Source organism: Beta vulgaris, chromosome 9 (assembly GCF_026745355.1).
Source record: "Beta vulgaris subsp. vulgaris cultivar EL10 chromosome 9, EL10.2, whole genome shotgun sequence".
Lineage (NCBI taxonomy): Eukaryota > Viridiplantae > Streptophyta > Magnoliopsida > Caryophyllales > Amaranthaceae > Beta > Beta vulgaris.
In genome coordinates, this window is record NC_079210.1 from 24,963,191 (window position 1) to 25,035,279 (window position 72,089).

General features: G+C 34.9%; 1 protein-coding gene and 1 long non-coding RNA gene across 4 annotated transcripts; both read left to right on the forward strand.

Moving 5' to 3' along the window:
* The first annotated feature begins 10,284 nt into the window (after positions 1-10,284).
* Positions 10,285-33,980, forward strand: LOC104902826 (transmembrane E3 ubiquitin-protein ligase FLY1). Of its 3 annotated transcripts, none has more exons than XM_048636916.2 (15): positions 10,285-10,961; positions 15,633-15,705; positions 16,093-16,220; positions 23,111-23,226; positions 23,414-23,489; positions 23,915-23,981; positions 24,084-24,161; positions 25,240-25,397; positions 25,496-25,555; positions 25,640-25,733; positions 28,152-28,319; positions 29,045-29,373; positions 30,347-30,463; positions 30,691-30,838; positions 33,574-33,980. In XM_048636916.2, the coding sequence occupies exons 1-14, from the start codon at positions 10,767-10,769 to the stop codon at positions 30,790-30,792; spliced, it is 1,761 nt and encodes a 586-aa protein (XP_048492873.1). In that variant the 5' UTR covers positions 10,285-10,766; the 3' UTR covers positions 30,793-30,838; positions 33,574-33,980. The 3 variants fall into 3 exon arrangements, with proteins under 3 accessions (XP_048492873.1, XP_048492872.1, XP_010689035.2); XM_048636915.2 differs by having other exon boundaries at positions 10,287-10,961; positions 33,582-33,980; XM_010690733.4 differs by having other exon boundaries at positions 10,288-10,961; positions 23,429-23,489; positions 33,582-33,980.
* Positions 33,981-65,996: 32,016 nt separating this feature from the next.
* LOC130590036 (uncharacterized) lies at positions 65,997-68,759 on the forward strand. The gene is made up of 2 exons (XR_008967632.1): positions 65,997-66,574; positions 68,532-68,759. It is a non-coding gene; the product is annotated as an uncharacterized LOC130590036 (long non-coding RNA).
* Positions 68,760-72,089: the final 3,330 nt, after the last annotated feature.

Below are 72,089 nucleotides of genomic sequence, written 5' to 3' on the forward strand. Positions count from 1 at the left end.
AGCACAGAGGGGCATCAGGCAAGGAGACCCAATGTCCCCTCTGCTTTTTGCTCTTTGTATGGACTACCTTGACAGGATTCTCTCATATGTGGAGGTATTAGATGGCTTTAAATTTCACTCACAATGCAAAAGTATGCACCTTAAGCATCTGTGTTTTGCAGATGACTTATTGATGTTCTGTCATGGTGATGTGAAATCCATCTATATGTTATTACAAGGCTTCCAACTATTTTCTCACACATCAGGTTTGGAGGTCAACAAGCAGAAGTCAGAGATTTATTTCACTGGCATGACTCAGAATGATATTCAAAGAGTTGCTGAGCTCAGTGGGTTTAAAGTTGGGAAGCTCCCTTTTACATACCTTGGAGTGCCTATATCTACTTCAAAGTTGAAGGCTAAAGACTGTCGAAGCCTAGTTGAGAAGATGGTTATCAGGATAAGGGTGTGGGGAACTAGACACTTGTCTTTTGCAGCTAGATGCCAACTAGTTAATAGTGTTCTCATGAGTATACACACATATTGGGGGCAGCTCTTCATTATACCTAAGAGTGTCCTGAAAGAGGTGAACTCAATATGTAGATGCTTTTTGTGGTCTGGCACTCACAATGACACAAGACCTGGAGCAGTTGCTTGGGATAAGCTTTGTAGAAACAAAAAAGAAGGTGGTTTGGGATTTAGGGACACTGGACTATGGAATATGATAGCACTCTGTAAGCTTGCCTGGGGTGTTGCACAAAAGCAAGACAATCTCTGGGTTAAATGGGTGCATGGCATTTATATCAAAGATGCAAATTGGGAGAACTATACAGCCCCTGCCCATGCAAGCTGGTCATGGAAATATGTGTGTCAAGCAAAAAAATATGATGAATGAGAAGAATAATGGAGGGCAATGGCTCATGAATGGGCAGTTCAGCATAAAGCAACATTATCAGACCTTACTGAGTGGAAGCAGACCTGTTATTGGGCTAGATATGTTTGGAATAGGTACTCCATTCCTAAACATAGACTTATTATGTGGCTTGCCATTCAAAATAGATTGAAGACTAGACATAGACTCAAAATGATGAATGTATGTGAGGATGATCAATGTCTACTGTGCCAGCAGCAACAAGAGACTGTAGCTCATTTGTTATTTGAGTGTAAGTTCAGTGACCTGTGTATCTCACAGGTTTTGCAATGGTTAGGGGTTGCATGGAGACCAAGGAATCTGGTCCAGCTATGCAGATGGGCTAGAAGTGGATGCACAGGAAATAGGACTAGGAAAATGGTCCTATGGTCAGCTATAGCTGCTACTGTGTATTCAATTTGGAGGAATAGAAACTCTGCTTATTGGGAACAGGTTATAATGACTGTTAACAAGGCGGTACAGGAAATTAAAATGCATGTAAAGCTTCGTATTACTCAGATCCTTAGTGATAAGGTCAAAGAGAGGGATAGGAGATGGATCCAAAATCTGTAAATGTTGGGCATGTCCAATTGTAGCTTGTTTGCTGGCTTGATTGGCTAGCTTTAAGTTGTGCTTTGTGATGGTTGAGCTAATGAATTTTTACTTATCTTCCAAAAAAAAAAAAAAACCGGTTTAGTATTATGCATTTTATAGGCATGAAAACATCATTTAATGAATTGCATGCATTAGGTGGTAGTTCATATTTAATGTTTTGCATGCATTGGTTGGTAATTCATAATTTAATATATTGCATGGACTAATAATATAATCCAACCATGAGAAATATCATAAAAAACGTTTTTGTTATATGTTGTGAGATTGAACTCGATTAATTAATAAATCTTATATCAATTAACATTAATTTATATTTTTAATATTAAACGAATTTTATGGTTTTCACCATAAGCTAATAATCAATGCAAAATCCGAAAACAAAAAGAAAGCAACTATATATATATATATATATATATATATATATATATTTATGAAAAAACGTGATTAGTAAGTAACTACTTATATTATAACAATTTATAATATGCATATTATACACGAAATAATATATAATCGAATAATATATATATTATCATAAATACTCATTGCACCTAAATAGATTAGAACATTAAAAATAAAAACAAACATTATAAATAACTACGAATAATACAAAACATTCTAACATAACCGAATCTATATGAGAATACACAATAATTTCGTTCATAACATAAATGGAGTCAATCCCCAAAATCACGTTATCTAATTAGGAATGATTTTGATATATGTTATGAGATTGAACTTGATTATATAATTTAAGTAATTCAAAGTTTAAAGATATTAATTGATATTTTCCGTATGAAACAAACATTATACTTCAAAATACTTTCCATATTAAATTTAAAATTAGTCAATCCCCAAAATCACGTTATCTATTTAGGAATGATTTTTATATATGTTATGAAATTGAACATGATTAAATACTTAAATTAATTAAAGTTTGAATTAGAATAATTGATTTTTTACATTGAAATCGAAAGTATGATTTAGTCAATCCAAAAAATATTCGTTTATTCATATTAAGAATAATTTTCTAGATGTTATGAAATTGAACATGATTATATAATTTAATTAATTCAAAATTTAAATAATAAGAATGATATTTTCATATTAAACAATAGGTTAAGTGGTAATTTTAGGAGATGTTTAGCTAACAAAATTAGCAAATTTACCTTATTTATAATAGGTTGGCCGAATTATTATGATTAAGGCAATTTATTACATATTGGTAAGTAGATATGAATTGATAAGGATTGACAAAGTGTGGTCAAAATTGAAAATGATATTGTTGCATGAAGTACACATTAGCTAGATTTGACTACAACTTTTTTTTTTTTTTTGCATTGAATATGTTGGAAGCAACATTATTATTAAGGAAATATGTTATGTCTCTCAATTATTTTCGGATCTTCATATATATAAAATAATATATATTCTTAAAAAAAACCTCATGTGTAATTATAAAAAACGAAATATTGAGGAACATATAATGAATGTTTGATATAAGTTGGTATGTCATTTATTATCATTGACCAATTGGAGTCAAAGTTGAAAATGACAAATAATACATAAGTGCTAGAATAATAAAATTAGTAACTTCAAATAAAAATATGAGATTAGAAAGGATAGTAGCTATGTTATTCAATACATAACAATTTATGATATGCATATTATACACGAAATAATATATAATAAATTAATATATATATTATCATAAATACTCATTGCACCTAAATAGATTAGAACATTGAAAATAAAAAACAAACATTCTAAACAACTACGAATAATACAAAATATTAGGTGCAATGTTATGGGAAGTAAAATATTTTAACATGACCGAACATAAAATATATCATAAAAACTAATTGCACTTAATAACTTAGACATTGAAAATACGAAACTAATATTCTAAACAACTACGAATAATACAAACATAGGTTAATATTATTTGCTAGATAATTTAGTATTACCTACCAAATAGTCTTCATTAATTTTTCACTTATTAATAAGAGAATCCAAATACTCAACGGTGCATTTTGCTTCTTTGGTAGCAAGTTCAATCTCATTCGAAATCCGATTATCATAGCAATATAACCCATAGCATTCTCACTTGTTCTTCTTCTTCTTCTTGAATTTTATTTAAATTTTGAAGACATGTAGTTAGTTTATCATCAACCATGGACCACTGGTCCAAGAATTCCAACATAACATTGGTAACTTCTTTCACATCTTTGAGACATTTTGGATCCATTATAAGATGATAATTTCTATATCTTATACTTATAACTAATGAAATGTAAAATGAAATAAGGAGTTTTTTGAAGAATGAAAGAAATCGTTTTTTGGGAGGTGATGGGATGAACATAGAAATACCAAATAGATCTTTATATAGGCCAAGTAGAACCGGTTTTCTAGGTTTAATTTATTGCAAGTAAGGCAATGCAATTAACTATGATAGGTACCTTGATAGGTATTGACTTTAGACCAACAAATAACATAGTCAAAGGTGCAAAGTATTAAATAATACACCATTACTTTATTATAATTTCATAATTCGACATAATTAAGACATTAAACATAATAAAAATCAAAACAATATAAAACAACACTAAAAATTACTATTGTTCAACTCTACATGAGTCGTTTCATTACAAATATAATCGAGTAAAACTTTATTACTGATACGACTACAATCCGTATGTTTAAATCAATGTCTTCAAAATAGTCATCATCAACTTTGTAAGCCCTAGGAGGATGGCATTGTAGATCATAAATCATCATATTCCAAAAATCAAAATATGGACGATAACCATCTATTGTTGTATTGACATCTTCAACATAAGCCCAAACTTCGTTGCTTCTATTGATATGATAAGTGAACATACTCGACACATCGTGGAAATATAAACGCCCTCCACGAAATAGTGTTAAAACCATAGATTTCACATCAAGAAAATTAGAATAGTCAATTTTAGTGGGCCATTTTTCCTTTCGAATATGAGATTTTAAAATATTTTTGGAGGACATTGTATTGGTTTTGAGGCAGAGGAGGAAGTTGGCATGATACTAATTGTTGAAAGCACAACAAATTATTGTATTCATGAATGAAAATTCGGTCCTATTTATACTTAAAGGGAGCTATTATAATGTAACTAATCTCGGCATTTTTAAAAAATTCAATAGTTGATAGGCCGAAATTAAGGTTGATTGACAATTAACTATAAATCATCCTTGATTGATATTTGATTTCATTACCATATATAAAGTATATAGGAAAAAAAGTATGTACATGACACTTCAATCTACTATAAGCATTGAAAAAAATTCGAACTTCAAGATAGTTGGAGATTTTAGAATTCGAAAAAATTTCTAAAAATACACCATTGATCCCCCTTCCCTTATAGAATTTTTAGCATTAGAGAAAAAAATCAAAAAAAAATTCGGACAATAAATATCATAATTGGAGATTTTAGAATCCAAACTTGCCTTTTTTATTCCACAATTTAAGCAAATCACATTAAGTACCTCAATCACCCATAATTTTCGGCCAAAAAACCGAAAAATTAAAAAATTCTAAAATCACCACATAGCCAATTATTTTATTATATTGATAACTCAGAAATAATATTGAGTGTCTTCCAACTATATCATCAAAATATTATATAACATAAAATACTAATAACATTAATCAGACAAAAAAAATATAGATAATATAAAAGTAGACAGTATTGGATATAAGATTTTATTCATAATTATTAAAAATGACAACATTGATTAATAAAAATTATATAAAGCAATAAATGTTTTTCAACCCTTCAAGATAGTGAAGAAAAATCTAACTTCTCTATCACACTTGCAATCATAACACTTCAATCTACTATAAGCATTAGCAACATTATAGTAATCATGTATAGCCCACATGTTGCCTTCATATGATCCTTATTGTTGTTTTGACAAACAAATGGTGGCTCTTTGCAAAATTCTCGTTGTGTCTAATCCTTATCGTCCGTAACATTTTTTTTAAGATATCTCTACATTCAATAATATTCGCCATATTTAGTCTCGAAAGTGTTTTTTTTTATCATGACCAAGCTTTATATAATTCGGGTAATTTGATGATAGCCAAATTAGGCCTAGCAAGTAACATGCCATAGTGTCTCCAACTTTGGTGGCCTCGATCAAAGTCCAAAATCCAGTGCGTATTGTTTTCTTCAAAATTTGGATCTGCATAAAAACATATAAGGAAATAAAAAGTTTATTTTAACAATATTAAAACATATAATTAATAAGCAAACGAATTTTATTTAAATTATGCATCAGTTTATATGCTTTTAACAAACGAATAGATAATAAATATGTAATTTATTTTAATTGTCATTCGTAAAATAGATAATAAAAATTTAACAAACGAATTGATTTTTAAAATTAATTTATTTTAATTTTAATTCGTAACAAAATAATAAAAACGTTCCACAAACGTTTTGATTTTTAAATTTAATTTATTTTAATTTTAATTCGTAAAATAAGTAATAAAAACTTTTAACAAACAATGTTATTAATATGAAATTAAATATTGATCTTTTATCTATTAATATTATAAACGTTATATCATAATGTAACATTAATATGAAATTAACTAAATAAAGATATATATACAATAAAGTGACTTACTAATCCAACACGAACCAGTGCAGCAGGATTTTTCACTTCAAGGCATTTCGAGAAAAATAACTTGGCATTACTATTCACCAACTCTCCACCATTAATTAAAAATTCAACGTAAACTTTCTTCATCACATGTTCATCCTTTGATAGTGTATTCAGAATCTTACAACTGATAAAACAATAGATAACCATTAAGTACGTTTTCACATTAACTAACACATTAAAAAAATATGTTATTATTTAGAAATACCTTAATTTGCAACACATCAAACTGAATGGTACTTGTGAAGCAACACGTCCAAGAATATTAATTGTTATCTCAATAGGTAAACTTTCAAAAATATTGCGCCTACATTGAGACTTTTTTCTCATTGCAGATGAGTTCTTCTTCTTTTCGGATTTTCTCTTCATTGCTAAAGAATATATGAGATATTTATATATATACATATATATATATATATGTATATATATATATATATATATATTATATATATATATATTATATATATATATATTAATGAACACCACAAAAAATTGCCATACTAAACGTATCAAGTTAATAGGAAAACATTCCTTATTTTAAAAACCGACATATATCTTTTATTATACTATACATATAATAAGGTAACTTTATAAATAATATTGATGGTTCAATAAATACCAAAAATAAACTGTATTTTTTAAACATTCCTTAGTTAATAATATTGATGATTCAAAAAATCGACATATATCTTTTAAACATATTTTTTATGAAATTCGAATTAGTTATGGTTAAATAAAACACAATTTGTTTAGTGGCATAATTAAATAGGACATATAAAACTTGGGATAAATATAAGTTGTATGATGGTGGAGAATAATATATAAAGAGATAGATATGTAGTTGAGTACAAAATATATTGCCATTCAATGTGACTTTTGGATTAAATTTAGTAGGTTATTGTTTTGATTGAAAAGATGGTGGGGACTTTATATAGGTCAAAGTATTTGAATAATGAATCATCAAAATCAATACATTAGACAAAGTACTTAATAATTTGATAATGACATGACAACAAAATAAATAAGTACATAAAGAAAGCGCATAAAGATATGTAAATCATCTTAGTACAACAACGTACTAAAAAAAAATGAACCAAAAGAAATTAAATAATGTTATCGATTATTAAAATGGTAATGGCAATTACAATCAAACTTTAATTACTACGTTTTAATCAATTGATAGATAATCAACTAATACATTGTTGTTAACGCCACAACATTCCATGTTGTTTAAATCACAATCTTCAAAATAGTCATCATCAATCTTGTACGCTCTTGATGGAATGCATTATAGATCATATAACATCATATTCGAATAATCAAAATATGGACGATAACCATGTATTGTTGTCCAAACGTCTTCAACATAAGCCAAAACTTCATTGCTTTTATTAAAATCATATGTAAACATACTGGACACATTGTGGAAATAAAGATGGCCTCCACGGAAGAGTGTTAAAACCATAGATTCAACATCTAAGAAATTCGAATATTCAACTTTAGCGGGCCATTTTTTGATGGATTTTCGGTTTCTATTATATTTGGAGGAGAACATAATATTGATGTAGAAGTAGGGGAAGAAGTTGACATCAATATGCAAATTGAAAGTCCGAAATTGAGTTGGGATGTTTGAAGAGAAAACGACACTATTTATACTAAAAAATCTACCGTTTTTATTTTTTTTTGAAAATACGTTATCTAGCTAATTATGGTTGATTGACAATCAGAATAACTATTGATTGATTGATTAGTAATATAATTGCGAAAAGTATCAATTTAAATTAACTAATTGATTGACAATTACCATTAATCATGTCCCTCACTATGATGAAATTCACCTTGATTTTGCTGAGTATGATCTGCCATCCTCTTTCACTGGACCTCACGTCCCTCCAAATCCAGCCCAAACTGCGTCTCCTACCTCTCATCTTCCCTCAAACACTACTGGACCTCACGTCCCTTCCTCTTCGGCCCAACCCGCCTCTCCTGGACCTCACGTCCCTTCCAATTCGTCCTCTCATGGACCACTTCTTTCCCCTACTCCAGCCCATTCTCCTATTACTTCTCCTGGACCTCTCGTCCTCTCTCCTACATCTCCTTCTCTCCCAAACTCCTCACAAACGGCCTCTACTCTAGCCCAGGCCCACCCGGCTCCTTCTTCCAGCTCTCCATCTTCCTCTCTTCAGTCCGCTGACTTGGCTCCTCCATCTCGGCCCGTCACGGATTCTTCTCTACCTGCTGGCCCGTCCTCTATTCCCACTGATTTGGGCCGCGGCCAGCGAACCAAAACACCCTCCATTCTCTTGCGTGATTACGTAACGAACACCATTCAAGTCGACAGTCCTTCTTCTTCTACATCTGCTCCACTGCATTCCTCAGGTAAATCCTATCCTATTGCACATTACATTAATTGTCAAAGTTTTTCTGTGAAATATAGAAAGTTTATTGCCACTCTCACTTCTCTTTCGGAGCCCAAGTCTTTTAAAGAGGCTATGCAGGATGCAGGTTGGCGTAAATCCATGAATGATGAGATTCGCGCTTTAGAGGAGAATGGTACTTGGACTATGGAAGTCTTGCCTCCGGGCAAGCGTGCTCTTGGTAGTCAGTGGGTGTATCGCAACAAGTTTGACTCTGCTGGTAATCTTGATCGTCAGAAATCTCGTTTGGTGGTCCTTGGCAATCACCAAAAGGAGGGCATTGATTATACTGAGACCTTCGCTCCCGTTGCCAAAATGGTGACTGTTCGGGCATTTCTTGCTATTGCCGCTGCTAAAAATTGGGAACTCATCAGATGGATGTTCACAACGCATTTCTTCATGGTGACTTAACTGAGGAAGTCTACATGAAATTGCCTCCTGGTTTTGAATCTTCTCATCCTAACATGGTTTGTCGTCTTCGCAAATCTCTTTATGGTCTTAAACAGGCGCCTAGGTGTTGGTTCGCCAAACTTGTGACAGCTCTGAAGGGGTATGGTTTTCTTCAGTCCTACTCTGACTACTCTCTCTTCACCTTTACTCAGGGATCTGTTCAGCTCAATGTGTTAGTGTATGTGGACGATCTTATAGTTGCTGGGAATGATTCCGCTGCTCTGAAGGCTTTTAAAGCCTATCTTTGTGATTGCTTTAAGATGAAGGATTTGGGGCCCTTGAAGTATTTTTTGGTCTAGAAGTGGCTCGCAGCTCTGCTGGCATCTTTCTTTGCCAACGGAAATACACATTGGATATTGTTTCTGAGGCTGGTTTTCTGGGTTCCAAACCTGCTACTTTTCCCATTGAGCAAAATCATAAACTTGCTCTTGCTACTGGTGCTTTTCTTGATGATCCAGAATCATATCGACGACTTGTGGGTCGTCTCATTTATCTATCTGTGACCCGCCCTGATCTGGCTTATTCTGTGCACATTTTATCACAATTTATGCAGTCTCCTCGTATTGATCATTGGGAAGCTGCTTTGCGCGTTCAAAAAAGGCAATAATTAAGATTGATTGATAATTTAAATTAGTTCCCGTATTTAGTTGATTAGAAAATATTCGAAATAACCCAATATGGCAAAAAAAAAATTCGGCCAACACTAATGGTAATTCGAATTTTGAATTACGAAATTGTACCCATATATAACTCTCAATCACAATACTATATGTTTGGAATATCCTTGATTTCCGGAAATCTCTTATGAGATCATGATATTAATTGCCTAACTTAAAAAATGAATCAATCAATTTCCGAATTCCTTTGCATTTTTCATATAATTTTCGGCCAAAATATTCTCCATTGCCACGTGGACACTCTCATTGAGAGTTTAATTATGAGGAGCTCTAGAATTGCTCGGTTAATGTGAGCTTGCCACGTCAGCTTTTGTCTTCTGCTTTAGATAATAGTATAGATATTAATAAATGAAAATTTTCTTACCCGGGGCATAGCCCGAGCCTAATAACTAGTTACTCTTCTAAATAATGTTGATTATCTATTAACTTTTTCACCCCATTTTGGCATTTTGTACCACTCAAATGATAACTTTAAGCCTTACATTAATTTAATTCATTACTATTCTCAATCATGCACGTTTCAAGCTTAACCCGTAACGTAAGACTTTTTGAAATCCCCTCTTTCTCTCTCATACTCTACAACACCAACTATAAGAACAAGAACAACCAGCACGCAGCAACAACATCCACTGTCACCAGCTAGAGAGAGAAACAACACATACAAAACTCAAACTAAGATGCTTCATAATATCACCAAATTAATCACTCACTTCAATTATTAATTTCTCCTTAAGCTTACAGTTCAACATCAATCGACCAACCAACCGGTGAAAGTCCCTCTTCTTTTTAGGATCATTTGTTTAATCTTAAACAAAGTAATCATACCTTATTGCTGAAATTTGTTAGTTGAGCTCTCGAATTCGCACGTCATTTTCTCTCTCCTATGGTTTTGGGTTAGTTGACTCCATTTTAAAGCAATTGTATTTTGCTTTTTCTCACATGGGTTCTTCTTCATTTTGCTTCATTTTATGGAATCAGCTGGTAAAGGGGGATTAATTGATTGGTTTTGTTGATTTTGGGATGAATTTCGTGGCTAAAAGCTCGAATTTCGAAATGGGTAGGAGCAGAAGAAGTAAGGTGATATTGGGTTTTCGGTGGAAGAGGAAATTAGGGTTTGTTGTTACGGTTTTTCTGTTTATGTTGTCGGGTTTTGTTTTCCGACCGGTGACGTGTTTGAGACCATTGAGAGAAAGAACAAGGTCTTGGGGTGATGAGGTTAGTCCCTGAAAGTCCTTAATTTTGATTTCATATTTACCAAGATTATGTGAATGTTGTCATTTGTTAGTGTATGTTTGAATTCAGTAAATAAGCACATTTTCTGTCAGTTTTTGTTTATTATTTTATTGACACATTTGATTGAATTCATACGCAATTTAATGTCTTAAGGTGTGAGTGTAGACCATATAATTTGTGTAAGTCTCGTTTCTTTGCTAAACTTCGAGTCGATTCGTTTGAGGTTGGAAGTAGAAAATCTATGTGATTAGAACTATTGAATATATGAAGTTTTTGTTCATGGAAGTTATTTTTAAATGTCTTCAATCTTAGGTGAAATTGCGACTATAACTACGAAAAAAGATTATATTGACATGGTGCGGATAGGTATATATATAGCTTTACTCTTAGAGAGAAAACATGTTTCTGCCAAGGCACATTTTCAAGAGAACCTATTTAGCTTCTTGGGGGAAAGGCAAAGGTGATGATATAATTGTGTGTTGGATGCATCCACAAACTTTAAATAAATCTTCTTTTTACTAATAAGTGCAACATTTGTATTTCGTTAGTAAAATTTAACAATCTTTACCATATTTCTACTAATGCATCAATCGAAACATTGTCACATGGGATGTTATTGGAATTGTTTCGACATGTCTTTTTAGAATAACCCCTTTCCATGATTATTTTAAAATCAGATATAAAGATATTCATGGTCAAAAGTGTACACTGAAGTCTGGGAAAAAATGTCTTACACTTATATTTGAGAACTAAAAAAAACATGGGATAAGTTACATGTGGACATAAAGTAAACCTAAATTAAATTGCTTGGTAGCACAAAGGTTCCTTTTGGCCAAGGAAACATTGTGTTGGTAATATAGATTAGTGGCTAATAATGTTTTGATATACGAGGTCTTGCTCTGAATGTGCAATTACAAGAGAATAAAACATTTAGGGAACCTTTTTTATTTGGCCATAGATATGGACGAATTGGCGAGGTCAATCCAAGACGATATACTATGGTGACAATGTTTGTGGATGATAGTGTGTTGAGTGCGTGGAGAGTAACTTGGAGTTTTGGAGACAAACTTTGGAACTTTAAGAATTTAGGCTGAGTAGGAGGTTGAGTAGAAGTAAGACTGGATATTGGGATCATCTTAGATAGGAAGATTGTAAAGGTATTGATTTCTTTCGCTGTCTAGGATCTATTATGAAAGTGATGGGGAATTGGATGGAGATGTGGCTCATAAAGTCAAAGCAGGTTGGTTGAAGTGGAGAGTGGCACAAGGTTTCTATGTGATCTTTGTATGTCGCATAGATTAAAGGGAATATTTCATACCACGACAATTAAGCATGCACGAAAGGTTAGGCTCTAAAACATTGTTACATTCACAAGATGAATGCAGCGGGATGCGTATTTTACCTTGGATGTGTGGCCATACATGAAAGGATCCGTTGAAGAATGAATTAATTAGGAAGAAAGTAGGGGTTGCACCTATTGAGAATATGAGATGAAGATCAATCACCAAAGCTGGTTAGGTCATGTAATACAGAGGCCAAGTGATGCACTGATTAGAATGCTTGAAGAGTGGGGAAGTGATGGGATTGTGAGTGATAGGAGAAGACCTAAGAAAACTTGGATGCTGGTGATTAAGAGTGATATGAGTCTATTTGGGATTGAAGAAAATTTGGCGTTAGATAGAGGTGAGGGAGAGAATCTGTGGAGATGACAAAATTTATCCCTACATTTTTCCTTTTGATTCATCTTACTTTACTCTGTAATTTGCAAACTTTTTTCTTAAGCTTAGTTTTCTTTTTCTTTAGGTTTTGTATGAACCTTTGCATTTACTTTTCTTCACATTTGTTTTTCTCTGCTCCCCCCCCCCCTCTATATTTCCTCTTAGCCCTCTACTATAAGATCTTTTCATATTATATTTTATATCCTTGTATCTTAGTTTCCACTTTTCAATTCTCTTGTCTTTTTTGCTCCTTATGTTTTCTCGCTTCTTACTTCTGTCACTTTTACTTTTTCACTGTTCTTTGTTAACTCTTTGTAACTAATTCCTTTACTTTTTTTGTTTTACTATGACGGTTCATGTTAGCCGACCCCAAATCATTTGGAGACTACGGCTTTGCTATTGCTATTGTTGTTGTAGAAAATTTAGCAGGAGGATATAACTATCTAGATAAGTGATTTAAGGAGTAGTAGGATAAGAATGTACTTTTAATCTAGAAGGGTTTTAGGTGGTTGTGAGTATTCTAATCAGGGGACGAGAAAGTACCTAATGGGAGCTACTCTAGTAATTAGTGGTCTAGTCTTGTTCTCTTGAGTCGAGAAGTTATCAGTTTACAGGGTCATCCATTTGTTTGCGAATCTGGTCCAATCCAAAATATGGGTTAGAGTTCAGGATCTTGGCTGTTCTCAGATTGCATTTTGGTGAGGTTCATTGCCTTGTAAGAAGGTTTGCAATGTTGTTTGACACAAAGTTGCTACTGAAATTTAATTTCTAACTATAATAGGGTACTGCATTGTTCTTAGAAATCGAGACTCTGTTTCTTTTCCCTGTTGTTGAGTAAGGGTTTTCCTCTTAGAGTTTTATCTCCTTTTTTGTGTCCTGTAGTTTGTTATTCATACTCTATATACTTGTGCTGCATGTGTGGCTGTTATTTCTCTTTAACAAGTGGTATTAAAGTTATGGTTATGAGATTTGTGAAGAAGGTAAAGTTTACTGGACGGAGGAATATGTCTAACTTCAGGTCAATGGAAGAAATGCTGTTATATCTATTTAACCTCCCAACTAATGATTTTTAAGTTGAAATAAAACAAGGAAAGACTATCCACTGACGTAATCGTTGTTGGTGGAAACTCTGTAGCTTGAAGGATATGGATTGGAGGAATACACAATCCTTGCTAAATTTGATTGGCAGTTAGTGTCATCTATATAGATGAGGCCTTGCTATTAATCTGTAAATGTGATGGGGGTAGCCTAAACGTCACGACTCACAAAGTAAAATAGATGAGCTTAATTGAAGTGTAGAGTAAAGAGGATTTAATACAATCTAGAAGGTTATTAAGAGTAGAAAGGATTTTGATTAGAAGAGACAGAACACCTAATTAGAGGAAATATGATTAGTGTTCATTTCTAGTAATTGAGTTTCGAGTGGAGGAGTGGTCAGAAGGATGATCCAATTGTTTTTGCGGATTTTGTAATCCTCTACTTCTGACGATTAAGTGCTGGTGAGTTTGTGATATATTCCGTTTAGATTTTAAAGTTTAAACCGTTCTATAATTATAAGGAAGTCTGAGCAAAAGCAGCTATACAAGTTCCTTGCCTTTTTTGGAGGTTAACGCCTGCTTATTCCCTATTAAAGTAGTAGACTGCAGACTGGTCCAAATATAGTTTAATGACTTAATCACTCTTGGTTTAGGAGCAGATTGAGAACCATTTACTCGTATAGTATTATTGGTTGAAATTGGACGGCATTGTAATATTAAAATTCATAAAATCATGAATGATCCATTCATTATGTATTATTGCCCGTATGGTAAGTTCTATAGGAAAGATGTTCTCGGTTTTTAACATGTTAAAATTATGAGTTTTCTGCATGATCCAAATTAGGGCACTAAAATAAACTTAAGCAGTTCATGCTTTCATCTGTGGTACCAAGTTAAGGTCTGTCCTAAAGAGGGAAAATGTTGATTAGTACCCAGCATCTGACGGTGTTATAATAAATCAAAATAGATAATATTTGAGAATTTAGATGATAAATAATTCTCCTGTTTGCTGTTTCTGGATGAGCAGCGTAAAAATGACAAATTTCATGAGTGTGGAATCTGACGATTATCTCTTGTGGGTCAGGCATTATGGATAGATTGCCATAAAGAAAATATATTGATATGCCATATCCATTTAAATTACCTCCGAGAATTGTTGGCAACTTGGTTGTTGGCTAACCAAGTAGCAATTTTCAACCGAGAACTAGAAAAGCTGCTTGTGCTGGTGTAACTCATTAAGGTTCACCAGCGATAGGAGTAGACGCGCTAGTGGGATGCCTAATATCTTTATAGGTAGGGTTATACTCAGAAAGCATATTTACATTCCAAGTTTAATCATCTTGAATGCATTGATCAAGCATCTGGATAGTTTGGGGTCTAAACCTAAATAATCAATGATGCTTGAAGTACAGATCAATTGTCTATCTAGAATTTGAAATGTACATATGATTCAGAAAAATTGAAAATGGTGTATTTTCCTCTTGTCCGTCTCTGTTGGCTACATCATATCTGTTGTCGGGTACATTTACAATAATATGTTTTTTACATGAGTATGGAGACTTGACATTTCAATTTGTGTAGCAAATGGAAATTGTTAGTTAATTAATGAGAGTGATACTTGGATATGTACCCATGTCTGACATGAGTACGGGAATCTGACTATAGCTTAAAGGGCTACATTTTGAAGTCCAAAAGTGTTGTTGCAGACCACTTGTTGGCATTGCCTATGGTGCTTTTAATCTTCACTCTTCTTACTCTCTAAAGTTTATCTGTTTACTACCAGTCCATTCGAATGCAGCTTCACAGTCACACTTCTATATGTAGAATGAAATTTTTTCTTCTGCTGTGTTTCTCAGTCATACGTTTATTAACTATTGATTGTTGATATTGCTCTTCAGTGGCTCTTTGTCAAGAAGGAGGACAATAACATGGCGCCCTTTTCTAGTTGGAACATAAGTGGAACCTACAGAGGTTTGTAGAGATTTTCTCCACGAACTTGGTTAAATAATTGTACTCTGAAATAAGACCATAGGCTTCTTACAGCATCTTCCTATGCATATTTATATGTTCATTTGTATCATAGTTTTTGCATCACTGTATGAAATCACAGTTGTTGTGTTAAGGAGCCCAGAGAATTAGTGAAGCTAAATAATTAATGATTTAATAATTAATGCTGTAAGTTCCTAAAGAAGCTGAATCGCACGATAACAGTACAGTGTTTTCAAAAAAGCATGGAAAAATACAATGCCAATATTTTATCTTGTACAAGGCTGTCAGTTGTGACTTGTGCTTGTCCCAAAAATAACAAATTCAATTCTTCTATTTTTTAAACATATCTGCTGAACTTTTGACATTCAGGTACTTGGAATTTTTTGGAGTCCTCAAATAGCTCATCTAGATTTCCAGATTTTAAGAGATCTGATGGGAACTCTGTAATTGAGTTGATGAGTACCCCAACAAAAATTACTGGTGTACATTATGTTCAGGTATAGAATCTAACCAGAGTACTCATCCACAAAATTGATTAACTCATATACATAGCTTGAAAGCTCATGGTGTACACAGATGTAGCAACTTGGTCAGTCTGAATGTAGCTTGTAAGTCTACTGAACTGACGCAGAAGCTGGTACATATCTCATGGTTGTTTGGATGTTAAGAGTTTCCGGGTTTCCATCATGGTCATATTTCAAGCCGTTATTTGTTGTATCATGCACCAGGGTGCACTAATTCTTGCACTTTACTGATACTGAATTGGAAGGTTGTACCTAATAAACATGACACATTCAGTAATCTGTTGATGATGAATATGTGCGTTTGAGCTAATTATTTGACTTTGATTTATATGCTAGTTGGTGAGCGCTCCCCCACTCCCCACCCCCCCTCCCTTTTATTTTTCCTGTTCCTACTTTGTTTTGCTTTTATTGGTAACAAACTCCTTGATTTTTCTCTAGCATTGGCTATTCGTTATGGATTTATATATGAGTTAGGGACACTTAGTACTGAGTATCCTTCCAGATAACTAATAATTTCCATACTTTGCTGATCCAGTTGGGAAATAAGAGGTTGCTTGCTAGTGCTTTGGGGTTTAGGCATGATTTCACATGTTGATTTTTCAGTTAATTACGCCCATGTGGTTGGACGGAAGCTCTAAAATGCTGAGGTGGTGTCCTTTAACTTTAAGATGAGAGAAGGATGAAACAAGGTTCTTCCAGTGGATGACAATAGGTAGTTAAGATTGGTTCCTAGTTTTGGTGATGATATGTAAGTGTATTACCGTCAAAAGTGGTGCTTGGAGTTACGCTTATAATTTGGGAGGATGAAATAAGAAAGTGGACCAAATTTTAGCATTATTATAAACTTTAAAGGTTCCTCCTATTCGGTAGTGATGTGGATCTTATTGGTGCGTGTCTGTGAATCGCTGAAGCTGGCTAACTTAATTGGAGGTGTCCTAATATGAATCCTAATCTGAATAGACTTACGTAAATGGAGGAGTTTCCTGCCTTGATTGTAGATTGCCTCTGTCTTCTAGCTGAGTTGTTGTAGATGCTCTCTTACAATTAGAACTTGGAATTAATGTTAGATAGATTGTCAAGACAGGTTAAATTTTTATATTTTTCATTTAAAACCCATGGACAAATATGACCAATATTGCTTCAAATCTGGTATCTTCAAGGTTACAATGAGAGAGAGCATTTTAATCATGAAAATGTCATGCACCAACCTAAGCCACCCATACATTTCACATAAGGCGCAACTCCACCTGAAGTCAGCTAGAGAAAGATTAGTGAAAGAATGTTGACGTGGTTAAAGGTGACGTGGAGAATAACGTTGGGGAATTTATTAGGGGTCAGATGGCAGCAAGAATTTAGCTGGAATGTCAGAGGTAGTGAGAAAATATCTAGGTAGACCTATAAATAAAGGGGAGGGATTTTTGTAGGGGGCATCTTGCAAATTGAATTAGTCATTTGTAATCATGGCTACTCGAAAGCTCAGAAACTTTTATTCCTTAAGCATTGAAATACAAGCTTTAATCTTTCCTTCTCCAATCGTTGTTTTCTTCTTACCGTGACTAACCCTTGTGAGTAGTAGATGTACCTCAGGCATACTGCATAATAACTTGGTATGAGAGCAACCGTCCTGAGAGTCACCATGGCCTCTGCCAACGTTACCCAAAGAGTGGATTTGTGCGAACAAGACATTGCAGGTCTCACCAAAGAGCTTGAAGGCATGCACCAGAGCAGCAGAGCTTAAGAGGGGACATGATAGAGCAGAGGGTTGGAACGGAGGCCTCGATGCGGGGCCTGAGGGGATGAGTTTGCAGGCCTATCACTCCAAATGATAGAGGAGGCAAGGATGCAGGAAGAGATGCGGGTTTTCCTAGTTGGAAGGGCAGGAAGGTATACACCATCGGAGGAACATCCACTCAGACCCGCGTGGACTGTACCTCCAGGGGGAAAACTGGAGGTATATGAAGCTAGATATGTCCCTCTTCAACGAGAACCACCCGGATGGGTGGGTTCTTAGGGCCGAAAGATATTTTACCTTTAATGGGTTGGCGGAGGAGGAGAAAATAGAGGCGACGGTGGTATCGTCAGAGGGAGATACCCTTTTGTTGTATCAATGGGAAGATCGGCGACGCCCCCATAAGGTGGGAGGAGATGAAGAGTTTGGTTCTCTGACAATTCCGACCGGCGCTGGCAGGTTTCTTGCATGAACAATGATTGGTGGTGGAGCAAAAAGAGATGGTGTCGGAGTATCAGAGAAGTTCCATAGAAATGGCCGCTCCTTTGGAAAATGTCCCTAGGCCTTGGCTAGTCATTTTCTTAATGGGTTGAAGCCTGAGGCTTCTTCAGCCGAGAAATCTAGATCATGCAATGGAATTAGCTATGGCTTGAGATAAATAAGTGTGGGCCAACGTACTGAAAAGAACAAAGGTGGGCCTTCAGTCATTAAACCACAACCCATCTCATACTACCAACCTAAATGCCTAACAAATAGCCCAAACACTCACCCCAACTCAAATACCACGTCAAAACCTCACCCTTACCCAGAACCACTTACCCGAGAGCTAGCCCTCACTCCCTAGAACCCGAAAACAACCACAACCCCACCTAATCAAGGAGGAGGCCGACGACTCTCCAAGAAGGAACTTTAGTACCGACGGGAAAACGACCTTTGTTTTTGTTGCAATGGAAAATGCGCCTCAGCAATGGGATTTCAGTGTGTTAGTCGCGGAGGACAACGGCGAGGAGGAAGAGGGGGAGACGACCACCATGGAAGAGGAAGCACCACCACCACCACTCAAGGTAAATACGGTGAAAATTTCATTAAATTTGGTGGTGAGCTTGGTAATCCTAAAACTATGAAAATGGTGGGGAAAATTGGGGATTGTGAAGTAATAGTGATGGTGGATCCCGATGCCACCCACAACTTCATTTCATTGGCCACCGTGGAGAAGCTTAGTCTGACCATGGAAAAAGGTGATGAATTTGGGGTAACTGTTGGCACCGGTAAGGGGGTGGAAGGGAGAGGGGTGTGCAAGGGGGTGAATTAGAGAATTAAGAGATGCAAACAGTGGTAATTTTGGTATTTTTTGCTTTTATGTTTGGGGAACTCATACGTGATTTTAGAAGCTTCTTGGTTGGATAAATTAGGAGCTCTAACAACAAATTGGAAGTCTCATATGACAACCATGAAATCCCAGCTACGCCCTTTAATGGAGGAGTTGTGGCCCATTTATATGTTGAAAGAGATGTTGGCTGGCTGCTTGAATAATACAAGCTTCCTTCCATCCCCTTCTCTATCCCGGTCCTTCTAGTGAAAAGGATGGATCGTGGCAGTTTTGTGTGGACTAGTGGGCATTAAACATGGTCACGGTTCCGACAAGTACTCGATTCTCGTGATTGACGAACTCTTAGACGAGCTTCATGGGGCAGTCGTGTTTTCATCCCAAATTTGGGTACCACCAATTCCGGATTAAGCCGAAAGATGTCCCAAAAATGGCTTTTTGAACTCAGAAAGGGAATTATGAATTCCTGGTCATGCCCTTCGAATTGACTAATGCATCGGCAACGTTCTCATCATATATGAACGAAGTGTTCCCCATTTCTTCATAAGTTCGTCCTTGTTGTTTTTGACGACATTTTGATTTACAGTGGGGATGAGCAGTCCCACAAGCAACATATTAGGTAGGTTTTGGATGTTTTAAACCATCACAAATTGTACGCCAACCTTAAAAAGTGTGAATTTGGGAAGACCCAAGTCGCTTACTTAGGGCATATAATTTCAGCTTCTGTGGTAGCGGTGGATATGGAGAAAGTGAAGGCAATGGTAGAGTGGGGGCCATGCAACCTTCGACAATTAAGGGGTTTCCTTGGTTTGATTGGTTACTACCGGAAATTTATAACCAATTATGCCATCATAATAATTCCCCTTACCCATCAATTAAAGAAGGATAACTTTGGGTGGAGGTGATGAAGCCACCAAGGCATTTCAACAGTTAAAAAAAGCCATGATGGCAGCCCCGCTTTGGCTATGCCTGATTTTTCTCAAAGCTTCATTGTGGAGGTTGATGTCTCGGGGTTTGGGCTAGGGCGGTGCTCATGCATGGCCAACGACCAATAGCATTTTACAGTCACATTTTGGGCCCTTGAAATCGTCTCAAATCAGTCTACGGAAAAGGAGCTCATGGCTATAGTGTTGTTGTGTAAAAATGGCGCCATTACTTGTTGGGAAGGAAGTTTATGATTCGGGCCGACCAACAAAGCTTAAAATATCTCATGGAGCAGCGGGAAGTTGGGCTGAATATTATCGTTGGGTATGCAAGTTGATGGGTTTTGAGTTCGAAATTCATTACTAGCCCGGATCTTCTAATCGTCTGGCAAATGCACTCTCACAAAAAACTAGAGGGGCCTGTGTACATATCAGTTGAAAGATGACCCTTTTATTCAGCAAATCTCACAGAAATTAAGGGGACAAGCAACATTTAATACAACATTGCTTTGTGATTTGACATAGGATACTAGAGCAATCTTGATTTTAAATACCGCCCTTTTTTTATCATTATCGGGAAATTACCCCAGTAGAAAATGGGAGGTTGCTATATAAGGGTCGTTTGGTTCTTCCTTCCACCTCTTCTCTCATCCCACACATGCTAAAGTTTTTTCATGACTCTCCTATTGGGGGGCATTATGGAGAATTGAAAATCTATTTGCGGATAGCAACATAGTGCTTTTGGCCTCGAATGCGCAAGATCATCACCAATTATGTTTTGTCCTATATGTAAACAACAAAAAGCTTAAGTCAAAGTCCGGCGGGCTACTACAAACTCTTCCGATTCCGGCTCAAGTTTTGAAAGACCTTACTATGGATTTCAAAGAAGGCTTACCTATGTCAAAGGGGGAAGACACAACGTTGGTAATGGTGGACAGGTTCACTAAGGCCCACCCCTTTTCAGCTCTCACAGTGGCTGAATTGTTCCTTAAAGAAGTTGTCAAGCTCCATGGGTTTCTCGCTTCCATGATTTCTGGTAGTGATAAGGTATCCATGAGCAATTTTCTTGCGTGAGTTGTTCAGGCTACATGTTACTCAATTAAGGTGAAGCACAACCTACCATCCCCAAACGGTTGGCCAATCCGAGATTGTAAACAAAGCTCTAGAGACCTACTTACGTTGCATTATGAACGGACAGCCATGGACTTGGGCTCGCTGGTTGGCATGGGCAGAATTTTCATATAACTCATCCGCACATGTGTCCACCGGTATCTCTCCCTTCAAGGTTGTTTATGGATGAGATCCTCCTTTTGTTAGGGTGAGTTATGGGCAGAGGTAGTGAGAGAAAATATTGGGTTCCCACCTGAAGTCAGCTAGAGAAAGATTAGTGAGAGAATGGTGACGTGGTGAAAGGTGACGTGGAGAATAACGTTGGGGAATTTGTTAGGGGTCAGATGGCAGCAAGAATTTTGCTGGAATGACAGAGGTAGTGAGAGAAAATATTTAGGTAGACCTATAAATAAAGGGGATGGATTTGTGTAGGGGGCATCTTGAAAAATGAATTAATTATTTGTAATCATTGGAGTATTCTATTTCTAGCTACTTGAAAGCTGAGAAACATTTTTGCCTTAAGCACTGTAATACAAACTTTAATCTTTCCTTCTCCAATCTTGTTATTTTCTTCGTACTGTGACTAATCCTTGTGAGCAGCAGATTTACCTCTGTCCATAACAGAAAATTAGTTTGAGACTTCTACATGTTTGGTTGATATCCAATTGTACAAATTTGGCAATTCGCAAAATACATATCTATGTCATTAGCATGCAACAGTCATGTAATTGACACATAATAAGTAATTTGTTATTACCAGTTATATTATTTTGAGAACCTTTTAGAATTATTATTAGTGCTGTTTTACATTAGCGATAATTCCTGGCTTTCCTATTTGCTCAGGTCTTTTACGATACACGTATACAGCCTATTTGAATCTTATAACCATTTTACGGTTATGTGCATTTGCCCTCCCTCGACCCAAACTCTGGTTGTGTCCTGTAATGACTTCACCTGCTAAACCTCCTATTCTGCTGACATATGCAAGGCATCACTCCAAGATTAAAAAGGATAATGCATCATGAAATTTTGTTAATCTGGCAATGAGGTGGTACTTGATAGCACAGTTAATTATGCAACTGTAGAATAAAAGGGTAGGAGGGTAGAGAGAGATTCGTTTGACTTGTTGTGATACCTTTTCGGGTGGTGGTATGTAGTGACTAAGCCGCTAAAAGCTTAGAAATTTGTAATCAAGTTTCCTTTTTAGAGAAAGTTAATCAAATATTTCTCTCCTATTTGGGCTTGAATTTTGCATAATTCATTGCTTGTCCTCACTCTTTAATCATTTTCTAAGGCAGGTGACACAGGGAGAGGTTCTTGCTTGATTTTAGTCTTAGGTAGTTAGCTAAGCCTGACTATGATTCTGTGAATTTACGATTCACCACCAACTATAAGATGTATACCAGGTAACATGAAACAGTTTGACTGGATTGACAGTTTTTTAAGTTTCAAGATCAATGATGAATTGGAATATTCAAGCTTGAGATCCGTGATCAAGAGGGTTTAGCACAATTTTTTCTTTCGTTGGCCAAAACATGTATGCCATTAGAGATATGCTCTTTAGGTGTTTGATTGGTATTTGAATTTTGAAGGGCTTGTCACTAGTTTTAATCATAGCTGCACAATTTTTCTTTATAAGTGTGATTCCTGATTTCTTGTCCATATGACGCTTTAAGATGAATTATTTCAAGTATTATGAGTGTTCTTTCAGGATCTTCTGCTAATCATCACTTTGCGTATTTTTCGTACCTTTGGTTTTTTTTCTTTTTTCCAGGGAGTAATTATCTTTCATGACGCTTTTGATGATGATCATGAAGGAGGTGGTGCTCAAATTCGAGTAGAAGGTGTATATATCTGGCCGTTTAGGCAACTAAGAATGGTGGCAAACAGGTAATTAACTTGTTATGCTGTACTTGGATCCAAAATTTGTATGGTCTCTGCAAATACTCTTTGGAGATCCTTTTGGACTTTCTTTTATTCATAAGTTCACAATTGAAAGGATAATCATGAATGCACATCGTAGAAAGAATATATTTACTTGGAGGATGTGTCTTATTATCTTCTAACAGTATTTCAGTGGCATCATGTGCAGTGGAAAAGATGGTGATCGAGGTCCAGAAGAAGACTACCTGTTATCTAATCCGTATCACTTGGTACCTTCTCACTTCTCTCAAATTATAGTACCGCTATTTGTGTTTCATGTTTTAATGTGGTATGGTGGGATGGATTCTTAAAGCTGAAAGGTGCATCCTGTGGCACGATTTTTACATAATTTCTTGTGTTCTTAGCTTGGTGGCCCGGGACGGGACTGCCAGGGGTTCAAATTGATGCACATAATCATAAATTGTGGGTCAAGTCTCATATTGTTTCACTTTTAGGAGACTAATTTCAAAAGTGTCGTGATAATCTTCTGTTTTGAGTTTGGTTCCAAAGCGGTTGCTTGACTAATTTCAACATAAATCACTCTGGGTGGCAATCTTGTTATTGTTGCGACTCCGCGATTGTTCGCTGTTTTACCAGGTAAAATTTTGCTTCATCAGAATCTAAATATGATCTTCTGTTTCTTCATGTTGAGCAGCTTGGAGTCTTCTCATCACAGGTGTTTCAAGATTCCCCACGTGATAAGATTTGGAGAAGAAAGAAATGTAACTTGCCTTTCTTTTACATTCTCTTTTTCTTTGTATACACATACTGACACTTGTTAAATATTATGTTAATATACCTTTCATTTTTATATTTTTTTGCAGCACAAGTTCGTGATATAGAGAAACATTGCAATATTGAAATTGCAGCTCAAATTTCACGTGTTGCATCTTTGCAAAATGGTATCTGAGATTTTTGAGACTACATTTTTCTTTCTAGTCTTCCCTTTGTCTTTATTTCTTTTTCCTTTTCTTCTGCACCCATTTGTTTTATTTGGAAGTTGGGACCCACATAGTGTGCTCTTGGTTGTATTGTTTTAATAGTGAGTTTCGTGAATGTCATTGCAATTTCACCCACCAAATTGTAGGACAACAGTTTGTCATAAGTCCCTTGGTACTGGGTTCATGCTAGTATTTGTCTTCATCCATTCCATAACCTGGTCATCACTGAATGAAGCTAAAACTGCTCGTCAAAGAAGTGACTCATCAATCTAGGTTCTTGTGAATGGAAGCCAAATATGTTATTTTCTTCAGATCTACATGTAGTTACGTTTGAATCTGGGACCACCTACATGGGTGACACCCTCTTGGTGTCTTTCTAGAATGCCTATTATTTTTGACAAAAAAAGGTTCCGTATTTGTCCCTTGGCTCTTTTTCTTTTGTTCTGGCTTTTCCAATTTCAAAGATTATACTCTCTCTCTCTGTTCCGCTCTCTGGATGATCCCAGCTTCTTGTTAATGGGGTACTGGTCTCACTACCTCTTGTATTTAATAGATCTCTGCTACTAAATAGGACTTATTCTAACTATGGGTTACTTAGAAAAATAAATAATTCTGAAGAAAACCTGAAGAGAATGCTTGATTCACTTTGAATCGGATGTGCATGTCCTGTAAGAGTCAGTGTAGTCTGTCTACCTACTGTTTGTTGCTGAAAGATGTCTTCTCATGAAATGATCCACTTTTCTGTTTGTGTTTTGTGAAACCAGCATCATGAGCTTTCTGCTCTCCTGCAATTACGTATCTAGTGGCCCTACTTTCTACTAGATTTTGGGCGTCCATTCCATCTTCATGCTGCTTAGAATTTCTCTCTCTCTCTCTCTCTCTCTCTCTCTCTCTCTCTCTCTCTCTGTTGCCTTTCAGGTCTTGCTCTTCTGTTGTTTCGTGATGTCCAACGTGGGGTAATAGTCCATTGTGTATACATTTTAGATGCTCTGAATGGCAACTTTGCTGAGCTTCTAAATTATTCAACGTCTGCTTGTAGATGGAGATCATGATCAGTACCATTTAGAGGGATTGATGGAATCTCCTTCTGCGGATGAAGATGGAGACTGCTTTTCTCCATTATCATTAAACGCTACCTCTGTCAATATAGAGGTCTATTACAACAAAGCTGTCAATTATACACTGATGGTTACCTTTGTATCCTTGTTTATTTTGGCTTTTGATTTCTTCATGCTGCACTGCATTTATTATGTTAAGCTGTATGGGTTGGGTACCTTGACTATATTGTGCATTAGGTCTCCTTTCTTCAAGTTCTTCTGTTGATTCGACAAATGGAACATAGCAATACCCAATCTGTAAGAATCATTTTCCAATTTGTGTATCAGCTGTAAGTTGATGTTTGCTAGTGTTGATTTTGATATTTTAATTGACTTTGTCAGGGGGCTGCCAAAGTTTCCATATTGATGATCGGTCAGCAGGCTATTATGGATGCTTATTTTTGTCTTCTACATCTGACAGCTGGAATACTAGTAGGTAGGCTATAGCAATGCTTCATGAAATGGTTGTTATTTTTGTCAATTTTTCTATCTTTGCCTTCCTAGTGTAGGTTTAGTGGCCCTATTTTCTACTTGATTATAATTGACTCCATAGAAGCTTGATCATATAGGCAGGTGTTTCATTGTTCTGTAGGTGTGTTCTTTTCACCTTAAGTTAAGAAATTTCCTTCAAGGCTTTTGTCAGTTTGGTGCTATATTTAGACACGCTCAAGGTTTGTGAAACTTTATCTGTTTTGAGCTATAATGGGTTTTAACTTTTAAGTGAAAAAGACACAATGATCAAACCTGTCCCTTCCCACCCGATTCCTGCATGCCTCACCTCTATTCCCACCTGCTTTAACCATATTAAAATTAGTTTTATAAACCCATATAAAATATATTTTCTTACACTTTTTTTTTCATTTGGAAGGAAGCGTCTAGTTAAGTTTTTATGTGGTGGGGGTGAGTATGACAAGTGATGCGGCGGATATGGCGGGTATGTGGCGGGTGTGAGTACCCAAGTGGGTTGTGGGGCGAGGATTGTTTCTATAGTGTACTCATTAGGGCGGGGATGAATTTGGAATTTTCCCCCCCGCCGCAGGTGGTAGGGCGGGCATGGGGACAACTGCCCTGCTCCCCTGCCCCATTGACATGATGACATCCCTCACATTCTGGGCAGCAGCCTCGACAAGAAAGTCTGAGGTTGTTGAGGTCTCCATCTCGATAATGCGGAATTGTCGTAGAACTGTGAAGACAACTGATCAAGGGGGATGAGAAATCTAGAAGCCAAACTTTTCAACCCTTCTTTATAAATGGAGCTGCCCAGGATCCTCTGTTTTTCTTTGCTGCTTCTCACTGCCTTTAGCTTGAAGTTTTTGAACTTTTCATTCCTGGTCGCTTATGCTTTGCTGAACACTGGAAGAAACAATGATAAAATAATAAATCACGTGCACTTTTATCATATAAAAATGGACAGAAGGCCAAAAGAAAACCCACCAGGCACTCAGACAGCTCTAGCAGGCATTATTTACTATGCAGGGTATAGAGTAACTCAACTCTTTCAGGTCAAGTTTACATCTTTGGATTAAAAAAGAACGTTTGCTTCTTATTCGCTATAGAAGACCTGTAGGTAGAATGCAGTATAATCTCCTCTGTGGATCAAGGTTCCCAATCTTGGACGTGATCGCATTTGTAGAACAGTCACGGGAAACAAAGATGGTTTACCGTGATGGTGCCAAGATGTAACATCGTGCAAAAGGGATAGAGTTAAGCTAGCTATTGCTAGTCTCAGAAGTCTTTCCGTTAAGTGTACATCTCCAGACTAAAAAGGAACGATCAGTGGCTCACTGCTCTTTGGTGTTAAAACATTGATCACGGAGTCTTTTTTCTCTGTGTATTAAACCTTGTATGTAGTGGCCATCGGACAGCATTTAAGATGGCATTTGTACTGTGCTACTTTCATATCATCAGCCATTACACATGAATAATGATTTAACTCCATGTTTCTTGGTAAATATACAAGAGAGCTAAGATGCTAACGCTTATAGAGACAAAAATGACTAATGCTGGACTAGAAAGGACAATTTGAGACAAGCAATTACATGGTTCATCAATTAAGCCTAGTACATGGCCATCCCGGCCAGAATCTCTATAAAATTACAACCATAAAGATACACTGAAAACTTGACACTTTCATTCGCATTCTGAAACCCATACATAACCCTATCTCATCAATTGTAGGCTCACATTCTAATACAGGAGCTGCACACTCGTTTTGCTTAGCTTTACTGGATGCAGAATATGAGAAAGGCTACATGCCCGTGGTGCAAGTCTTCAATCAAAAATCATGGGCATAGAAGAAAATAAGTGTGAAGTCACAGATTTTCTCCAATCATTACAGGTTGAAGTGGTCGATCCTCGGATTTTCATCCCGTTTCCCTTTGTTTTCTTGTCTCGGGGTGTGAGCCGGTATGTTGGTTCATGCTGGTATTGGTTAGAACTACTGCCAGTATTTTGTTTGATGATGCGAATAGCGATGATTTTTAATCTAATGGTGGTATGGAATACTGATTACTGACTGTCAAATTTCAGCAAGATGTTGTCTAAGCAGCTAACTCATCTCCAGTCACTGTTTTGATTTGCGGTAATTGTCTTATTGTGTTCGTTTCAAGAAGGGATAGTGTGAATGTGTGATACATATTGAGAGTTTGGACTTTGGAGTTGTGCTGGCTCTGAGTCCTTAATTAGATGTCTCGTTCTCTACAAGATTGGTAAATGTGTAGAGGTTGTGACTTGTGATTGCCCTCATATTGTTAATTTTTGATTGCCTTCATTAGTGCAATGCCTTGGAGTGATGATGAATGGTAACATTATTACTTTTATCTAAGTATTAACATTTTTTTGTTTGTTTGCTCAGAATCTCTGTTTAATGCTTTTGCAACTGCTGCCTTCTTCAAGTTTGTGGTGTTCTCTATATTTGAGATGCGGTATCTCTTAGCTATATGGAAGGCAAGTAGGCCTGCTAATAGCGGTGAAGGTTGGGAAGCCATGAGACGTGAACTATCGCTTCTGTACAGCCGATTCTGTGAGTATGCTTTAGCATCATAATTAAGTATTTGAGGGTTAGATGTTTTCATGTTTTAGTGAAGTAATAAGCTTAAGATGGCTGGTCCTTTCTTGGTGCTTTTAAACCCTTACGAGCTCTTCTTGGAGAGTGGAAATATATGCTGTCTTGCTGTTCTATCGTGCGCTTGCTGCTTTCTGTCTCTCTTGTACCCCACCCCCCACTTTTGGTTTCCTTTTGAGTTGGGGCTCATTTTCATGAGTGCTGCTGTGTGCTATAAAACTCTGGGGTTTCTACAATTAACAGTTCTCGTCAGTTGGTAGTTTCTTTGTTATCTTTTCTCAGAAGTGAGTAGCCCTTCTTTTCTATTTCTGTCAGGCATGCCTGAATTTTACTTCCGATAGTTCCTAATGTATCCCTGCTGCCTGCAGTCCTATTTGATCCAGATTTAGCCTCTTCATTCTTTGTAACAATAAATTTGTCTAGTTCCTGATAGTCAAAGTCGGGTATTGCAATGTGTATGAAACATCATCACGTTGTCTTTGCAGGGACTCTGAGCATATTACCCTCTTGAAACATCATCACATTGTCTTTGCAGGAGTGTGACCCTTCACTGAATACTCTCTCTGTTGAAAGGAAATTTTGGGAGGTGTTGGGGTGTGAGTTGGAGTTGGAGTAGCATGAATAGGTTGTGAATCTTGGTGAGCTTTTGATGGCTAATACAATTCACGTATGAATTTTTGCAGATGGTATACTCTTGGGAGGCATCTTGATTATGTACGAGTTCCATAATTTTCTGCGGCTAATTATTCTCCTCATGTATTCTTTTTGGATACCTCAAATAATTACCAATGTTGTTCGTGATTCAAGAAAACCGCTGCACCCTCATTACATCTTAGGCATGACTATTACTCGATTAGCAATTCCTTTGTACGTATTCGGTTGTCCTAACAACTTTATGCGAATTGGGCCCGATAAGATATGGTGTATATGCTTAAGTTCATTTATGGGACTTCAGTCGCTCGTGCTCCTACTTCAGCACTACCTTGGATCACGATGTTTTATACCTCGTCAGGTTGAATTGCATTTGTTTTCGAGCTCGTTCTGGCTTTTTTTTCTTCTTCTTGCTTGCATTTTTCCTCTTCATTTCCCCTTCTGCCACTTCACATGCATGCACTGTTTGTAGCTTTAACCTTTTTATCTTCCTGGAATCAGGGCTTTGCGCATCTCTTTTAGGTCATTGTGTTATTCCTGTTGCTGAAATGAGCATGAAAATACGAACTAGTTTCAACTTCCACTCCCCCTTCCCCCTTCCCCCACTCCCCCGCACACCAGTAGAGAAAGGAATATGATAAGAGAGAACACTGTTCATGTGGCTACGCCATGTATATTATACTGCAGTCCTGCTTCATGTTCCATTCTAAGCTAGATCTAGGTGTATCAAAATAATTTCTGCTAATTCCTTTATAAGATTATCTTACAATCACTGAGTTAAAACTTTAAAAGGACCTGTTTCATGAAATGTTAAGGGTGAATATGTTGAATGAATTCCCAAAAAATTTATGTGCTCAAAAATTTGTTGCACATCTTGCTCCTTTGTTGCAAAACCTTTCCTTTTTTTTATATATATGGGTTCTCATTTATTTTATTACATTCTATATCATGATTACCTGACACTAGGCCCAAGTTTTTGTCTATAGGTGGACTATGGTCGTAAAAAGTGCATATTTATTACTTTTGAGATGTATTGGAGAAGTTTTGATGTCATGCTTCTACTGTGATAGTTTCATCTGTGGGTTCTAGTCAACTATTTTCACTTTTTCTATATCGTCAACTGAACTGGAATTTTTTTCTAGAAGATCTTTTGTCTTATATTTCCATTAGTTATTGAAATTTTATTTGAGCTCAATCATCTCCTACTTCCATGACTCCACGGAATAAAGCAATAAACAACTTTTTATGTTACTGTGATTGCCACATTTGCAGTGATGGAAGTCTTTGCATTCTATGTTTCCAGGCTTGACTTGAATGCCTTCTGTGTATGGCAGATCCTACCTGAGAAATATAGCTATTATAGACGGTTCAATCAAGATGGAAACCGTACCACAGATTGTGTCATTTGCATGACTTCCATTGATCTTTCGGAACGCTCTAGTGACTGCATGGTAAGTTTATGTTTGGTCAAGTTATGGTAGTGATGGAATTTTATGGATAGAAAAGGAAAAATGGATAGCTTAGTTTTCCACCTAGTAGAGAGGAGAAATTGTTGTGAGCCCACACAGTGAATTTACCTAAATTCCCCCTCATATGTTCAGTGGAGGCTGGTGAATAGTTTTCCGAATTGTCTCACTGGTATAATGGGCCTTACAGAAAAGGAAAATTTGTTTTGCAGGTGACACCTTGTGATCATTTCTTCCATTCTGGTTGTTTACAAAGGTGGATGGATATAAAGATGGAATGTCCAACATGTCGCCGATCTTTGCCACCTGCCTGACAATAGATTTCCACACTTATAAGTTGTAGAGCAAAGCCCATGAACAGTAAGTCTCGTAATATGATTTCTCTGCAGATATTTTTTTTCTCAATCATGTTTTGAGAATAAGACAAGCATCTATTATTACTATGACTTGATATATAGTATGTAAGTATCCAATGTCCACATTGAAGTTTGTTTATTGGTCTCTAATGTGTCTCAAACTCTCGACTAGATCCTACCTGGTTAGTGAATACTCTTAAAAACACATAAATGCATGTTTTCTACTTGTCTTGATGTAATCTTTTTCTGTGCTACTCTCTGTTGTGGCGAATGGTGCTTCTATCAAATTCTTCACTTTGGGGGTGTCCAGCATAATTAACCCGTTTTCTTGTACTGTCAAAGACTGATATATTGTCCTGAATTTGGCTATGTACTGTCTGCCATGCTTTTTCTTATTTTTCTCAATAGAATTTAATTTATCTTACAAACTCTTAAGGGTGTAAAAAATGTGGTGGTAGTTAGTGGTAGTGATGGTGGTGATGCTTGGAGGAGGAAATGACGAGGGTAATTTGTTGCATTCTTCTCCCTTCTCTCTTTCCAACAATTATTAGTAACCACAACCATCTTCCCTTGTTTAGAACCTTGTCATTTATCTCCTACTCTCTTAGGGTCTGTTCTCCCCAGCTTATTTTCAGTTCAGTTCAGTTCAGTTCAGTTCAGCTCTAATAAGTTCAGTTCAGTTCAGTTCAGCTCTAATAAGTTCAGTTCAGTTCAGTTCAGCTCCAATAAGTTCAGTTCAGTTCAGTTCAGCTCCAATAAGTTCAGATCAGTTCAGTTCAGTTCAGTTCAGCTCTATTCTTTTATAACCATTTTGTTAAATATTATTATTATTATGTTGGTATAATTTATTTTACTAATTATTATTATTATTATTATTTAAATATATATCATTACTATTAAGTATTATTATTATTATTATTATTGTTGTTGTTGTTGTTTCTATATATTTTTTTTATTACAGCTTTACTAATTATTTACTATTATTATTAGGAGGAACATGGTTTAGGTCAAAGCACAAATAAACCCACTTTTTTTAGCCCATAAACCAATCAAATCGCGTCAAGACGGTTTATGATGTAATTTTCGCGGTCCAACCCAATCATTATTTTTATTACTAAATATTTTTAAATTATTAAATCTAATTATTAAAATAGTAATATTAATTTACTTCTTAGATATTATTGTTATTATATATCATCGTCAAGTATTAATATATTAATACAAATAATATAAAATAATTATCATTACTATCATTAATTATTATTATTATTAATTTATGATTATTAATATTATTTATTTATAACTATCATTTAAAGATATTCAAAATACTACTATTATTATTATTCATTATTATTACTTATCATTATAATTATTATTTAATATTCATATTATTATTGTTTAAAATATTATTTATATATTTATTACATTCAATTTATTTCAATGTAATATAATTCAATTCAATTTAATTCAATTCAGTTCAGTTCAGTTCAGTTCAGTTCAGCTCTGATAAGTTCAGTTCAGTTCAGTTCAGCTCCGATAAGTTCAGTTCAGTTCAGTTCAGCTTTGATAAGTTCAGTTCAGTTCAGTTCAGTTCAGCTGTTTTATGCCGAAGAGAACAAGCCCTTAGTTTCTTTTTAGTTTACTCTCTTCCAATCAAGCCTTTAGATGTTACCTCCTCTGTCCTCACTTGCTACATTCTCCATAAACAAACACTTCCATCTTTTAGCTCGTGACCTTTCCTTATTTGGTTAGTATGACCCAAAAGTAAATATATTTGTCCTTTTCCTACCCATTAACCTATTTATTTTTAATTTTCTGAAAAGTGAAGCCCCTGCCACACGTGCACCTCTTTCCTAAATTCTTGTGCCCATAACACATGAGCAAGTATTTAAAGACGGAGTAAAGTTTATTTTTATTGTGGTTGTTTGGTCCATAACTCTATAATGTGTCTGCTTGTTAATGAGCCAAGCCATGTCGGGCCACAATGGGTTGTGTCCTTTTTCCATTTTGAGGTGTCCCATTTACCTTTCTTACTTCCTTCGTGATATTAGGTCAACGATAGTAACATTAATTTCCATACCTCTTCCTAATATAATTAGAATAAAGACTATATCCACTACCTCAATTTTTGTTCATCTACACTTTACTCAACAAATGCCCACCACAAACCACTCTCCTGAATCTGTTTGCAGTGTGCCTAAAAGAAATGGAAAGACTTCGTTTATTAAAGGCCCTGAATAATAAAACCCATCTTTAACTTGATCTTACCATTATACCTATTTGTCTACCTTGCCCGTTAACCAGGTCTTGTGTCAAGCTGGCTCTATATTTCTTTTTCTTAATTATTGTTTTTCAGTATTGCTGTTGTCCTCTTTGTTTTTCATCTTGCTATTTTCTGAGACTTATCATTCTTGACGAAGTAGTGTTTGATCTAGTGGTAAAATATACTCCTTAGGAGTTAGGACCTCAAGGTCATGGTAAGTGGTAACTGCACTATGTGCTAGTTTAGGTGTTTGTTTGTTGACTCGCTAAATTTGCAGGTGCAATACGGTCTATGTCCGGACCATGTTTGTTTTTAAAAAAGAAATTAGGAATAAGATTACATAAACCTCTATAGCAGTTTAATTCACATTGCTCTGAACTGCTGATTGTGGTTGCTCTCAATTCTATCTCTCTTGCCATATGCCAAGTCTTTAGCTCAATGAGGACACTTATCTGATTGAAACTATTTTCTGGAAGTATTGCAGGGTTTAAGATATAAAGCATGTAATTAATGTTTCAAGCCGTATGGTGACGATTTTCAAGTCGCAGCTGACGAAGGACAGTCAGAGACTCAGATGGACAAACCAATTGTCATTTAATTGTAACAGAGGAGGGCTTGTAGCCCAGGTATTCTTTCATGTATATTAATTTTGTACATTATATCTCTGATGACTGATATACGGTGTAGCTTTGTTAATGAAAGAAGAAAAAAGGGGGGAAAGACGGGTTGTTCAATGTGCCCACTGCGCAGTCATATAAACATTTTTCCCCTGCGATACCAGATAGAACGGACAGTGCTCCTGTTGTTAATTGCTAATCACATATTCACTCGCATGCTCAAACAAACTTATATATTGATTCTTGATCTGGAAGTTCGATGTCTAGCCCGATGTGTTCAAAATCAGAATAAGCTTACACTTTATTTTCTTCTTTAATATCATTATTACAATTGTGAGGGAACTAGCTTACTTCTGAGGAAAAACTAAAATAGCTCTACATAAGCCCACAATATCAGGAAAACAAAAACAACTTAAACTCCATTTTGTAGTGTTCTATGACTCTATCAATGTTAAATGAGAGAAAAAAAAAAAAAGAAAATCAACTGCTTTTGCGGTGGATCAACTCACTCACTTTCATTCTGTCCTTCACGAACTCTCTCATGCTCTTCCACATTATTTTATTTGTCATGTGCGGGGGTATTAGTAACAATGAGCGCCTAATCTAATATGAATAATAACTAGTTTTGAAGCTTGTGCGTGGTACAGTTTATTGTTTATTTTATTTTTGCAATTTTTTTTTTTGACATTGTTGATTTTTTGTTGATGTGAAATGAGATTTTTCAACACAATTGTTATATAATTTCTCAACTATAGTTCTTTTGATCCATATGAGCCACGAAGGCGGTATAAAGTACAAAAAAGGGGAAGGGGGATTCGAACATGTGACCTATCGTTCACAGCACCTCAATCTTAACTACTAGGCCAAGACATCCTTGATTAAAAAAAGCAACTATAGTTGATAACATCACATTTACTTTATGTTAATAAAGGTCATTAATTACTCAAATTGTCTCATAAAATTGTGTTTACTTTATTAAAGGTTTACTTATCCCCTACTCTAGTTTAACCTTCTATGTTAAACTACCTTTTTTATTTCCTTGCAAACTATGCCCAAACATATTATTCCAGTAGAAAAAGACGGAAAAAATATTTGTCGTTATACTTTAATTTCTAGATTAATTATTGTGATATATAAATTTTATATTTTTAATGTTTAGTTGAATATTGCGTCTAAGTCTATTAAATAGTATTCCAATAATAGGTATGACTAATAATAGCTAACACATTTTTAACATGAAAAATACCCGAATGATACTTTAATAAAGTAGAGGGTAAAAATTTTAATAGATATAGGACAGAAAGAATAGAGAAAAAAAAATATGAGTGTCAGCCACAACTTCAAGTTTTAATTATTAACACATAAATACTAACGCATATAGAATAAAAGATGAGAAAGCAAAAAAAAAAATCATAATGATGGTATCATGAATACATTATATTAAATATAAAACTAGTTTCTATTGATAATCGAAAATACTGAAAAAATATTTTCATTAATCATGATCATATCAAGAGTTATCAAACTTTCCTTTTTTTATGATATGCAATCTCATCTCAAATAATCTAGAAGCTCGAACCTTGATTTTCCAATTAATTTTAGTAGAATTAAGCTCATTGAGAAAACATTAAGATTTGACTTATAGATATACAAAAAAGAAAAACATAAATAATTATTTATACAACAAGTAATCTAGGAATAAAATAATTAATCAATTGCATAATACCTCTGCAATGTCGTTGACAAACTATCATTTGATTTTTTATGTAATGTCATCATGGTATGATATATGTTTAAAACTATGTGTTTGTATTTTTAATCTTTATATAACTCAATTTTTAAAAATATGATTTTGATAGGCATACTACTATTGTTACATATAATAGCTATTTTTATTGTCAATTATATATGTATTTAAAATAATAAATAAATAATACGTTATTGTTCATCTAAATAAATATATTTTTATAATTTGTAAAATATTGTGTATGAAACTTATTTCGAAACATATTTCAAACACTCTCGATGGTGAAAAATATTATATTGCAAATTATGTAGCAAAAGCTATATCCAATTTACATAGTTGAATAATTTAGGTTGTTTATTCAAAATTAGAGTGTAATCTTCACTTATTAAAAATATCTAATATGTTTTTATACCTATGTTAAATACTTATTTTTTTTTAAAATAAAAATTAAAAAAAATGACATGTCATGTTTAGGTGGAGCTCTTTATAATATTCTAAGGTTGTTTTATATTTTTAGTGTTCAGTTGAATGTTGTATCTAAGGGCATGTTCTCCCCAGCTTATTTTCAGTTCAGTTCAGTTCAGTTCAGCTCCATTCTTTTATAACCATTTTGTTAAATATTATTATTATGTTGGTATGATTTATTTTACTAATTACTCTTATTATTATTATTATTTAAATATATATCATTACTATTAAGAATTATTATTATTGTTGTTTCTATATATTATTTTGTTTATTATAGCTTTCTTCATTATTATTACTATTATTATTAGGAGGAACATGGTTTAGGTCAAAGCACAAATAAACACACTTTTTTAGCCCATAAACCAATCAAATCGCGTCAAGACGGTTTATGATGTAATTTTCGCGGTCCAACCCAATCATTAATTTTATTACTAAATATTTTTATATTATTAAATCTAATTATTAAAATAGTAATATTAATTTATCTTAGATATTATTGTTATTATATATCATCATCAAGTATTAATATATTAATACAAATAATATAAAATAATTATTATTAATTATCAATATTATCATTAATTATTATTATTATTAATTTATGATTATTAATATTATTTATTTATAACTATCATTTAAAAATATCCAAAATACTATTATTATTATTCATTATTATTACTTATCATTATAATTATTATTTAATATTCATATTATTATTGTTTAAAATATTATTTATCTATTTATTACATTCAATTTAATTCAATTTAATTTAATTCAATTCAATTCAGTTTAGTTCAGTTCAATTCAGTTCAGCTCCAATAAGTTCAGTTCAGCTCAGCTGTTTTATGCCGAAGAGAACAAGCCCTAAGTCTATTATTAAATAGTATCTAATAATTTAGGTTGTTTATACAAAACGAAACTTTAATTTCTTGTTACACGAAACTCCTTTTATATATTTAAATATGTGTTGTACTCTTTTTTTAAAATAGTTAAAATAAAAATTAATGATATGTCAGTCTTATATGGCGCTCTCTATTTTATAAGTTGTAGAACTATATAATAAATGGATCTTATTTCGGGGCATATTTCGAGCACTATCCAATTGAACAAAAATTATTCCGAATTACGTAGCAAAAGTTACATAATATAATAACTTAGGTTATTCATTCAAAACCAAACTCTAATTTTAGCTTATCTAGAAAACCTTATGTGTATTTAAATATATGTAGAACTCTATTTTTTTAAAGATAAAAATAAAATTTGATGACATGGCAATCCTACATGGCGCGCTCTCTGACCTCGAAATCTTGAAAAGCTCCCTATACTCGCGAAAAATTCATCCTTTATCTCAAGTTAGTAGTTGAAACAGTGAATTATTCTAGCAATTTATCATGGAATTTCTAAAATGGACTTTTCCTAAAATGACCATGGAAGAAAAGTGAGGCCACACCGAATGTTAGCCACAAGTTTTAATTTTTGTTTTTGTTTTTCTGTTCTTTTCAAATGTTTTAGAAAATACAAAAAATCGTTTCATATAATTACTGAAAGTGATTCATATAATTTTCGGGAGTATTTTTAAAATCTGAAAATAAATTTGATAATAATTTTTTTTAACTCTCCTATTTTCCCATTGACATCCCTAACTGTCTGCATCAAGTGTCTTCATACCTATGTTGGAATCTCAAGGATCTAATACGGGTACTTGAAGAGAAATGAAGAGTTTTGTGTTTTGCACATTCTGTTGAAGGAACTTATGTCTGATATCTAAGTGGTCGTATCTCAAGGACGTGTTAGAGATGATGAACTTATCTAAGTGGTCGTATCTCAAGGAACTTATGTCTGATATCTAAGTGGTCGTATCTCAAGGACTCTTCTTTCTTCATCATTAAATGATAGTAGTTCATAAAGAAATTATGAATTTATGATGGAGATAGTGTAAAAATGGGAATCAAATTTTTGGTTTCTAGGGGAAATCAATTGGAGCAAATTTTTCTCTTTATAGTCTTCATCTTTCAAATTCATGAGGCACCTTGGAATTATGAAAAAGTCATGACATAGAGAGTCGTGGCAAACCATTAATGTCGAAAAAATCATAGAACTCAAGATATGAGTATGAACAAAAACAAACTCAAAATAAATTTTTTAGCTTATCATGGATTTTACAAAAACATGATTTGGATAGTTATAGGATGTTGAGAAGCCTGATTTTGTGCCTCTATGGAGCCAATTTATTGTTTCCTTTAATATTAATAACCAAAGGTAGACCAATTTTGAAGTAGATTAAGATTTCCACAAGAGACAGAAAATTCCAAATGTTGAAAATGATTGGGGAAGAAAATGAGTGAAACATAAACTTTAGGTAATTACCAAAAAAAAAAGTTTAGGTAATTGCAAAAACTAAAAAACTTTAAAAGCTACATATACGTACAAATGTGTTGGAAAGAAATATTGCGAATCAATAATATATCCAAAGTAAAAATAAGTAACCAATATGAATGCATTAATTCAAATTATCCAACTAGAGTTCTGAAGTAAAAACGAATTATCAATAAAAATGTATTAACACTTAATACTACATCACATAAAATATTACAAAAGATCTTCATATTTGTTTCACGAGCTTATCTTCCATATATTTTGATTAGTGAATTTTTGGCCAATGTGAGTTTTAGAATATCCTCCGTTAATAGTGTCAACACACATTAAATAACGATCAAACACATGTTGTATAATAACCTAAAATCAACATACTTAGGATTATATTAGGCTATTTGGCACAAGGAGGACAATGGGAGCCCATAATTTCGTTCCATGAGGTTAGATGAAGTCCTAGGCCCAATAGATGAAATAGCATCATTGTCCCATCTCCATAAAGTTGCTTTGTCGAGTAATAGGAATACGTTTTGATTATGAGATTATCATGCATTGATAGTGTCAGCACACGTTTGGGAATGGCCAAACACATATTTGGTAATAGCCTAAAACCAACATAGATTAGATTGAGCTTTTTGGCATAAGAAGGGACAATCGAGGCCCATAATATCATTCTATGAGGCAAGGTAAAGTCCTGAGACCAATGAATGAAATAACATCATTCTCTTATCCTATAAAATTGCTTTGTTGATTAATGGAAATACATCGTGATTGGGAAAATATCCTACATTGGCAGTATCAATACAAGTTTGGTAATGACCAAACACTTGTTTGGTAATAACCTAGAACCAATTGTCTCAGGATTAAATAATTTTTTTGGCAAAAGGAAGGAAATTGGGGGACCTTAATTTCAATTCATGAGTTCTAGTAAAGTCCTGAGTGGCATCATTGTGATAAGTGTGTTTCTAACTCATTTTATGCACTCCTTTTAGCTTATTTTGATCCTCTTTCTCCCATTTCTTCCCTTTTTTCTTCTCCCTTCTATTTCATTCACTTGATCATTCTTGATCATAGTGGCATTTTGCTAGGTTTTCAGTCATTTTTTACTGAATTTCTAGTATATTTGCTTTCACCCTATTTTGCCATGTTTTTAGTATATGTGGAACTACCTAAAATGGCTACGAGTTGTAGAGTTGGCAAAAGAAGCAATGTAAATAGAGCGCACATTGAGAAATGGTGTGCTTGCACCATGCCCATGTTCGCTCGCACAAAGGATGACGTTGCACAATAGAATCTTGTTCAGGGAACTTCAAACGGACATAACTTTCGAACTACAAATTGAATGATGGTAAAGCAGTTGGAGGTGAAAGCTTGTTTTGATAGCTTTCCAATATTGGTCATAAGCTTTATTTGGATCTAACATGAAAGAGTTATGCGTGTTTAAGTTGAATTGTCCCATCAGAGCAGAACAGTTGGTGCGCCCACACCACTTATTGAGGCGCGCCCGCACCTCTCGACAGATTGCTGCATTCCGAGATCAGTATGTTTGGTGCGCCTGCACCCTTTTGTGCGGTGCACCCGAACCATCTATGTTCCGTCAAAAATTGTGAGGCCTCGTGCCTAATTAAAACTGTAGAGATGATTATCATTTGACTTATGCTTTATTCTATAGACTAGAGAGTATTACTAGGATTTATATTAGAGAGAAAAGACTTTAATTTTGTTTAAAATTTGAGATTCTAAGATAAAAGTTTGTGATTTCTACACATCCAAGATACTTTTTATTCAATTAATTCAGTTTTTATTCTCCATTTTCATTGTTATTCTTTGTTTTTCCATATTATTAGATCTCTTATATTGTAGTTTCATTATTGCTTATTTCATTATATTAATTATCCCTTCATATTAATCCCTAGATTAGTCATAAATTTCATGTTCTTGTGCTTCGAATCCATGATTAGTGAGTAGTCTCTTATTTAGGGTTAGGGTAAAGGTATGAATTAGGGTTTACATGTATTATTAATGTAATTGTGATGATCTAAATATGATTATGCATTGATCTTGGTGTTTTGAAGCCTTAGGATAGATATTGATCACATTTATACTTTAGTATTTTGGTTTCAAATCTTCGTAATTGAATTTTGAACTCTTTTATCATCCCTATGAATCAACTTAATTTCTAGGCCAAGATATTGGGTAGAAATTAAGGGGAACCTTTATTAGGGGTTTTTCGAATTCATTGAATCTCTTAATCAATTGACTAAAGACCATTCGAGAGAGGATTTAGTTGATTGATTAAGTGATTATTCTTTAATACCATTCGAGATCGGACTCTAGTATTTTAGAGGAAAACTAAACCTTGCATAATCGTCACCTTAGAATCACAATTGCATTAATGGTCGTTGTCCATTCTTTTTCATACTAGTAACCTTAACTCTAGTGTCTTCCATATTGATATTTTTATCTCGTGTTATTTGTTATTTCATTGATAGTAATCAGTCGTAGTTGTTACCAGATCATTTATAACCCAACACTAGGGGAAAAAAAGGAAGGGCTGCGGAGGAAGGGCTGCGCTTTTGTACAAAAGCACAGCCCTACACAACAGAAGGGCTGCGCTTTTTTATAAAAGCGCAACCCTTCACTTAGTAGGGCTGCGCTTTTATAAAAGGCGCAGCCCTTCTGACTAAGTAGGGCTGCGCTTTTGAAGAAAAGCGTAACCCTTCTTAATAAAATTTGAAAAATTCATCTTCGCGGGCTTCAAATATTAAGCGGGATTTGTCAAATATATTATCCCTCATTCTCTCTCCTCTCTTCACGTCCCTCATTCTCTCATCCTCTCTTCTCTCTCAAAAACTCCCATAAACATTTGCGACAAAAACCCTGAAATGATTTGCACTAAACATGCCGACGGAGTCCGATTGCCTATTATGATACCTTTTCGGAAGCGGAACCGGCCAACGAGTCAAACTCATCGCTATGCCGTGACATTTAGGCTTTTTAAGCCATCCGAGTTCGTTTAAGCCTCCAAATAGGCATTTTAAGTTTTTCCGAATTTTTTTTCCCCTTAAATTATGTATTAGGCTTTTGTTTTATGTATTTAAACATTATTAGGTTAATGTTTGGAGGTAGTTCTTGTATTTTCAGGTCTATAATGTTCTTGTATACTTCTCTTTGTTTATTTTGATTAATGTTCTTGTATACTTCTCTTTGTTTTGATTAATGTTCTTGTATACTTCTCTTTGTTTTGATCAATGTTCTTGTATTTTCATCTTTGTTTTGATTAATGTTCTTCTATTTTCAGATCTATAATTTATTCTCTTCTGTATATTAGTTTTTGTTCCTTTTTTTCATTTTCGCTTCATTCTTTTTTTTTGTTTTGGGTTTAGTATTTTCATTTTCGTTTCTTTTCTCTTCTCTTCTGTTTAATTTCTGAAAATGTGAGATTATGAGTAAAAAAATGTCAAAAAAAAAAATGTTCTTTTTTTTATTTTTTTTGGTAGGAAAAAGCGCAGCCCTTCTAAGCTAGAAGGGCTGCGCTGTTTCCTAAAAAGCGCAGCCCTTCCTTGTGAAGGGCTGCGCTTTTCTAGCGCAGCCCTACTTAAAAAGTGAAGGGCTGCTACTGAAAGGGTTGCTGTCAAAAAGCGCAGCCCTACAGGCCTTTTTCAGCGCAACCCTTCTTCATTTTTCCACTAGTGCAAAAAATTCCTCAATTAGGTATTTAGACTTGATAGACTTGGATTAATCCCATTTTTCTTGTGGAACAACCCTTAACTTGCCTTTACTACGTTCTTAGCTATTGCTTGTTAGGTTTTACAAATATTGTTTGAAAAGCGATTTTTGGTGCCTTAACGACACACTAAAAACCTATTATCACATTGTCCCAAAAAACTTTAAATAATGGAAATATATTGTAATTGGTAGAATATCCTTCTCTTAGTATGTCAACGTAGGTTTGGTAATGCCCCATCTAATGTTTGGCAATAACCTACCATCATCTGATTTAGGGGAAATTTGTGCTTTTCTGTACGAGGAGGTACAATAGCGGTCCAAAATTAAAGTCAATGAGGATTGATGAGGTATTGGGCCTAATGGACCAAGTGACATCATTTTCTAATCCTCATAAGACTTATTATTAGCAGGAGAATATTGTGATTAGGAGAATATCCTCCACCCATTGTGTCAACATAAATTTAGTAATGGTCCATCCAATATTTGGTAAGAACCTAACATCATCTAATTCGGGGGTAATTTGAGAGTTTTAGTATAGAGAGAGACAACGGGGATTCAAAATTTAAGTTAATGAGGTTTAGTAGGATATTGGGCTAATGGACCAAGTGACATGATATTTTGATCCTCACATGGTTGCGTTGATGAGTAATTGGAATAGAATGTGATTGGGAAAATATACTCCACTCAATGTGTCAACATAAGTTTGGTAAGCCATCCAGTGTTTGGTGATAACCTAACAACATCTGATTCGGGGGTAATTTGGGTTTTTTAGTACATGCATGGAAGGACAATGAAAACCAAAAATTTAAGTCAATGAGGTTTGGTGAGGTATTGGGCCTAATTATCCAATCCCCATAGGATTATTGATTTGGTGAGTAATTAGAATGGATTATAATTGGTAGAATATTCACCACTTAGTTTGTTAACATAGGTTTGGTAATGGTCCATCTAATTTTTTTTTTTTGTAATAACCTAACAACATCTGATTAAGGTGTAACTTGGGGGTAGCTTAATTAGTACAAGGCTGGACAATGATGCCCAAAATTTCGGTCAATAAGGTTAGTGAGGTATTTGGCCTAATGGACAAAGTGACATGATTGTCCAATCCCCATAAAATTATTTTTGATGAGTATGTGAATGGATTGTGACTGTGAGAATATCATCCACATAAAATGTCAACATATGTTTAGTAATGACTCATCTAATGTTTGGTTAAACCTGACAAAATCTTCTTATTTGGTGGTGATGTGTGCTTCTTGTACAATGAGGGACAATGAGGGTCCAAAATTTAAGTCAATGAGGTTTGTGAACTATTCGTCCTAGTAGACCAAGTGACATGATTTTCCAATCCCCTTAGAATTCCTTTGAGCATGAATCAGGATAGATTGTGATTGGTAGAATATCTTCCACTCAATGTATAAACATAGGTTTGGTAATGGTCCATCTAGTGTTTAGTAATAACTAGAAACATCTGATTTGGGGATAATTTGGGCTTTAATACAAGAATGGATGATGAGCTCCCAGATTTTAAGTCTGTGAGGTTTGGTGAGCTTCAGTGTGGTATTGGATGTAGACACATAATCGTGCCTCCCCTTTTAAGGGACCAATGATAAAACATACCACGATCTTAATTAGTCCAACCCAAGGGGAGAGCAGTCCGTAGAGCCAGGCCCAAAAACATTTTAAAATATAAAAGCTTATTTATTTGAAAAAATGATCGAAAGTCCTATTTTAAAGCCCAATTAATTATTCCTAATAATTAATTGCATTTTGAGCCCATAGAAATATTTTGAGCCTATAAAGATATTTTGAGCCAGGCCCTTTCAAAAAGTCCATTTAATTATTCATGACAATTAATTGTTTTTCTTCATTATCTAATAAATATATTCAGAAATAAATAAATATTTTCATAAATATTGAAAATTGAAATCATATTTTATCTTGTAAAAGTTGATTCTGGGATTTAAAGAAGATAAAAGAAAATCGTACAAAAAAGCGTCCAGAGAAAAGGTTGTCCAGATTGAAGTGCATTTGGTGCGCCACGTGGATTTACGCGTCACGTAGCGACGTGCGCCCAACACACTCTTTGTGCGACGTACAGTTTACTCTCTTATCTTTTTTTCAATATTTTTATATAAATAAGCTAATGATTTCCCGATCTAAAGGAGACTTTTAGACGCTCAAATACTTGCGAACTCTCACACTTTCATATTTACAAACATATAAACACATATTTACAAACAAACAGTACATACTTTGATCGATCTTCACAAGTTTCATTGAAAGGCTCACGATTGTTATTCCCTCAAACCAAGCCACACCGGTATATTCCAAAGGGTCCTTGAATATTGCTTATTATTTATTTATGGATTTTTCACCAATTGCAGCCTTTTGTAGTTGCAAGTTTGTTTATTGCAGCCTTTTCATTTCAAAATTTCCAATTGTAGCTTCATAAATTCAAGGTACCTTTAAGTTGCAACCCAATTTGGATTTGAGGCCAAAGATGACGTCATGGTTAACCTCCAATGGGAATTTTTGTCTCAACCCTTTTCCAAAACCCTCGATTTCTGTCTCTCTCCTTTGACCTCCAGTTTATTTACGTTTGTTTCCCTCGTTTTTTTCTCTGTTTCTTCTCTCAACCATTAACACATTTGATATTGTTTTTCTCTCTCATCTCCTTCAATTCAGTGCATTTTCATTTGATTTGGAGTGTTGCGCATCATAAGACAAGGTTAGTACAACTAAATTTTTGATTTTTTTCCCAATTTTTTTGGTTCGGGATTTTTAGGGTTTTTTATTTCAAATTTTTTAGGTGAAACAATTAGGGTTTGTTGATCTAAAAAATTAGGGCTTTTGATTTCAAAACCTAAATAAGTACAATTGTATTCATGATTTGATACTTATGTGGCAAGAATTATGTTTAAGAAGGGTAGAGGTTGGAGTCAAGATGGTAAGAGGTGTAATTGCAAGCTGTACATTTCAAAAACGAGAGATTGGACTAAGGAAAATCCGGGGACAAGGTTTATGCATGCCCAAACTAAGATGCTGATACTAACACAAGGGGATGCAAGTACTTTAAGTGGATTCATGAGGAAGACCCAACAGATTGGTAGAGAGATGTAATATTAGTGCTAATGGAAGATAAGAGACAACTAAGCAATAAAGTGGATGTGCTCAAGAGGAAGCTGAAGGAATCAGTTACCCTTGGAAGGAAGAAGGACACATAAAAAATTATGTTGAAGATGAAGAGGACAAGGGTTAGTTCAGGACTGAAATGTGAGGTTTGGGTAATGTGCACTTTTGGCCATATTTTTGTTTTGGTACTTCATCTTAATTTGAGATGTAATGGGGGGGGGGGGGTTGTTAGTGTTATGATTTGTAAGAGCTTCCAATGCTCATTATCTAAGTTTGTAGTAAGTGAATTTGTAATGTAATGAATGAAATGAGAATGAAATAACATTTTTGTGTTTGTTCAACCAAACTCCCCTTGCATTCAAAGTTGTTCCAAACTCCAAAAAAATGATTGTTCTCCAAACTAAGAAATGCACATTACAATAGGTTGTTTTAAATAAACGAGGTTACACAAACTGTGTTCAAAAGCAACATAACATTGTTTAAGCATTACAAGAATATCTATTATGACATCATGTGACTTGGGCTATGTGGTGGCCTTGAAGATGCCAGCACATAGAGGAGAGAGGAGAGAGAAAATGGTGGTCCTGAAGAAAGAGGAGAGACAAAATGGAGGTCAAAGAAAGAGGAGAGAGAGCAACTGGAGGTCAGAGGAGAGAGAGAGAAATCGAGGGTTTTGCAAAAGGGTTGAGACAAAAATTCCCGTTGGAGGTTAACCATGACGTCATCTTTGGCCTCAAATCCAAATTGGGCTGCAACTTAAAGGTACCTTGAATTTATGAGGCTGCAATTAAAGATTTTGAAATGAATAGGCTGCACTAGGCTGCAATAACAAACTCGCAACTACAAAAGGCTGTAATTGGCAAAAAATCCTTTATTTATTGAAGTTACTAACGATTTTTTTCATGATGTAAATCTTTAATAAAACACCGTTCTTTTGTATATTCTAATCTCTACTCCTTCCTTCTTACTTTCTTATATATTTTCTATGATTGTCCTGGTTATACTTTCATCACCAACATGTTGTTATTGTTAATCAAGACCTAAGAAATTATTCTAATATGAATTAGATAATTTGGACAACCTATTAGAAACCTATTAATTTTGATTGCTTAATAACGTATCACTAAAAATGTAGTCTTTTTTATGTATTTAATGATGCAATTTAGACTAATATTTTTAAGGGTGTGAAAATATTATTTGGTTGTCTTTGGTATAAACTTTCCTATTAATCTTGTTAAATAGTGGCCGGCATGGTTCATGATAGTGTTCGTACCCCACCTTGAACTCAATCTATGATTCATTGGCCATTAATGTAATCGTGAGGTGAAATCTACATTTGATAAGCCCCTAAATTATCCCTATGATTTTCCAATAATCGATTAGGTTTATGAGTCTTCCTTTAAAGACTTGTTGGCGACTTCTTTCAATTCAAAATATTTTCAATAAAACCTTTAAAAAGAGGTAGTCAAATACGCGTTTATCTCGCATAGGTATATAAAAACACGCCTCCATGAGGCCTAATAGACCAAGTGACATGACTAGCCAATCCGATGAGTAATTGAAATGGATTGTGATTGGTAGAATATTTTCCACTTAGTGTCAACATAGGTTTGGTAATGGCTCATCTAGTGTTTTGGTAATATCCTAAAATCATCTGTGTGTTTGGGGTAATTTGGATTTTTTAGTACAAGTAGGGACAATAGGGGCCCAATATTTAAGTCAATGAGATTTGGTGAGATATTGGTCCTAATAAACTAAGTACATAATGTTTTAATCCCCATAGGATTACTTTCATTAATAATGGGAATAGATTTGTGATTGGGTGAATATATGCACTCAGTGTGTCAACGTACGTTTGGTAATGGATCATCCAATATTATGTAATAACCTAAGACCATCTGATTTGAGGGTAATTTAGGTTGTTTAGTACAAAAATGAACAATGAGGGCACAAATTTTTTGTCAACGAGGTTTGATGAGGTATAGGGCCTAATGGACCAAGTGACATGTTGTCCAATCCCCATGGGATTACCTTGATGAGCAATGGGAACATATTGTGGTCGAGGAAATATCCTTCCTTTAGTATGTCAATATAAGTTTGATAATGGCCCATCCATTATTTTTTAATAACGTAACGCCATTTAAATTGGGGATACTTTGTACTTTTTAGTAAATGAGGGATAATGAAGGGCCCAAAATTTCAGTCAATGATGTTTTGTGAGGTATTAGGCCTAGTGGATTAAGGGGGGCTTTGGTTAGCAAAATATAGGTATGAGGTATGGGTTTGGAATGTGGTAAACCTATACCAAGTGTTTGGTTAGTAAAATCCTCGTTTTAAAACCAATACCTTAAACCCATGAAGTATGTGGTTTAGAAAAAAAAAACCTTCGGGGAGGTGCATTTGGCTTATACCAACGCCTATCTATCAATTATTTTTTTAAAAAAATAGAAGTGTATTGTTGGAAGAAAAAAAAAGCAGTGGTGTCATCTTCTCTATCCAGTCAACCACTTTGAAAATCACATGTAACTGTTTTGTTTTCTGGCATCTTAAGTATCTATCCAATACATTATTTTCTCTATCATAGTTTAACAAACAATTGTTTTCTTTTCTATTTCTTTAAATAAATGTCTATATTTGTTTTTTAATTGTCGTACTCGTTAACCATTACTTTGTTGATGTTTGCAATTCTATTTTCTGCATTATTTTCTCCAGTAATGTTTAGCCGACAATTGTTTTCTTTTCTTTCTTTTTTTCAAGAATTTTTTCTATCTTTAATTTTTACTTTTTTGTACTCATTGACCATTATTGTGTTGATCTTTTGCAATTATATCTTCTTCATTATTTCTTTAACCATCGGTTTTTCTTTATAATTTCATTTTTTTCTATTTCTTTTTGTCTAGATTATTTTGTTATACTTGATTCCAAAAAAAAATATAAAGAATAAAGTAACAATAGAACAACATTATAGTCTCAAAGGCGTGGTTTGTTAAGATATAACATATAAGACATAAAAAAAAATCTCTGATTCCAACAAGATTCTAACCAAACACTAGGTATTAGGAATCAAGTTCTAACTCTATACCACCTTGGTTTGATTCTTAATTCTAAACTCGTACCACCTTCCGAACCAAACACCCCCCAAGTGACATGATTATCCAATCTTTATCATACTTTGATGAGTAATCATCGTAGATTGTGATTGCGAGAATATCCTATACTAAGTGTGTTAACATATGTTTGGTAATGGCCTTCAAGTGTTTGGTAATCACCTAAACACATATGATTTGGAGGTAATTGGAATTTTTAGTATAAGGAGTGACAATTGAGGTTTGAATTTAAGTCAATGAGGTTTTAAGATGTATTAGGCTAATGGACCAAGTGACATGATTTTTCAATCCCCATAAGATTGTTTTGATGAGTAATGACAATAGATTATGATTGGGAGAATATCCTTCACGTAGTGGGTCAACATAGGTTTTGTAATAACACATATTGAATTCGATAATAACCTAATAACATCTTATTTGAGGGTAATTTGGGTTTTTTAGTACAAGGATGGACAATTGGGGACCAAAATTTAAGTCAATGAGATATTGCGAGGTATTAAGCTAAATGGACTAAGTGAAATGATTATCCCATCCCCATCGAATTAGTTTGATGAGTAATCGTAATAGATTGTGATTGGTAGAATACTAGAATATTTTTTCACTCAATGTGTCAACATAGGTTGGTAATGGGCCATCCAGTGTTTAGTAATAACCTAACAACATCTGATTTGGTGGTAATTTGGGTTTTCTAATACAAGAAGGGACAATGAGGACCCACAATTTAAGTCGATGAGGTTCGACAAGGTATTGGCTTAATGGACCAAGTGACATGATTGTCTAATCCCCATCGGATTGCTTTGTTGAGTAATGAAAATGGATTGTGATTGAGAGAATATACTCCACTTGTAGACACAAAATTGTGGCTCCCCATTTAGCACCTAATGGTGACACATATCGTAGTCCTAATTGGTCCAGTCCAAAGATGCTAAGTCCAAAATCATTTTTAGAACATATAGTCTATTTATTATTCCCAGATCAATTTTAAAAGCTTTATTAATTATTCTTTCATTTCTAAAGCCCAATATCGAAAATCCTAATTAATTATTAATTATAATCAATTATATTTTTAAATATTAATTACTCATGATAATTAGTTATATTTCCTATTCATAAAAGATATTATGAAAATCACATTTTTCTCCTTATGATAACTAATTTTCGGATTCAAAAGATATTATTTAATCAAAGATAAAATGAATATTTTAACAAAAAAAATATGGCCAAGCGTAAGCCATGTTTTATCTTCTCCATCCATTTTTTGGAATTATTTTCCTGCAAATAGGACTTCTATTCTATGAATGTTTTTAATACCTTTCTAGGGAAACTTTTCCAAAACAAAAATACTCTCAAAATATACTCTAAACACTTCAATCATATAACCAAACACTTCGAATTTCCACTCAAGCTCCACTAATTTTATACTTCAAGCTTCACGATTGCTCTTTTTGTAGATCGTTACACAAGACCTAAGCGACAAAGGTGTTAGTCGGGTACGAACACTTAAACAACTACAAGAGGAGGGAGGGTGAATTGTAGTTGGGGAGATTTTCAAACTTTTTGCGGAAATAAAAGAATGATTGAATAAGAAAGAAGTAATTGCATAAACAAGAAAGAAATAGGAACACTGTATTTTTACAAGGAAAACTTCCTAGGCCTAATAGGAAAAAAAACCTTGACCACAAGGGATTTTGACTCAATTCTCTTTAATAACTTTAGGCCAAAAGACTCACTTTTGTACAACCTAAACTCGGACCTACTCTGTTCCTCTAGGAACTGGTTCCCAGTCAACTTGTTCCCCCTGAACAGTTGACTTTCTCTCTTGACTTCACTCGAAGTCTTTTCTCTTTCTCTCTTCTCTTTCTCTTTCTCTTTTTCTCTCAAAATGATTACAGATTTAGATTCCTCAACCCAATCTATAATACTCTAAGTAATAATGAAAGAAGAGTAAAACCGAATACACTTTCACTAAGATATTACACTTAAAATTCTGAAAGCATACATTAAAAGATTGTTACAAACAACTTATTTGTAGAAGCCAATCTTCCCATGATCTTCTCCATGATCTTCTCCACGATCACATGAAGCTTGTATTCAGCCATTCTTCCATGATCTATCCGTTGCATATGTATGTTGGAAGTTAGTTGGTTATTTTCCTCAGTTTCAGCCACTAACACACGCGGATTGATTTTCCCACGCCTTGCAAGTAGGTGGGCTGTCGTGGTTCCTAAAATCTAGGAACTACCACAACTTTTCCTTCTTAGGCGTTGTTTTAGGTTAGTTTTGGCGGCTCCTTTTCACATATTTTATCCAAAAACGCTGCACATAAACTAACTTCACAGAATATTATGGAATCACAAAATATCATAATCTTTACCTCCATAACATACACGGTTTTGTCACAAATAAAGTTTAACAATTTAATTTTTGATTAATCTCCTAATCAATTCTCCATAAGTCGTTTAACATATTATTTGTGATATCTAAAATAAATACATTAATTTAAACTAAAAGAATAAATCTAAACTATCGATTAAGTTAAAACACAAGTGATTAAATCTAACAAAATAAACTAGGAACATACGAATAAAAATGAAACTAAAATTAAATAAAGTAAATTATTTGTCATTATCAAAATAGTGAAACAGCAATATTCCCCCTTTTTGATTATGACAAATAATTAAATTTTTTTTATGTTTTTATGTTTTTTTAAAAAAATATAAACAGGAAAAAATATAAACTAAAAATAACACACACAAAAAATAACACACAAACTAGACTTAAGTAAACTCAACTAAGACTAAGACTGGGAACAGGATCAGGCTTGACTGGGAACAGGGATGAGAAAAACTTGCATAGGAACTAAGAATTTTTTTTTATACAACAATATCTCTTCCCCCTTTGTCATTATCAAAACCAAGTAATGTACGTGCAGCACTAGAGAGTCAATAGTCTAGGCATCAAGCAAGTTGCTCAAACATAAATCTCATAATATTAGCCATCCAAACACAAAAAAATAAGCATGCAGAAAGCAACAATACGGACAACAGATTTTAAGCAATATGCAGAGCGAAGCAGAGAAAGTGAAGAAATTAAAAAGAAATTAAAAGTGCTTCATGTGTCTCAGAAGGACACAAGAACAGAGATCCAAAAGAAATTGTTTAATAATTACAGTGACAAAAAACATGTTCAATTGTTCCAAAGTTAAAGAAAGTTAGGGCTTGGAGCGTTTGAAGAGAGAGGAGACCACAAAATCAATTTTGGAGAGCACACCATCCACCTTGTTCTTCTTGATAGCGATCATTTGTTGTTGCTGCTGAGAATCCAGTACAGAGACAGTGGTCTCTATGGCATTGATCCTGGTGTGCAGAAGGGTCAAGGAGTCCTGAATTTCCCGAAGTAACTTGTTGAGCCCAGTAGTAGACAGCAACGGAAAATCCACAGCAGTTGAAGGAACTGGATCCGAGTCTAGGTGAATAAACACTGTTTCACCTTGATCCTGCTCCATTAGAGACTTGGACCCAGCTAACCTCTGACTCTTCCTCACAAACCCACTTGGAACTCCCTCTTCACCCATCTTCCTCTTACTACCCACCTCAACCTTGACAGGCGTTTCTTCCCTCTCAAAATCTATCTTCCCATTGACCAACCTTAAACTAAGCATGGTCAGAGTGTACTTAGTAAGATAATTTTCTAGCTCAAGGCAAAAAGAGGGACTGACAGGCAATTTAGCTTTGCAATGTTTGAAGACAGAGGAGAGAAGATTTCCATAACCCACTTTGGTGTTATGGGAAATGTAGTGAGAGAGATGTGAAATAATCAAAGATGGAAGGTTGATTTTGATGTTGTTAACAAGGCAATACATAATGGAGAGATCCATTAGACTAGCCTGGGTTCTTTTTGAGCAACGAGGGTAGAATGAAACGCCAAACAAACTGAAATAATAATTTGTGAAATGGGGACAATTCTTTTTGATCTAAAGATAATGCAGTAGAATCGCCATTAAAGAAAGCAAGAATTTTAGCATTTCAGACCCCATTTATGTTCAGTTTGGCCCAACCCTTAATATATTCTTTGTAACCCTCAATTGGGACATCAAACCATTCCCCTAGTTTCTTTTCAGTTAGTGTAACCACACAGCCATTCACTACAGACATACAGACACCCTCAGTTATATATATTGAAACTTGAACAAAACTCTTTCATTTCTTTTTCATAAAGACCCTCATCCAAACTAACAATTTTCCACCATTTTGAAACTTTAAGATGTTCAATAATTATGACCACTTGGAATTTTTGCACCATGCAACATCAATACAAAAACCCACAAGAAATTGTGAGGATTTTGTTTTCTTACCTCGCTTTGTAGGAACTGCAATCTCCTTTTCTTGTTCACTTTCAGCCTCATTTTCACCGTATTCTTTTTTCGGATAGAGAGACACAGGAGCAGAGGATTTCGATTTTGACTTCATCAAGGGATGGTGTTTTCTCTCTGGGGAAATTTTCGTGATCACCGGTATTTTTGCTGTTAGAAGACATGGTGAAAGGGTTTTGGAGGGAGGTTGAAGATGAGCGATGAGAGAGAGAGAGAGAGAGAGAGAGAGATGAGTTGATGTGGGAGTTGGAAATTATGAGGGGTTAGTGATGTGATGGGTTGGGTTATAAAGTAATCATGATACCGTGTGAAAGAAAAGTGGAGAGTTAGGTTTAATGAAACGGTTTATTGGGTTTTGGAAGGTATTTAATGAAGTTTCTTCATTTAACTCAGATTAATCGAACGTGTAATTGTGGCTATAATTCATGTTAACGTATTTAATTATGGAAGGGAAGGTGTGAAAAGAAAAATAAGCAAGGAAGTTTGGAGGGAAAAATAGAAAAATAGAAAAATAAAAAAATTGCTCTTGCATATGATAAAATGTGTCCATAATGTACATACTACATACGTACCAAATATGTGCAAGGACAATAAGGGTAATATTCAAAGACATATGTGAGTCCTTATACTTGACCCTCGGTGTATGAATTTTTAATTCATGAAAGTCGCAGGACATACTTAGTAAGAATCACTTTTAGGGGAATCAACATCATTTGTACATTTAAACAATTTTTATCATTCCTAGTTCCAAGCGTATCTTTTCAAACCTGTCCCTAGATAGAGGTTTAGTCAATATGTCAGCTATTTGATTTTCAGTTGGACAAAAATCAACTTTGACTAATCCCTTTTCTACATTGTCTTTTAGGAAATGATGTCGAATGTGAATATGCTTGACCCTAGAGTGATGAACAGGATCCTTGGAAATGCAAATGGCACTAGTATTATCACAGAGTATATGATAAGAGGTTTTTAGTGTGTTGTTAAGGCACTAAGAACCGCTTTCCAAACAATATTTATAGTCCTAACAAGCAATTACTAAGGGAATAGTAAGGGCAAGTCAATGGTCGATCCACAGGGAAATAGGGATTGGTTAAAGTCTATCAAGTCTAGACTACCTAATTGAAGGGTATTTGGGGGTTTGAAAGAATTTTGGTATCGATTAAATCTAACTAATAGCACGAACAAGCAAATAACACGAGTTTAAATATCAGATAAAAGACACTAGAGTTAAGGTTACTAGTATGAATAAGAATAGCCAATGATTGCTAATGCGATTGTGATGTACGGAGATGATTATGCAAGGTTTAGTTTCCCTCTAAGTTACTTGAGTCCTCTCTCGAATGGTCCTCAAGAATAATCACTTAATCAATCAACTAAATCCTCTCTCGAATGGTCTTTAGTCAATTGATTAAGAGATTCAATAAGTTCGGAAAACCCCTAATAAAGGATCCCCTTAATTTCTACCCAATATCTTGGCCTAGAAATTAAGTTGATTCTTGGGGATGATAAAAGAGTTCAAAATTCGATTTAAGAACATTTGAAATCAAAATACCAAAGTATAAATGTGATCAATATCTATCCTAAGGTTTCAAAACACCAAGATCAATGCATGAACTCCCCTAATAAAGGATCCCCTTAATTTCTACCCAATATCTTGGCCTAGAAATTAAGTTGATTCTTGGGGATGATAAAAGAGTTCAAAATTCGATTTAAGAACATTTGAAATCAAAATACCAAAGTATAAATGTGATCAATATCTATTCTAAGGTTTCAAAACACCAAGATCAATGCATGAACTCCTCTAAGCATCACAATCACATCAACAACACATTTAAAACCCTAATTCATACTTTCACCCTAACCCTAGATTATGAAACTACTCACTAATCATGGAGTTAAAGCAATTAAATAATAAATCTATGACTAATCTAAGGCTAAACATGATTAAGTAATGATTAAACTAATAAAAATCGCAATTAATAAACTAAGAGAATGAAGATCTTAAATAATATAAGAACATAAACAAACACTAAGAGAATGAATTATTAAAAACTGAAACTTTGAATTCAGATGAAGAAAAAGTACCTTGAATGTCAATGGAATCAAAACTATGATCACTAATCTCAATTATCAATGGAAAATAAAGTGTTTTCTCTCTAATACAAAACCCTAGAATATTCTGTAAAAACTAGAATGAAAGCGTAAGTCAAAATAAAACTCAACTATCGTTTAATGAAGGCTCGGATTCTTCTTTTCCGGAAACGAAGGGTGCGGGCGCACCAAGATGAGGTGCGGGCGCACCTCACCCTTCTGCCTCAAAACCAAAATCAGTCGTCGGACGGTGCGGGCGCACCAAAATAAGGCGCGGGCGCACCAAAACCAGGTGCGGGCGCACCTTTCTTTCTGATCTAGTCGGACAGTTCAACTTAAAACGATCATAACTTCTTCATTTTATATCCAAATCAAGCTTATGACCAGTCGTTGGAAAGATATCGAAACAAGCTTTCACCTCAAACTGAAATTACCTTCATCCGATTTTTGGTTTGAAAGTTATGTCCATTTGAAGTTCTCTGCTCAAGATTTTATTGTGCAATGTGCTCCTTTGTGCGAGCGGACATGGGGAATGGTGCAAGCGCACCATTTCTCAATGTGTGCTTGTTTTCATTGCTACCTTTTCCATCTTTACAAATCGTAGCTATCTTAGTAGTTCCACCTATATCAAGAACATAGCAAAAGAAGGGGAAAGCCAATGTACTAGAAATTCGGTCAAAAATGACTAAAAATCTAGCAAAAATGTCACTATGACCAAGTATGATCAAGTGAATGAAATAGAAAGGGAAAAGTGAGGAGAAAGAGGTAAGAAAGGGGAAAAAGGGAACGAAAATAAGCCAAAAGGAGGTCATAAAGTGCGTTAGAAACGCACTTATCAAACTCCCCCAAGCTTAGCGTTTTGCTTGTCCTCAAGCAAACCAAGAGTGAGAATGAAGGAAAGAAGAAGAAAAAGAGAATAAAAAGAAAAGGGAAACATGCAACAAACTAACCTATATGCTCTAAATGAAAGGTTGCAAACATGACATGCAAGCTAAATGAGTTCATAACAAGATTTAGGAGACCAACCAAACACAAAGGGAGATGATTAGGAAGCACAAGAGTGGCTCTAAGGGCTCAATCCACCGATCAACCGAGTCTTTTTGAAAGAAGGCTTTCCAAGAGTGATTTCTCACTCTCCTCCACTTCCAAGTCCCAAGTTTGACTCCTCCCTAAGGATGCTCAACCATAATTGGTCGCCTCTACCATATTTTGATGACCCTCATCATGACTTGCACAAAATCTCGCCCGCCACTACTAAATCGACCAAGTCCAATCTAGAAGTCAAAAGGGACTTTGTTAAGGTTGTAACGGGGCTAGGTTATGGGTGTGCAGTATATTTTAGGAATGTGGTGCAAAAAGGGTAAGTGGAGTATAAACTAGGGGTAAATACTCCCCCAAGCTAGTCCTAACACCAATCTCAAATAAAGAAATCTCACACATAACCTTGATTTTCACTTTGTCTCTTTCACTTTTTAACTTTTTCATTTTACTCATCAATTTGATCTTTCTTTATTTTCTTTTTCAATATAAATCCAGATCAAACAATAAGATCTTTCTTTCTTTTATTTCTTTTGTCTTTCTTTTTCACAAATTTCTTCAACTTTTGCGATCATACATGCACATTAACTCACTTTTAACCAAGACTTAGTATCAAAACAACTCAACTCAACACAAACTAGACATGCACTCCACTTTGGGGAAAGTTTGGCCATGACTTATTATGAGGGTTAAGCAAAAATAGGATAGAAAGGCTCAGATGGGTTGAGAAGCGGATATTATGCCGGTATTCAAGCTTTTGGTTTTGTAGCTCCTATTCTAGCAAAAGAAACGCCCTAAATCATTCTTCTAAGAGGCTCGGTCTTATGAATCTTGGGGAGCTAAAATGCAAGTCACAAGTTAGGCGATCAATGGTGAGGGTTGTGATGAGTCTTACGAGGTTCTTGGCCCTCCTTGGGATTCGTCGACAAGGGAACAATCCATTCATCCAACTCGCCTAATTTCAAAGAGACTCTACCAAAAGTTATCGTTCTCAAAGACGCTTAAATCACAACAGGGCTTCCAAAATCATCAAGTCTAATGTAGGGAAGGTCTTCCAATCAAGTTATGAACACTTTTAGCCACAAATCATGCATGCAACCAAGCTATCCTAAATGCAGAAAAAAAAAATATATATATTTTTGTGTTTTTTTATCAAACCTAACATGCAAAAGCACTAAAAAGAACCTAAATGCAAAAGGGAGAAAAAAAATGTTGAGATGGAGAGAACACATGCTAACTCTCCCAAGCTTAATACAAACTCCGTCCTCGGAGCGTACAAGCAAAGAGAAAGTAAGGGATGAGGTAAGGGCAGAAAATCAAGCAAAAATCCTAACCAAGAAATAAGGAGAAAGGTCTCAACATACCTGCAAAAAGAGCTCTTTTAGGATAATTAGCTAGACCTACACTAAATAATTTGACAAAGATCTCAATAGTTTGTCATAAGCATTAGCACACATTTCACAATGGATCAAATAGGTATGATATAGATAAAGAGCATGCACAAATTTCAATGCGTCTATATGCTTACCAAGTAATGAGTGCCGGAAATAATGAAATTTCCAAGAGAATCCTGGAAAGTATGAAGAACACACATTAAAAGAAGAAAACAATGAGTTCTCCCTTTGATGATCCTTGCAAATTTTAAGCTCGGTCATGTCCTCGATGACTTTCATTTGGGTCTTGTGAAGGTTTAAAGAGGTCAAAGGCTCTTCCAATGGTGAAACTTTGAGGCGAGGGAATAAGATGGGAAAGGAAGGAACTAAGTCGATTTTCCTTGAAAAAGGAATATGAAGAGAACGAGTAGAAACAAAAGTCTCATCAACTACTTTTTCAACATCATTAGACTTTATAGTGTAAGCTTTCTCAACAAATGATTCCTCTACTCTGGGATTCTCATCCATATCCCAATCATCATCTTCATTAGTTATGGTCATACAAGAGTGATTTTGATTATTGATAATTTGACCCAATGTTTCAATTGATATTTTGCTAGATTCGACAATTGTCCATCATAGAATCACATCTCTTTAACAATGCCATATTTTCTTAAGTGAATTAAGAATTTCAGAATAAACATGGCGTTCACAGCTAGAGACATCTTCTAAATTTGAGAAAGTGGTATTTCCATGGTCCCACTCATAAGTATCTCTAGAAAACCACCCAAAGAAACTCCATGCTTCATCAAAGTGTTGGGATCGAAATTCACCATTAAACATAGACTCCAAATTTCTCTTGTATGCATATTCAAACCATCATATATCACCTCACACATCTCCCAAATCTCAAGTCTATACTTATTAGAAGAGTGTTCTCAAATCTCTGATAATAATTCCAAAATGGTTCATCCTCATATTGAGGAAAAAAGAAGTTGTCATTTTTTGGAATTCTCTTAAAAAAATTATATAAAAAAAAATTATGTACAAAATCCTAGACTCATATAAACATCACTTACCACATAAAATAAAGACAAGATAAAAAAAACAAGTAAAGAAAAGCAAAAAATAAAATAAAAAATAAAATAAAAAAAATCAATTAACCAAATTAAACTAAAATAAACTTCAATCAATAGCACTTTCCCCGCAACGGCGCCATTTTGATAAGAGGTTTTTAGTGTGTCGTTAAGGCACTAAGAACCGCTTTCCAAACAATATTTATAGTCCTAACAAGCATTACTAAGGAATAGTAAGGGCAAGTCAAGGGTCGATCCACAGGGAAATAGGGATTGGTTAAAGTCTATCAAGTCTAGACTACCTAATTGAAGGTATTTGGGGGTTTGAAAGATTTTGGATCGATTAAATCTAAACTAATAGCACGAACAAGCAAATAACAGAGTTTAAATATCAGATAAAAGACACTAGAGTTAAGGTTACTAGTATGAATAAGAATAGCCAATGATTGCTAATGCGATTGTGATGTACGGAGATGATTATGCAAGGTTTAGTTTCTCCTCTAAATTACTTGAGTCCTCTCTCGAATGGTCCTCAAGATAATCACTTAATCAATCAACTAAATCCTCTCTCGAATGGTCTTTAGTAATTGATTAAGAGATTCAATAAGTTCGGAAAACCCCTAATAAGGATCCCCTTAATTTCTACCAATATCTTGGCTAGAAATTAAGTTGATTCTTGGGGATGATAAAAGAGTTCAAAATTCGATTTAAGAACATTTGAAATCAAAATACCAAAGTATAAATGTGATCAATATCTATCCTAAGGTTTCAAAACACCAAGATCAATGCATAATCCTCTAACATCACAATCACATCAACAACACATTTAAAACCCTAATTGATACTTTCACCCTAACCCTAGATTATGAAACTACTCAATAATCATGGAGTTAAAGCAATTAAATAATAAATCTATGACCAATCTAAGGCTAAACTTGATTAAGTAATGGTTAAACTAATAAAAATCGCAATTAATAAACTAAGAGAATGAAGATCTTAAATAATATAAGAACATAAACAAACACCAAGAGAATGAATTAAAAAACTGAAACTTTGAATTAAGAATGAACAAAACTACCTTGAATGTCAATGGAATCAAAACTATGATCACTAATCTCAATTATCAATGGAAAATAAAGTGTTTTCTCTCTAATACAAAACCCTAGAATATTCTGTAAAAACTAGAATGAAAGCGTAAGTCAAAATAAAACTCAACTATCGTTTAATGAAGGCTCGGATTTTTCTTTTCCGGAAACGAAGGGTGCGGGCGCACCACAAGGAGGTGTGGGCGCACCAAGATGAGGTGCGGGCGCACCTCACCCTTCTGCCTCAAAACCAAAATAAGTCGTCGGACGGTACCGGCGCACCAAAACCAGGTGCGGGCGCACCTTTCTTTCTGATCTAGTCGGACAGTTCAACTTAAAACGAGCATAACTTCTTCATTTTATATCTAAATCAAGCTTATGACCAGTCGTTGGAAAGATATCGAAACGAGCTTTTACCTCCAACTGAAATTACCTTCATCCAATTTTTTTTTTTGAAAGTTATGTCCATTTGACGTTCTCTGCTCAAGATTTTATTGTGCAATGTGCTCCTTTGTGCGAGCGGACATGGGGAATGGTGCAAGCGCACCATTTCTCAATTTGTGCTTGTTTTCATTGCTACCTTTTCCAACTTTACAAATCATAGCTATCTTAGTAGTTCCACCTATATCAAGAACATAGCAAAAGAAGGTGAAAGCAAATGTACTAGAAATTCGATCAAAAATGACTAAAAATCTAGCAAAAATGTCACTATGACCAAGCATGATCAAGTGAATGAAATAGAAGGGAAAAGTGAGGAGAAAGAGGGAAGAAAGGGGAAAAAGGGAACGAAAATAAGCCAAAAGGAGGTCATAAAGTGCGTTAGAAACGCACTTATTAGTATAGGAACACACTTTAATTTTATGCCAAAGTCACGTACCTGTTGCTTGTTCCATAATACCTGGGAGCAACAAGCAGCAGCTGCCACGTATTCAGCTTCGGCTGTGGAAAGAGCAACAATGTTCTGTTTCTTTGAACTCCAAGAAACTAAGCTTGATCCTAGGAACAAGACAATACCCGAGGTGGTTTTTCGATTCACCAAGTCTCTAGCATAGTCAGCATCAGAATAGCTCACTAGATCAAAGATGTCACTTCGAGGATAGAACAAACAAAGATCATCACCTCCTTTCAAATATCTAAGGATCCGTTTGACAGCTGTCAAATGAGATTCCATAGGATTTGATTGGAATCTAGCACATAAACCAACACTAAAGGAGATATCAGGCCTACTAGCAGTTAGATAAAGTAAGGAACCAATCATACCTCTGTAGAGTTTGTGATCTACGGACTTACCACTTTGGTCCTCATCTAACCTTGTTCATGTTCCTATTGGAGTATGGTTGGTTTTTGCTTGATCCAGTCCATATTTTTTCAATAACTCCTTTACGTATTTTTGTTGATGGATCATTGTTCCTCTTTCAGTTTGATTGATTTGCAAGCCGAGAAAGAAGTTCAATTCTCCCATCATGCGCATTTCAAATTCACTACGCATTAACTCAGCAAATTCCTTACAAAGAGATTCGTTAGTTCCACCAAAAATTATATCATCTACATAAATCTGAACCACTAGGATGTTGTTCCTTTGGATCTAAGGAACAGGGTCCTATCAACTTTTCCTCGTATAAAATCATTAGAAAGTAAGAATTTTGAAAGTCTTTCCTACCATGATCTAGGAGCTTTCTTAAGCCCATAAAGAGCCTTATCTAGCTTATAGACATGGTTAGGAAGATTCGGGTTTTCAAATCTAGGAGGTTGTTCCACATAGACGTCTTCAATTAAATACCCATTTAAAAAGGCACATTTGACGTCCATATGGTACAACCAAAAACCTATGAATGCAGCATAGGCAATCAAAATTCTTATTGCTTCTATTCTAGCTACAGGAGCAAAAGTTTCATCGAAGTCAATACCTTCTTGTTGATTATACCCTTTGACTACGAGTCTGGCTTTGTTCCTTATGACTGTTCCATGTTCGTCCAGCTTGTTCCTGAAGACCCATTTCAGCCCAATCACTTTTGGTTTTTAGGCTTGGTCTCAAGATGCCAGACCTTGTTCCTCTGGAACTCATTTAGTTCCTCTTGCATGACATTTATCCCGTCAGACTCCTGAAGAGCATCATTATGATCTCGTGGTTCTGTCATAGACAAAAAAGCTTGGAAAGCACAGAAATTTTTCAGTTGGGATCTCGTTTGAGTTCCCTTTTCAATATCACTTACGATTAAATCCAATGGATGGGATTTCAGGTGCCTCCATGGTCTTGGTTCAAATCTCCTTGTCTCTGTTCCTCCAGCTTGAGGATTTTCATTCGTTATTTTCTAGATGAATTTCTGCTGTCTGTTCCTCCTGTATAACAGGATCAGGAACAACTATCTCTTCTTCAGGAATATGCTTTTTGTCGGTACCTGCATGTGTTAATTCCTCATCAATGTTCACTGACTCTTCAGAACGAGTCAGTCCTATTTCAAAGTCATTTTCATGACTTAGTTCCTGCAGGGAGTTAGTTTCATCGAAAATAATATGGACACTTTCATCAACACACATTGCTCTTTTGTTGTAAACTCTATATGCTTTACTATTTAAAGCATATCCTATAAAAATAGCCTCATCACTTCTAGCATCAAACTTTCCTAAATTGTCTTTACCATTGTTATGTACAAAGCATTTACAACCAAAGATTCTAAAGTATGAGATATTGGGTTTTCTTCCTTTGAGCAGTTCATAAGGGGTCTTCAAGACAATGGGTCTTATCATGACTCTATTGATGATGTAGCATGTCGTGTTCACTGCTTCAGCCCAAAAATTCTTCGGAAGATTGCTGGCTATGATCATTGTTCTTGCACTGTCCCCCAAAGTGCGATTCTTCCTTTCCACCACGCCATTTGGTTGTGGAGTCCTAGGAGCTGAGAAGTTGTGATCAAGTCCTTTGTTTCATTTTCTTTGGTTTGAACGAGGATCTAACTTGTTTACGTTTCGCACATGGTCCACAAACTTCGTGGTTTGAGACTTTGATTGTTGGTAATCCAACAACTAAGTCCATACCACTTAGCTTCTGGAGCAATGCCATACTTGCGTGACCACACCTTTTATGTCAAAGAAGTGGTTCATTGTCGACGGCACTTAAAAAAGTTAGGTTGTTCCTAGGAACAAGGTTGAGATCAATGACGTATGTGTTCCCCTTCCTAGTTCCTTCCATAATCTTGGTACCTGTTCCTGTATTGCTTACTACACAAAATTCATCAGTTAAAATTCACATTGTTCCCTTTGTCGCAAAATTGAGAAATACTAAGTAGATTGTGTTTCAAACCTTCGACCAAAAATACATTATCTATGGATTGTGACTTAGACTTTCCTACCTTCCCTATTGCTACAATATTGCCGGTAAGATTGTCTCTGAAGGTCACAGTTCCTCAATCATAGGCTGAAAGCGAGAGAAATTTCTTTTTATCTCTTATCATGTGTTTAGAACAACCACTATCGAGGTACCACATGTTGTTCCCCCTCACTTTAGCCTGTATTAAAACAATCAGTCAGTGGTAGGAACCCAATCTGACTTGGGTTCCTCTGTTGAGCTAGTATTTCTCTTAACTTTCCACACTTGCTTAATTAAGCAAGTGTTCATCTCAATATGTTCTTCTCTAGAGGAACAGTCAGACACTAAGTGTCCACTATTCCCACAGTAAGAGCATATTCGGCTGCTTAGAAGATCAACATATTTTTTCATTTTGTTTTTCTTCTTGTGATTGAAACCTAACCCACTCCTTCCTTCATTTTTATACTTTTGTATCCAACTTACTGGATCAGGAAGTTTTGTTCTTGAAGATTCTATTTTCTCTTTAAGTACCAGATACTTACTTAAAACCTTTTCATGTTCGAATTTTAACTTTTCGAACTCGGATCTGGTATTTATAGAGGAACTGGTTCCTTTAGGAACAAATAGTTTCAATTCAGCCATTTCCATATTAAAGAAATAATTTTCATTTTTGCATTTTTAAAAAGCTTCCGAATACGTCGGTTTTCATCAAAAACTCAAAGAATCTTTCCTCAATATTTGCATTCACTGTTTTTAAACCAATTTGAATGACCTTTTGGAACTTCTAAGGCTTTTTCTAAATTTTCTTCTTTAACGCAAATCGCCTTGTAGTCATCCAAAGTTTCCAAAAGAAGTTTTATTAATTGATTCTTTGAAAGTTCTTTTAACTCTTCTTCAATAACATTAATGCGTACCTTGTTGTTTGGCAAGTATTCTTCCTCGTCTGTCTTTGCCATGAGACACAAATGAGTTGTTTCCTCTTCTGGTTGTTCCTGCTCCTCGTCTAAATCTGATTCTCCCCAAGCAGCAACCATGACCCTTCTCATATTAACTTTTGACAAAAAAGGTTTTTGTTGTTCCTTTCCCTTCTTCTTGTATTTTCCTTTGCTTTTGTCATTTTCCCAGAGAGGATATTCCTTTATGAAAGTGTTTAGGACTTCCACATTTGTGACAGCTTAGCATCCCGGACTTTTTCAAGTTCTTTCCCTTGTAGTTCTTGTTGAAGAACTTCTTGAATCTTTTCACGATCAATGCTGCCTCTTCATCATTAGTTTCTGAATCCTCCAGATCATCGAACTTGAGAGCCAAAGCTTTAGGCCTACCGGAAAGTTGCTCGATATTGAATGTGGTGAAACCTTTTGTTTCAAGCAAAGCAGTGACCTTTGCCATCCATTTTTCATCCTGAGGTAGACTTCACATAACTTTTCGTACTTGTTCCTCCGGAGTAATGATCTTCCCTAGGGATTCAAGCTCATTAATTATGTTGGAGAACCTTGTGAGCATTTCTTGAACAGACTCCTTAGGCTTCATTTGGAATAGCTCGTATTTATGCATGAGCATGTCAATTTTTGATCTCTTGACTTCGTTTGTTCCTTCGTGAGTAACTTGAAGAAGTTCCCACATTTGCTTGGCTGATTTGCACCCCATGATTCGATTGTGTTCATGGGGACCAAGGCCACAGTGGAGAATCTTTTTGGCCAAGTTGTTCATCTCCATCTTGTCGAAGTCATCTTTGTCATATTTGGAGAGAGGTTTGGGGATGTCTTCACCTTTTTTATTTTTTTCTATGACTTCGAAGTCACCAATCTCTATCACTCTCCAAACTTGATAATTTTCAACCTAAATGAAAATTTTCATACGATTCTTCCAGTATGGATAATACTTGCCATTAAACATGGGTGGACGCTGAGTTGAGTAACCTTCTTCCAATATTTCTCCTGATGTGTTCATCATTTGCAGGAACTAGCTCCTCAGTGTTAACTGATTTCGGAGGAACTAGGCTCTGATACCAATTGTTAGTCGGGTACGAACACTTAAACAACTACAAGAGGGGGGGTGAATTGTAGTTGGGGAGATTTTCAAACTTTTTGCGAAAATAAAAGAATGATTGAATAAGAAAGAAGTAATTGCATAAACAAGAAAGAAATAGGAACAGTGGATTTTTACAAGGAAAACTTCCTAGGCCCAATAGGAAGAAAAACCTTGACCACAAGGGATTTTGACTCAATTCTCTTTAATAACTTTAGGCCAAAAGACTCACCTTTGTACAACCTAAACTTGGACCTACTCTGTTCCTCTAGGAAATGCTGCACATAAACTAACTTCACAGAATATTATGGAATCACAAAATATCATAATTTTTACCTCCATAACATACACGGTTTTGTCACAAATAAAGTTTAACAACTTAATTATTTATTAATATCCTAATCAATTCTCCATAAGTCATTTAACATATTATTGTGATATCTAAAATAAATACATTAATTTAAACTAAAAGAATAAATCTAAACTATCAACTAAGTTAAAACACAAGTGATTAAATCTAACAAAATAAACTAGGAACATACGAATAAAAACGAAACTAAAATTAAATAAAGTTAATAATTTATCATTATCAAAATAGTGAAACAACAAAAGGTATAATTCTTAAGGATCAATTCCAATTTAATTCTTATTTTACTAACAATCTACTTTTCAGGAGGTAGATACTCAAAAAATTCATGCTCTTGTATATTCCAACCTCTAATCTTTTTTCCTTTATTTTTCTATATTATATCTGTAATTGTAATAGCCCTGTTTTTAAGAACCTTTGTTTAAAATCTAAAAGTGGATAAGACCATCATTCTTAATGGTTAAGAAAGCTTGTGGATAAGCATCATCATTCTTAATGGTTAAGAAAGCTTGTGGATAAGCATCATCATTCTTAATGGTTAAGAAAGCTTGTGGATAAGCATCATCATTCTTAATGGTTAAGAAACTTGTGGATAAGCATCATCATTCTTAATGGTTAAGAAAGTTGTGGATAAGCATCATCATTCTTAATGGTTAAAAAGCTTGTGGATAAGCATCATCATTCTTAAGGTTAAGAAAGCTTGTGGATAAGTACTATCATTCTTATGGTTAAGAAAGGTCAAAGAGGATAAGAACCATCATTTTATTAGCTAAGAAGGCTTTGGAAACCAATAGATAAGTTAGAAAGTCCTTGAGAGCCTTAAACATTAAGATTATGAAAATCGTTTGGAGATTGTTTTATCGGGTAGCGATGAACTTCTAGTTAAAGAGCCTTTCGGGGTTGAATCGAGCTCAGAACCTAACCAAACTTGATATATGACATGCTTGGGATGTCTTAAGGTTAAAATGGTCATTTATCCCAAGAATTACGTGGCTCAATAGGGTAAATTGCTTACATAGTAAAACCTGGCCAGCTGAAATTACAGCTCAGACCTATGCTCAAAGAAAGCTGCTTAGCAGCTACTTAAGTGTCGATCTCTCAAAGACCTTTTTATGCATGAAAGCCAACACCTTAGGCTAACACCTCAAGCAAGAATCACCCAAAAACTCCAAGAAACCGACCTTGCCCAGAAGAGGTTTCCCTCCCCTGGGGGTACCGCCAGAACAGACTATAAAAGCCTGTTCTGGTTTTCATCTCTTTTCTCTTATTTCTTCCTCTTGGACACCCACTTTTATTTACATTAACTCTTCTAGACATCCATACAAAGTAGTTCAAGCTTTAGTTCCAATCTTTAGACCTTAAACTCATATAGAAAACCTTGCTGAAAGATCACATAAGTTGCTGTAAGTTCAACAGTTTACACCTCTTGTATTTAAGCTTAGTTTTTCATATCTATAAGCTTGTTGAAACTAATCTTTAGCATTTTATACATTCAGGGGAAGCTGTAGGAGTAGTTAACCAATTGGATTAAGGAGTTTCGTGGCTTTAAGCATCCTTAGTAAAGGTACACACTTAGTTTGGTTTTACCCTAGAGATTTCCATACCTATAGTTAGGTGATTGTTTCTTTCTAGTGTAAAGCATGTCTATGAAATGAATTTACTTATGATGTGTATTTTATTATGTGTATATTGAGTATGTAACATGGATATAACATGCTAAGGTTCATTAGAGATGTTTTATTTGACCTAAACAACACTTATACACTAAGTAATACGATTATGCTTCTTAATGGAATATGTTTAGTACATGGACTTGTGGAGTGATTGTGATGATTGAGGTGGAGTTGTTATGTTATTGTTGTTGTGGAGTTGTTGTGGTGGTTGTGGTGAAGTTGTTGTGGAGTTGCTATTGTTGTTGTTGCTCTGTTGTAGTAGTGTTTGGGTTATTGTTGTTCTGTCATTGTGGTTGTGGTGGAGTTGTGTAAAGTTGTTGCCTATTGTTGTTGTTGCGCCGTTGTTATGGTTGTTGTTGTAGTTGTGGTGGCTATTTGGAGTAGTTTGATGGTTGTGGAATTATTATGTTGTTGTTCTGTTGTTGTGGTGATTTGTGGTGGTTATAGTTAAAATAGTTTACTAGTTTGGAAGATGAATTAGTTTGGATATGATTAAAAAGGTTACTATGATGTACCAGAGCTAGTATCATGTGGTTTATAGTTTAAGTATATATATCCAAAGTATTCAGTAGAACAATATGGTTCATCTTGTTATTATGATTCAAGAAGTTGGAGTGATAAATTTGGGAATATGATTTACTTAGGTTTGTTATGAACATAGTAGGTGGTGGTTTTGTTGTTGGTTGTGCTGTTGTATTGTGGTTGTGTTGTTCTGTTATTGTGCTTAATGTTGTGTTATTGGTGTTGGAGTTATTGTTGGTGGTGGAGGTGGTATTATTGTTGTATGTGCTGTTGTTATTATGTTGTTGTTGTATCGTTCTTATTGGATAGTCGTTGTTGATGATGCGAGGGAAGTCATAATCTTAGAATTGGGAGACTGTTATAATTATTGTAGTTGGAGTTGATATGCATGAAGTCGAGTTATGAGTTATGGAATGACTTCGTTAATTTCTATTTACGGGATTCAGTTTGATTAGCATAATGGTTGCGTTAGAAGAAGATAATTAGAATAGTTAAGTTTGGTTATTGATTATTGATGTTACTGTGAGGTGGTTGTTGAGAGATGGCTATGTAAATGTATAGAATTGAAGATGATATGGAAATCAAGTTATGATGATTGGAGGCTTGGTATAATTGTTATAGAGTTGAGGTAACCTTTAGGTTCAGCAAAATATATTTAAATGCTCCGTGGCGTTATTATCAAATTTTGGATATCATATATCGTTTGTGGTAATGGCCATGATTATAGATACATCTCTATGAGTTAGTTGTGAATTGCTATTGGATTGTTATAAAAGTATCATTTTGTTCAATTATCGAAATCGTTCGAAAATACTATATTTCTCAAAATATGATTTGGTATGATAATGAGGAAATGATTCAAATATGAGTTAAGACCAGATAAGGACGAATATGGTGTTATGAGTATTGAGGATTCAAGTATGAATCATTAAATATCTTATTTTATAAATATGAAAGTGAGGCATGAATAGGCACCCGAGTTAGGGCGGGTAGAGTCCCTAGCTGTTGCCTTCCAGGAAGGGCGAACTCCTGGCGTTATAGGACATGTCCGGGTAAGTCTTGCAAGCATAACAATAAAAGGCTGGGTGACGACCCTCAATAGTTTGGAGACAGCTGGTACTGCGTGGTACCCCTCTCCACTCGCGTTCATGCCAAACGATTTGATTTTGTGAAACTATAATAACTGAGTCGAATGTGATTATCTTATTATAACTATGTGTTAGTTTTCAAAATACACCTAAACTTGTATTTTCTATTACACAGTTGTGTACTCAGCTTTGCTGATAGTGTTGTCATTTATGTGGCCTGTCACTTGGTGGGTGGCAGAGTGAAATATTGTTGCAGGTTTGGTGTTGTGAGCTCAGGATTCTGAAGTGAAGCAAGATAAAGATGTCGTCGTAGCTTATGGATTGAGTTTGTATCTAGATAGTGTATTTGAGATTAGATATTTATATTTTCTTGTATACAATATTTGGGAATATTAGTCGAGATATCGGTGTAATTGAAGTCTTATATAAAGGATTTTGTTTTGTGGGCCAATAACCCACAGGTTCAGGATGGTTTTGTAGGTTATGTTTCCGCTGCGAGTAAATGTTTAATCCGAGGCTTATTAAGCATTGATTGTGATTAGTGGATCTTAAGTGTATTTACCTAGCAGCTCGGAAAATCGGGCTGTTCTTAATGGTATCAGAGCAACCTTGCGACCGTATGCCTAGTTGGCTACCTAGCGAGGGTAAAAGATCGTTGGGAATGTTTATCTATTACTTGGGTAATTAGAGTTCAAGTTCTGAGCTATAGAATAAGAATAAGAGTCTAGATTTGTGTAAATCTTTGGGAATAAGAGTATGGAATTCAAAGTTGTAATTTGAGGAAATTTAAAATCTATTTGTTGGGATATTGAGAACTTTTTCATAGAAATTTAGTAAAGACTATCGGAGGCTGTAGTGCTTGATATATGGATACTTAAGGTTGATTTATGAGTTTAAGTTTTGAAGTTTCGAGGACGAAACTTATTTTAAGGGTGGTAGTATGTAATAGCCCTGTTTTTAAGAACCTTTATTTAAAAGCTAAAAGTGGATAAGACCGTCATTCTTAATGGTTAAGAAAGCTTGGATAAGCATCATCATTCTTAATGGTTAAGAAAGCTTGTGGATAAGCATCATCATTCTTAATGGTTAAGAAAGCTTGTGGATAAGCATCATCATTCTTAATGGTTAAGAAAGCTTGTGGATAAGCTCATCATTCTTAATGGTTAAGAAAGCTTGTGGATAAGCATCATCATTCTTAAGGTTAAGAAAGCTTGTGGATAATACTATCATTCTTAGTGGTTAAGAAAGGTCAAAGAGGATAAGAACCATCATTTTATTAGCTAAGAAGGCTTTGGAAACCAATAGATAAGTTAGAAAGTCCTTGAGAGCCTTAAACATTAAGATTATGAAAATCGTTTGGAGATTGTTTTATCGGGTAGCGATGAACTTCTAGTTAAAATGCCTTTCGGGTTGAATCCAAGCTCAGAACCTAACCAAACTTGATATATGACATGCTTGGGATGTCCTAAGGTTAAAATGGTCATTTATCCCAAGAATTACGTGGCTCAATAGGGTAAATTGCTTACATAGTAAAACCTGGCCAGCTGAAATTACAGCTCAGACCTATGCTCAAAGAAAGCTGCTTAGCAGCTACTTAAGTGTCGATCTCTCAAAGACCTTTTTATGCATGAAAGCCAACACCTTAGGCTAACACCTCAAGCAAGAATCACCCAAAAACTCCAAGAAACCGACCTTGCCCAGAAGAGGTTTCCCTCCCCTGGGGGTACCGCAGAACAGACTATAAAGACCTGTTCGGGTTTTCGTCTCTTTTCTCTTATTTCTTCCTCTTGGACACCCACTTTTATTTACATAGAACTCTTCTAGACATCCATACAAAGTAGTTCAAGCTTTAGTTCCAATCTTTAGACCTTAAACTCATATAGAAAACCTTGCTGAAAGATCACATAAGTTGTGTAAGTTCAACAGTTTACACCTCTTGTATTTAAGCTTAGTTTTTCATATCTATAAGCTTGTTGAAACTAATCTTTAGCATTTTATACATTCAGGGGAAGCTGTAGGAGTAGTTAACCAATGGATTAAGGATTTCGTGGCTTTAAGCATCCTTAGTAAAGGTACACACTTAGTTTGGTTTTACCCTAGAGATTTCCATACCTATAGTTAGGTGATTGTTTCTTTCTAGTGTAAAGCATGTCTATGAAATGAATTTACTTATGATGTGTATTTTATTATGTGATATTGAGTATGTAACATGGATATAACATGCTAAGGTTCATTAGAGATGTTTTATTTGACCTAAACAACACTTATACACTAAGTAATACGATTATGCTTCTTAATGGAATATGTTTTAGTACATGGACTTGTGGAGTGATTGTGATGATTGAGGTGGAGTTGTTATGTTATTGTTGTTGTGGATGTTGTGGTGGTTGTGGTGAAGTTGTTGTGGAGTTGCTATTGTTGTTGTTGCTCTGTTGTAGTAGTGTTTTGGGTTATTGTTGTTCTGTCATTGTGGTTTGGTGGAGTTGTGTAAAGTTGTTGCCTATTGTTGTTGTTCGCCGTTGTTATGGTTGTTGTTGTAGTTGTTTGGCTATTATGGAGTAGTTGTGATGGTTGTGGAGATTATTATGTTGTTGTTCTGTTGTTGTGGTGATGTTGTGGTAGGTTATAGTTAAAATAGTTTACTAGTTTGGAAGATGAATTAGTTTGGATATGATTAAAAAGGTTACGATGATGTGTCTAGAGCTAGTACCATGTGGTTTAAGTTTAAGTATATATATCCAAAGTATTCAGTAGAACAATATGGTTCATCTTGTTATTATGATTCAAGAAGTTGGAGTGATAAATTTGGGAATATGATTTACTTAGGTTTGTTATGAACATAGTAGGTGGTGGTTTTGTTGTTGGTTGTGCTGTTGTATTGTGGTTGTGTTGTTCTGTTATTGTGCTTAATGTTGTGTTATTGGTGTTGGAGTTATTGTTGGTGGTGGAGGTGGATTATTGTTGTATGTGCTGTTGTTATTATGTTGTTGTTGTATCGTTCTTATTGGATAGTCGTTGTTGATGATGCGAGGGAAGTCATAATCTTAGAATTGGGAGACTGTTAAATTATTGTAGTTGGAGTTGATATGCATGAAGTCGAGTTATGAGTTATGGAATGACTTCGTTAATTTCTATTTACGGGATTCAGTTTGATTAGCATAATGGTTGCGTTAGAAGAAGATAATTAGAATAGTTAAGTTTGGTTATTGATTATTGATGTTATTGTGAGGTGGTTGTTGGAGAATGGCTATGTAGACGTATATAATTCAAGATGATATGGAAATCAAGTTATGATGATTGGAGGTTTCGTATAATTGTTATAGAGTTGAGGTAACCTTTAGGTTCAGCAAAATATAAATAGCTCCTGTGCGTTATTATTAATTTTGGATATCTTATTATCGTTTGTGGTAATGGCCATGATTATAGATACATCTCTATGAGTTAATTGTGAATTGCTATTGGATTGTTAAAAAAGTATCATTTTGTTCAATTATCGAAATCGTTCGAAAATACTATATTTCTCAAAATATATTTGGTATGATAATGAGGAAATGATTCAAATATGAGTTAAGACCAGATAAGAGTAATATGGTGTTATGTTATGAGTATTGAGGATTCAAGTATGAATCATTAAATATCTTATTTTATAAATATGAAAGTGAGGCATGAATAGGCACCCCGAGTTAGGGCGGGTAGAGTCCTTAGCTGTTGCCTTCCAGGAAGTAAGGGCGAACTTCTGGCGTTATAGGACATGTCCGGGTAAGTCTTGCAAGCATAACAATAAAAGGCTGGGTGA

What these genes read in the sequence shown, in the direction of transcription:
- LOC104902826 (XM_048636916.2), top strand. Translation starts at nt 10,767, where the DNA reads ATGAATTTCGTGGCTAAAAGCTCGAATTTCGAAATGGGTAGGAGCAGA. An exon ending in CTAAGAATGGTGGCAAACAG is followed by an intron (nt 23,227 to 23,413) that starts GTAATTAACTTG and finishes ACAGTATTTCAG; the next exon opens with TGGCATCATGTGCAGTGGAA. An exon ending in AACATAGCAATACCCAATCT is followed by an intron (nt 25,556 to 25,639) that starts GTAAGAATCATT and finishes TGACTTTGTCAG; the next exon opens with GGGGCTGCCAAAGTTTCCAT.